The sequence below is a fragment of the Lytechinus pictus genome, chromosome 16 (assembly GCF_037042905.1).
Source record: "Lytechinus pictus isolate F3 Inbred chromosome 16, Lp3.0, whole genome shotgun sequence".
NCBI classification, from domain to species: Eukaryota; Metazoa; Echinodermata; class Echinoidea; order Temnopleuroida; family Toxopneustidae; genus Lytechinus; species Lytechinus pictus.
In genome coordinates, this window is record NC_087260.1 from 26,187,536 (window position 1) to 26,259,624 (window position 72,089).

Below are 72,089 nucleotides of genomic sequence, written 5' to 3' on the forward strand. Positions count from 1 at the left end.
CACACTATGCTTATTCCTTATGATTTCAATCTTTTAGATTGTAAAAACTTTATGTAATTCAGCTCTGTGCTGCGATGGAAGTTTTTATCTGAATAAACCAATTTGAATTGAATTGCTGTGTGGTATGCTGTGTGGTATTGCTGTGTGGTATGCTGTGTGGTATTGCTGTGTGGCAATGCTGTGTGGTATGCTGTGTGGTATTGCTGTGTGGTATGCTGTGTGGTATTGCTGTGTGGCAATGCTGTGTGGTATTGCTGCGTGGCAATGCTGTGTGGCAATGCTGTGTGGTATGCTGTGTGGTATTGCTGTGTGGTATGCTGTGTGGTATTGCTGTGTGGCAATGCTGTGTGGTATGATGTGTGGTATTGCTGTGTGGTATGCTGTGTGGTATTGCTGTGTGGCAATGCTGTGTGGTATTGCTGTGTGGCAATGCTGTGTGGCAATGCTGTGTGGTATGCTGTGTGGTATTGCTGTGTGGTATGCTGTGTGGCAATGCTGTGTGGTATTGCTGTGTGGTATGCCGTGTGGTATTGCTGTGTCGCAATGCTGTGTGGTATGCTGTGTGGCAATGCTGTGTGGTATTGCTGTGTGGTTTGCTGTGTAGTACTGTATGGTATTGATGTGTGGTATGCTGTGTGGTATTGCTGTGTGGTATGCCGTGTGGTATTGCTGTGTGGCAATGCTGGGTGGTATTGCTGTGTGGTATGCTGTGTAGTAATGTGTGGTATTGATGTGTGGTATTGGTGTGACTGACGTTAAACTATATTCACCGGGGGGGGGGGGGCTCGTGTCTCCCCATGGATCCGCCTATGCAATATTAACTAAACACGAACATAATCGAGTCCTTATTATAATTTCCTACATTACAGGATAAGACGAATGATCCGTGAAAATGCAAAAAGGCCAGCAAGGCGGCCCAGGCAGCAAGTAGAACCCGAAGCTAGGCGGCAGTGTGCCGCCATGACCTGTAGGGGCATTCAATGTAGCTGGAATGGGAGAGCCAATGAAAACGGCATGTGCCGCCAACATTGTAAGTCGTCTTTTTATAATTCTATAGCTGCTGGACTGACATTGGACCATATTCACCGGGGGGGAGGGAGGGGGGGGGGGGGCTCGTGTCTCCCCGTGGATCAGCCTATGCAATATTAACTAAACACGAACATAATCGAGTCCTTATTATAATTTCCTACATTACAGGATAAGACAAATGATCCGTGAAAATGCAAAAAGGCCAGCAAGGCGGCCCAGGCAGCAAGTAGAACCCGAAGCTAGGCGGCAGTGTGCCGCCATGACCTGTAGGGGCATTCAATGTAGCTGGAATGGGAGAGCCAATGAAAACGGCATGTGCCGCCAACATTGTAAGTCGTCTTTTTATAATTCTATAGCTGCTGGACTGACATTGGACCATATTCACTGGGGGGAGGAGGGGGGGGGGGGGGCTCGTGTCTCCCCGTGGATCAGCCTATGCAATGTTAACTAAACACGAACATAATCGAGTCCTTATTATAATTTCCTACATTACAGGATAAGACGAATGATAAGAGGGAATGGCCAACCAAGGTCAGCAAGGCGGCCCCGTGAAGTAGTTGCACCAGAAGATAGGCGGAGATGTTTGGCGAGGACCAGGATAAGACGAATGGTACGCGAAAACGCAAATAGGCCAGCGAGGCCGCGGCCCAGGAATCAAGTACGTGAACCGGCTAGGCAGCTGCAGCAATGCACCGCATTGACCCGTAGGGGTATCAGATGCAGCAGGAAGGAGAGACCTGGAATGAACGGCATGTGTCACCAACATTGTAAGTAGTCTTTTTATAATTCTATAGCTGCTGGACTGACATTAGACCATATTCACCGGGGGGGGGGGGGGGACACCCGACCATATTGCCTGAAAATGATTATATTTCCTTATGTCATCCACATGAAAAAGGGTATAGGAAAAAAATAGGATTATAGGATTAGGCTTTAATACGCGAGAGAGCCACAAGGAGGCAAGCTCCTGATGCTCCAGCTCGGCAAAGGCAACGATGCGTGGCGTTGACCCAAAAAGGAGAGCAATGTAAAAGAAACAGCAGGGCCGAAGAAAATGAGATGTGTCACCAGCATTGTAAGTAATCTTTTTATTATTCTATAGACTGACGTTAGACTATATGATTTCCTACATTATAGGATAAGGCGTCTGATACGAGAGATGGAATTGCCAAGGGCAAGGCCAAGGAAGCAAGCTCCAGAAAGACGAAGATGTACGGCGAGAAGCATGAAAGGGGACCAAGCTGGAATGGGAGAGCCAGAGAGAACGACATGTGTCACCAGCATTGTAAGTAGTCTTTTTATCATTCTATAGCTGTTGGACTGACGTTAGACCATATGATTTCCTACATTAGAGGAATAGGCGACCGATACGTGAAATGGCATTGCCAAGGCCCAGGAGGCCCCGAGAAGCACCGGCTGAAAGAATGAGGTGTGGAGCAATGACAAGGAAAGGGGACCAATGCAGCCAATGGGAGAGCCGGAGAGAACGACATGTGTCACCAGCATTGTAAGTACTCTTTTTATCATTCTATAGCTTTAGAAGATTGTAGAAGATCAAACGTACATGTATATGAAGGCCAGGTCAGACTGAATTCTTGGGTATTACTGCTGGGAAACCAAGTTTCGTGCATCAAAATCTGATAGACTGGATACAAGGCTAAGAGTTGATCTGCAAATAGGATCTACCAAGGCTAGATCAAGGACAACAATCCAAAATAGAGTTATTTGAGGTCTAAATTTAATGACAAGAACTAATTGAGATGGATGATATGAATCAGTGTGATTATTTTCAGATTTCAATATTCCAGGCTGGTGTTAAATCAACACCGAAATTTTTGCAGTGTATGAAATTGGACGGGGAAACAATATTATTGTTATCATTATTATTATAATTATATTATTGAGAAGAAAAGCATGCTTCTATATTAATTGCCATTTTTTCAGGATTGTCAGTTTCAGAAATGAAGGCAAGAACTTGGAAGGAGTATGACGTCATTCAGCTACATTATCAAAAACTGCACAGGCAAAAATTGACTTATGTTTACAGAGTCAGATTTGCATAATTACGAGGAAGTCATAATACCCACAAAATGAAAGTTTTGAGTTCTGACACATTTTCGACTCGATGCATCATAACATATTTGACGGTCAATATTAATGAGACATGCAATCTTATCCATGATTTTGATCATTTATTTTGTAATGTTATCTCCAGATAAAAAAAAAAACAAAGCATATGTGCTCATATCTGGATTTATATTCATAATATACAATGTAATTGTAATACATCTGTTTCTGTTACAGATGAAATGAAACATATTTATTTAATTCTTGTAGAATTCGGAGATTAGTCCACCAAGCTGGGCAAGGACGACGTCGTCGACCCAGAGCGGTAGAAATACCGGCAAGGGCCCAATGCGCGGCATTGACACAGAAGCACACGCAGTGTAAACGGAATGCCAAGACTCAAGGTCTTTGCTTGCAAAATTGTGAGTATGTTTTTTTTATTCTAATAATCTATGCAGCAAATTGCAGTTCACACGCGCAACAACCCCCCTTCCCCCAAAACACAAAAATTACAACAACAAAATTATGGATGATGGACGATGAAGTTCTTCAGACCCTTCTCTGTGACGGTGAAAGTATATTAAATGGACGTCCTCTCACCAAGATTTCAGACCACCCATTGGACCTGGAGGCACTCACTCCAAACCATTTGCTGGTACTGAGAGGGCAACCTGAACTTCACCCAACCCTAACCAAAGAAACAGACATTTACGCAAGAAGATGGCGCCAGGTTCAATATATGTTAGACATTTTCTGGCGCAGATGGATCAAGGAATACCTACCCCAACTTCAGCAAAGACAGAAATGGGTAAAACCACGATGTAATCTTCAGACTTGTGACCTGGTGCTCCTTGTCGGCTAAACTAGGCCTTCGAAGTTCATGATTGATGGGGAGAGTGTCACTCACACTGCCAGATGCTCAAGGATCCATACAAAGAGCTGAGGTTAAGACAAAGCTTGGAGTGTACGAGGCCCATCAGCAAACTTATCTTTTTTTTTAGGAGACACATGAATGACCCAGGAAATATTTGAATGATGTGAAAATTTTACATCATGATTGATAAAGAGAAGCATGGACAACCCACAAAGTCTTTGGATTCTGTGATATGCATCAGTGATTTGATTTTGCCATCAAAGTCTTTTGAAAAATTTGAATAGAATTATTGCTCGCCAAGATGTGCGGCCCTGACAAGGAAACATGTTCAATGCAAACGGGCAGTGAAGACTGCAGGTCTCTGCACTCAACATTGCGAGTACAGTCTTTATATTCTAATCATCTACGCAGCAAATTGCAGAGTTTTTTTGCAGCGAAGAGATCGAAGGGATGGTTAAAACAGACAATTTTGCTGGAGAGAATTTAGACTATATCTACTACGGAAAGTTGACAGCTTAGAACAGTACTTGAGGCGTAGCTGCGTGAGGATTTTTTATCTTAAGGAGAAGCAAGGCGAGAACACAGATGCACTCGTGTGTGAAGTAGCGAAACATTTCAAGTCGATATTCAGGTGAATGATATAAAACGTAACCATTGTGTGGGAGACCCTACTTCTACCACGTGGAAAGGAGATAGACCAGTTATAGTGAACAACAGTCATATCGCAAGAAGATAGAAGACAGTTAAAAAATACAGGCATAACCATTCAAGAAGATCTAACAGAAAAGAATAGGAAATTGCTTCAAAAAGTATCCAAACTCTTGAAAAAAGGAACAGTCAGTGGTGCACAGTCTTCAAATGGAAAAATATTTGTGTCAATTCCAAATAGAACTGGAAACCCCAAAAGAAAGCTCATCACCTGAAGATAAGGTCTAACCAAAATTGTATCAAAAACTTGATCAACCTGTTTACTTTGGAGAAATGATAGAAACAATGTTTTTTTTCTGATGGTTGATTGATGCAAATTCAAGTTATTTTATTCTGCACCATGGCTACACTATATTGCACCAATTTTATTTGAATTGTTAATATTTTTTTTTCTTGACATACGACTATATTTTATGTATGTCTTTTTGTGATGGGTGTGTAGTACCTGGTCAGTCTGGAACTTCCGAAGATAGTAGTTTAGAACATTGGTTGAGTTCTCAGTCAAAATTTAACAATGGTGAAATCATTGATGGAGTGTATGATAGTGATTCTTTATATCACTCCCCAGACAGTCTCAATGATATGGTCTGTAAATGCAATATTCAAAATTCTCTTAAATTGATGAAACTGGAGTAAAAATCATGAAGCTGTATCAACTTATTAACAGTTGTAAAAAATTGAATTTGATGTTATTGCTTTTAGTGAAACATGGCTCTCAGATGGACTGGACTCTTCATCAACATTACCTAACTTTGCATTTATGGAACAGAGAGACTCATGGTGGAGTCGGTATCTTCATAAATAAAAAAAAATTACTGTAAAGGATTACAAATGATATATGGATTGGATTGTAAAGAGTGGTATATTGATTGCAGATATATCAGACCATCTACCTATATTTACCCTCACTCAAAGAGATACTAAATCATGCAAATTTTCATGTGACCTTGTTCGTAACGATATGTCTGAAAAAAAAACTGTTCCGAGTTTCAGAATCGCTTAAATATAAGATCCTGGGAGAGAATCTTAGACAGTATAACGGCAGGAATTGCATACGATAGGTTTAAGACTATTTTAATAATATCTTTAATATCTCTTTTCCAATAGTCAAACAGAAAATCTATAAGGAAGCCCTGGCTTACGTCTGGCATACTAAAATCATGCAAGAAAAAGCTATGTTTGTATAAAAAGTTTTTGAAGAATCCATCGGAAATTAAACACACAAATTATAAAAGGTATCGAAATATTCTTACAAAAACAATTCAAATTGCGAAACAAGACTACTTTACGAAGAAAATTCATGATAATAAAAAAGATAGTAGAAAATTGTGGTGTGCAATTTACAAAGTCTTAATAATAGGAAGAACAAAAAAGAAAACCACGTCTCTAAATTTCAATACAAATGATGGTTGTGTTATTTATGATCCTACTGAAAAAGCAAATAGATTTAACCAATACTTTGTAAATATTGGAACTGAATCTACTGATTCATCAAATATTTAGATTTGTGAATGTACATATAACAAGGCCGATAAGGAGAAGAAAAATTGAAGTAATTTTGAAATCAAGCCCATACAGCTGATTACACACACAAAAAAGACTCAATTTTTTTACTCAGTTCAAACTCAGTTGAAATAATTACTGTGCATCTCAACATTTCATATGAATACTAGATATTTTCAACTTATGGAAGAAAAATGAGATGTTATGTATTTGGCATGTATGTGGTGATTGTTTAAATATTTCACAAGATACGAATGCAAAAGTTGAATTTTCTGTTAAATTACAAGAACGGACGCCTTATTTTAGTACATCTGTGGGACTAAAACAAGGATGCATGCTTAGCCCAATACTTTTTTCGCTATACATCAATGGCTTAGTCGATATATTTCATGACGAGTGTAGGCCTGTGAGTTTGGATCAATATAAAATATCTTGTTTGTTATATGCAGATGACCTTGTAATACTTTCCGAGACCACACCTGGGCTCCAAACATGTTTAAAGAAATTAAATGATTACTGTTATAGATGGGACCTTAAGATTAACATGAAAAAACACAAATAATGATATTTAATAAAGCCAGACAGGTAATAAGAAAAAAAACATTTCCTTATAGATACTGTACCGTCAAAATAACAGATGAATACAAATATCTAGGACTATGTATTTAAATCCTCTGGTTCCTTCATGGTAGGCTAGCTATCAAACAGTTAATGTGGAAAGCAAAGAAAGCCACTTTTTGAATCAGAAACACCGTACCAGACAATAAAGTTGCATCACTTCCACATTTAAAATTATTTGACTCGTGTGTAAAACCCATCCTATTGTACTGAAATTTGGAGTTAACTAACGCTCTTACATGATAATAAAGAAATAGAAAAACTGTATTAATCATTTCTTCCTGAAAAGATGCATAACCAATACTTGAAAACGGTTCTTAGCGTTCATAGATCAGCGACTAATAGTACTATTTTGGCCGAGTTTGGGCGATATCCCTTATACAGTGCGTCCCAGAAAAAACGAAACCGAGATTTAGCGATGATTTATCATAACTTAATCATAAATAAAATAGACAAATGACCTACCAATGTAAAGCTTAGAATCTCCTCTTTCATCTGGTATTACTTAGATTATTCCTCATTCACGCATGATAGAGCAAAAACAATTCGAAGAAAGGATGCCAAAAACTCATTTGGCGGGGGGTATCTGAATTTCAAAAAGAAAATCACATAACTAAAAAGTTCAATATCTTCTCTTTTCTTTGATACCTAAATCACAAAAAATGGTCAAGTAGTAAAAAAGTTATGATCTCTCGAAACAATGCTTGTATTTCCATAATTTCATTAAATAAACGTGTTTTCACCGGTTTCCCACTGAAGCTATCGCATGGTAACAAAAGACTTAATGCATGGCTGAGCGTCAACAAAACGGAGTGTCAAGTGAGTTTGAACGCTTGCCTGTAAAACCTCTTCATTTTATGAAATTATTGAAATTCAAGCCTTATTTCAAATAACCAGAACTTTGTTATTTCTTGACCATTTTCTGTAATTGAGGTATCAAATTAAAGAACAGATATTGAACTTTTTAAAAATGTGGTTTTCTTTTTAAAACCCAGATACGGCCCGCCAAGTGACTTTTTGGTATCCCCTTTTCAAATTGTTTTTGTTCACTCATGCGTGAATGAGAAATAATTTAATTAATTTTAGATGAAAGAGGAATTCTAAGCTTTAAAATGGTAGGTCATTTGTCTATTATATTTTCGATTAAGTTATGATAAATCATCGATAAATCTCGGTTTCGTTTTTTGTGGGACGCACTGTATATCTCAGCTTTAAAACACAGCATTGGATACTGGCATCACGTAATTTCAATAAAAGATAACAGTCTTGTAAAAAGAGCATTATGATGTGTCGCTTCATTTCAATAACGGTTCCAAAATTACATACGAGTATTATTCAAACAAATCTGTTTCCTTCATGTGTGGGAAAACCAGGGAACCTTCTCAAAAAGAGCACTTCTGAAAGCAATTGTGAACAAAAAATTCAATGATTGTTATATAATGTCATGGAAAAATAGCCTCAACGATAACACCCAACATTCCCATGACCAATGCAAAATAAAGCTAAGAATCTATAAAACACTGAAATAAGATTATCAGATTGAAAATTACCTACTATTAGATATTGAAAAGATGCACATCACTAATTTTGCAAAGTTAACAATAAGCAATAGTATACTGACAGACAAGGAAGATATATTAGCATTGCTGTAAACGATAGAATATGCCCGGTTTGTTTGACTTAAGTAGAGGATGAATACATTTAACTGTACACTGTAAGGCCCTCGAAGAACCCCAAAATAATTTATTTAACAAGTTAAAGGAGGTACTGCCGGATTTTATGAAAATAACTAACAAAAACAAATTCCAATTGATTGTTAGGTAGCAATGACATGGATATTAGCAAATTATGTGTTATAGGAATAAGTTATATGTACGTGGAGAGACTGAGGATGCTTGAAAGATAAAGATGATATTATGCTTATGTATTTGTATATGGGTGTATTACTGTTTATGTATATTATGTATGTGTGTGCATACATGTATTTATGCATTGATCTTGCATCTAACATTTCATTCGAGATTGGTATTTTTTGTTTCTGTTTTTTTTTCTTTGTTGTTGTTTTTTGTTTTGCTTTGAATACTTTGTTACTATGTTATGCTTATGTTGCATTATTTTTTTCTTATGTTTCTTTGTTTTTGATGATGATCCTTCAATGTCAGGATTTTATATCAATAAAGTTCTATTTTGAATTTGAATTTGTATGAATAGGCGGCAGAACAAGGGGGGAGGGGGGGCGTCCCCCCTAAATTTCAAATTGGAGGACAGTTCCCCCCTGCTTGTCAGAGGCCCGAAAGAGAGTATGGTGAAACATCCAAAAGATGCGTTGCCCAGACTGGGCGGGGACCTAGAGAAAGGCAGTGTAAGAATAAAACCATGCATTTAAGTCATCGATGCTGGATACACTTGAAGACGTTAACAGATTTGGAGCAAGTATCCCTATGAATAGGCGGCAGAACAAGGGGGGAGGGGGGGCGTCCCCCCTAAATTTCAAATTGGAGGACAGTTCCCCCCTGCTTGTCAGAGGCCCGAAAGAGAGTATGGTGAAACATCCAAAAGATGCGTTGCCCAGACTGGGCGGGGACCTAGAGAAAGGCAGTGTAAGAATAAAACCATGCATTTAAGTCATCGATGCTGGATACACTTGAAGACGTTAACAGATTTGGAGCAAGTATCCCTATTCCCACATTTTCCTTTGATTTCATGAATTGGATTTTATGTATTCCTTTTTTCAATGTAAGGACCATAGAGATATGTACTTTTGTATGTTTTATTAGGAAATCAATATCAAATCACAAAATTTACAATTAGTCTGTTTGGCGAATGTTAAAGTAAAAAAAAGTTTAAAAAGTTAAAGCTAACACCAACACCAAAAGGTCAACATTGAACTTGAAATCCCCCATTGTGATAAATAACACATTGCAACCTGGTTACAAGAGACCCAAGCCCAAGAACATGTGAAAAAAAAAATTGTTGACTGCCTGGATTTTTACAAAACTCTTTATTTTTAATTAAATTTTTTAAAAGAAATCCTTCAATCAATAAATTCTCCACATATCATGTAATAAAGAAATTCATTTAATAAATAATACATATCATACATTCATAGAATAAAAAAAATAGTATTAAAAAGTTTGATGTGCCTGGATCGATCAATATCTACATTCTTGCATAGTGATATCTTAATGATGAAAACGATGAAATTTGATTACCTTTGAAACATCCAGTTCAAAACTTTTAATAGATACGACTATCGACATGTTTTTTTCCCCTAAAAAATGATTTGTGGAGGATTGTTTTCCTTTTTCTGTTTCTTGATGTAGATGGTCAGGCAACGACCCAAACACGATTATGGCGACATCTCTCGCAGATGCAAGGCCCAAACAGGGGCCCACCGTCGAAATACGCGATGTAAAAACAAAACGACTCTTCTAAGCCACGTTTGCTGGTTACACTTGAAGGAGCTTACGGATTTGGAGTAAGTATTCCTATTCCCGCATTTTCCTTTGATTTCATGACTCAGATTTTATGTATTCTTTTTTTCAATGTATGGACCATAGAGATATGTCCTTATTGTTCTAAAAATAATTGTGTTTTATTAGGAAATCAATATCAAAACAAAAAAATTTACAATTAGTCTGTTTGGCGAATGTTAAAGTTACAAAATCAAAGAATGACTTAAAAAGCAGCACTGAGAGTTACATACAAAAATCAAAGAACTGGAGACCAGAATAAATAGATATGAACAATGTTTCCATAGTACATGTATTAATCGAGACTATACAAGAATGTTTGGAACAGGAGAGAAATCTCAACAACCAAGATCAAGGTGTACAGGGCCATGGTTCTTACCACATTGCTGTACGGCTGTGAAACATGGACAGTATATCGGCGCCATGCCAGGAAGTTGAACCATTTCCACACCACCTGTCTGAGAAAACTTCTTGGCATCAAGTGGCAAGACAGGATACCAGACACTGAGGTCCTCACTCGTGCGAACCTGGCCAGCATTTACACCGTCCTGATGCAGTCTCAGCTCCGGTGGGCAGGACATGTAGCTCCCATGCCGGACAAACGTCTTCCAAAGAAACTTCTGTTTGGCGATCTCCAGGAAGGAAAACGCTCTCATGGTGGCCCAAAGAAGTGCTTTAGAGACACACTAAAAGAATCACTTAAGTCGTTTAACATCAACCATGACACATGGGAACAAAAAGCCCAAGACAGAGGAGCATGGCGAACAGCTGTACATAAGGGTGCTGAAGCATGTGAGGCCAATAGGACCGTAGTGGCTGTAGCCCGCAGGCAGGCCAGGAAGGCAAGGACTGCCAACCCTGTAGCAGCAGTCAATATTCCCTGTCCACACTGCCAGAGACTATTTAGGGCACAGATTGTCCTGACTAGCCATCTGCGGACCCATCAAGCTAATGATTAAACCCCAGGATGATTAGATGGTCCTCGTCGCATCGACAAACAAACAAGACATGTATTAATAGGCGTCGGAAGGGGGGGGGGTTGACGCGTCCCCCTAAATTTCAAATTTCCTTTCTTTCTAATAAAGAAAGAGAGGAAGATTAAAAAGGAAGAAAGAAAGAATAAAAGAAAGAAAGAATAAAAGAAAGAAAGAAAAAAAAAGAAAAGCGGAAAGGAAAAGGATAAAAGATCACAAGTGTAGGCCTACTGAACAACTGAAAGAAGAAAAATTGAAACCTATTATACAATAGCGAAAAATTATGCTAAGTTCACACCAACGGGGATCGAATGCCGCGCTTAAAATCGGCGATCAATTCGGCGTGATTTTTTGTTTACTTTTCAAAAAATGTCATGATCTCCTCAGATATGTTATGCTCTGATAAGCTCTGATACGAAGTTTGTTCCCGCTTTGGGCGACAAATTATTTCCCGAATCGCTACGGCTTCTCACGCTTTGATGCCGATTGATCAGGATTTATTACGCTTTAAATCACGCTTTGATATGCTTTATTACTCTTTGATAAGCTTTGATGCGCTTATCACGCTTTGAATAACGCTCTGATACGATTATCAAGCTCTCTTGTGCATTGATAGGCTCCGTTAAGCTCTGTTACGCAATGACAAAATTCGAGATTCTGATTGCATCCCGCCTCTGATCCAGAGTATATATAAAGATGCGGCAGATACACGAAATCATTGCATCTTTGGCAGAAGAACAAGATATGGAAGTTCAATATGTACCAGAGTATGAACCATCTTATGATGTAGACATGACCTTTGTCTCCCTGCTATATAACTACATCCTAGCCCTCGAGGCAGAGGAGAGAGATGAAGAACAGCAAAGACAAGAGGAGATTGAACCACCAGGAGGGAGAAGACCATTCATCAGGTGCTGCTGGACCAGGCCATGGCTCACTGAAGAAAGAAGACAGCAGTATGGCCAGTACACTATCCTCCTGGACACACAACTGAGGTTAGAGGACCCTGTTGCCTTCACAAACTTCACTAGAGGGACCCCTGAGGTGTTGAGATGAGATCCTTGCGAGAGTGTCACCAGTCATCCAGAAGCAAGAGACCAACTACAGGCACACTTTGTCAGCTGGCCTTAAACGGTGCCAGGTAAAAATGGCAGAGGTAAAAATGGCAGAGGCAAAAATGGTAGAGGAAAAAATGGCAGAGGAAAAAATGGCAGAGGTAAAAATGGCAGAGGCAAAAATGGCAGAGACAAAAATGGCAGAGGTAAAAATGGCAAAGGTAAAAATGGCAGAGACAAAAATGGCAGAGGCAAAAATGGCAGAGGCAAAAATGGCAGAGGCAAAAATGTTAGAGGTAAAAATGGCAGAGGTAAAAATGGCAGAGGTAGAAATGGCAGAGGCAAAAATGGCAGAGGTTAATATAGGCTTATAATGATAATAAATTGCATGTAATTCGCCTGACAAAAGTTACAAGGCTCTATCTTCACGTAAATAGCGACAAGAAATTCACTTGTTTTCAACCATGGCCCCCTAACACGAGTGTTAGTGATTTTTCAAAACAACAATCCTGATTGGTTCCCAGTCAGTTTACTGAACAAAATGTGCATAGAAAGATGATCGTGAGAGGCCGTTTCATTTAGCGATTAATTGCTAACCTTTGTGTAACAGGGCCCATGGAGGAAATATTTGGGCTCCCGTAGTAAATTGAACCCCAAAAGGGAAAACATGCATGCACTGCGCATTCGAGAATATTACGCACTTTGCATCGCAGGGCAGTTCGAAAATTCATTCAGTCTTTCAATTGACACACATTTTCTGACCCCATGGATAGATATTTATCAGGAAACAGGTAAATCGCAAAAACAGGATTGCAATCCCAACATTGGCAAATCGCAACGAACTCATGAAAAAGATGGCCGATGGCGGGCCCGGGAAGGCGTGGTGAGGAGAATTACTTGAATGCATGGACGAAAATCCCTCCCCAAAAGTAGCGGGGATCAGAGGCCAAGTCATGATTTTTTTAAATAAGGGGGGCACATTTGCAAGGTCATTTCGTCCCAAAAAATAATTTGACAAAAAAAAGTTTTACCCAAAATTTAAGGTAATTTTTCCAAAATAAATTTGACAAGCCCCCCCCCCCTGAGGGTTATCACTTTCAAACGGGAGGAGTGAGGTTATCACTTTCAAAGGGGGGGGGGTGCTCGCAAAGCGATCTCCTAAACTGGTTTCCTGAATCTATAGTAAACTAGTTTTAGAAAGTAAAAATGGTGTGTGTGTCAGCGTCGTAACAGGTGGGGGACAAGCTGCCCCCTGGCGGATTTATTTACCAGGAAAATAAAATAAAAACGCGAAAAGGAGGGAGAAAGAAAGGGAAAGGGGAAAAGAAAAGGAAAGGGAAAAGAAAACCAAAAAAAAAAAACCTTTTTTAATGAAAAAGGAAGGAAAGCGCGAAAATGTGCGAAAAAAGAACGTTTGATAAAGAACAAATCATTCTGAAATAGACCTACATAATGCAATAGCATGGTGGGAACTAAATAAAAAAGATAACTAAATGGCAAACAATAGCGGGAAACAAAGATAAAGTGTTAGTATTCAAAAGCTAAGGAAAACAAAGAAAAGGGACAAGAAAAAAATTAACATGACCGGGCTGCCAATGATTGAATAAAAGTGCGGGAAGAAAGATGGACTGCATACAACATAAGCTTGATAAATTTTATGCAAATAAGCTACCGGGGCTTTGCCCCAGACCCCACACAGTACGGGCTCTTCATTTATAACTTTCAAATGGCTCTATAACGTCCCCCGTTCAATCACTGGCGCGGGGGGGGGGGGGGTGGGGGGTCTTGGTGCCACACCCAGGTGGAAATAAAGTAAATTACCCAATGTATAATGAAATAAAATTTATTGCATTATACATTGGGTAATTCAATGGAAACAATGAAATGTGTTATTGGCTGAATATGATGGAAATATAAGTTTGATTTCAATAGGCATTTTTTTCCAGCTCGCTTTGCTTGCTGGTGACTGATAACAAATTTTTCCCACATTGCTTTGTTTTACCCCCTCAAAATATTTGGTTCATTACGCAACTGGGTTGAATAAATAAGTTGGGTAAAAGCTATATTCTGGTTATGCCCGCAATTTGATTGATTAAAATAGCGGCAATCTGCAGGGTTAAAATGGCTTTTATATCAAGAAGTTCCAGGGGCTCCGCCCCGGACCCCAACCGCACAGCACTGCGTATGGAAGGGTTAGGCCATGGGGGGGGGGGGCAAGTCCCCCAAAAGTTCTATGAACAAGAAGTAAAAAAGGAGGAAATAACAGCAAAGGAAAGGTGTGGGATATTATTTTTTAATGAATATAATTTAAAAAATAGCTCAAAGTTAGATTCTCATGAAAAGATGATTGTTTTTCTCGCTCGCTTTGCTTTTAGCACATGTGCTATACTGCGCCCCTCGATTTTTTTTACTCTTCACACTACTGCCGCAAAGAATCCTGTTCACAGTGACGTACAGACCACAAAAAAAATATAGAGAGAAGAGTGAAATATGAAATTCTCTGGATATCATGTCAAAATATCACAATTTTGTATTTAAAAAATCTGCCCAAAACGCAATATATCTGGCCTTCTCAAAATAGTCCCCTCATTACACCATCATTCATACCATAATATGACCGGGGAAATTTTTGGCTCCCCCCCTGCCCTGGCCACCAACCCATTACGCCGCTGGTCTCTGTGACTGATGCATTCTCGAACTACGTCGCGGAATGTTACAAACCCCATCTGAAAGTGCGAGAAATATCCATCACTTTGTAATCCATAATTTTGTCAACTAATTTTTCGAGTCAAAAGGGAGCAATCAATTTTCATTTTCTTGAAAATGGATTATGAAATAGTAAAGTGGTAGATTGTCAATTCGTCCACTCATTACACGGTCTGCCTTCATTTAGTCTACTGCCATTCCTTCAATCGATACTTTTTGTCTAACAACCAAACTGTAAAAACTGTGGTGTTAATAGAGGACCACACCTTGAGGTGTTAAAATTACACTCTCAATATTTACCATAACACCAAATAGTGTAAATGTAACAACCAATGGTGTTGCAATAACACCTATAGGGGTTAAAATAACACTGTCAATTTAACACCGGTGTAAAATAACTGATGTGGTCCTCTATGTACACCGGTTAACACCACACTTTTTGCTGTGCATTTAGTCCAATGATAATCACCAGCCCGTCTATGACCATTTCGTCTCGTAACCAGTCTAATGCCTAGTTGACACTCTCACGATTTTCGGTTCCCGCATAGTTCACGCACTGATATTGCGTCATGCGTGCCAATGCGTCGACACTTGCGGGAAGGGGCGGGACGATGAGCGGCAATGCGCAGCAATGCGTGAAGAGCGAAAAATTTTTTTCAACATGTTGAAAATTTTGCCACGCACTTCCCGCATTGCGTGAACTGTGCGCAAACTATGCGCAAACAAGTCGTGCCAATGCGTGCCAGTGCGTGGCGTAAAAACAGTGGGTACCCCACCCCCGGGAATGTGGCACGCACTTCACGACTAGTTCACGACATGGTCCCGCATAATCTGCGCAGTGGTTGCGCATCCTTCGCGCACTTTCACGCAAGGACCGCGCATATCAGTCACGTGATGCGTTTTGTCAAAATATTCTTGTTTGAGCCAGCAGCAAAATCATGGCTTCATCCTCCTCATCAGATAATGATGGGACAGAGAACACAGAGCATGAAGAGAAAACTAAGCGAACAAAAAGAGCACGTACATCTAAAAGGGATGTCCCAGAGTACAAGTGGACCGAAGACGCTGTTCAAGTAATAGCCGATTTTGTGAAGGAAAATTCAGCACTATATGATAAGACCCAGAAAGATTACATGAATGTTGCTACGAAGGGAAGGATGTGGGCGAATGGCGGTAAATTATTGGATCCACCTGCCACTGGTAAGTTCTCAATTTTGATGGTTGGTTAGTTAAGTTCCATACCCATGTTTTAAAAATCCTCTTTTTGTTTTTTGTTGTCTGCATTACTAGTTAATGAGAAAGTAATTTACTGGGAAAATAATTGTTGATATTTTCTTTTATAGAAATTAAATGTTTTTATTTTTTATTTTTAGGGTTAAACTTCACCACACAAATAGCCTATTTAATGTTTTCCTTGTTTTTAATGTAGGGGACCAGTGTAAGAAGTTGTACGAAAATATGCGAACTCGGCTAGGTAAGATATTGAACAAGGAGAAGAAAAGTGGATCTGGGCAAACCAACAGAACGACACGTGATGATGAGATAGTGAACACGTGGGGATTTCTGAAGCAACACATTGTTCGTGGCAAGACAACGGCAAGTGACACGGTAGGTATATAAATGACCGATTCACAATTTTTATATTGAAATATTAGAATAACCTTGAAATAAACTTCAGAACCCATTTCATAATTTTCATTTTGAAATTTGATGTTTCTTCACCTTGCAGTTTGATAGAGAAGGGGAAGTGCACGAACGAGAAGATGATGAAGTTTCTATCATGTCAGTTTCAGAAGATATGGATAATGAGACCTTGATCCCGTTGAAGGATCGGGTCCCAATGTCGGCACGCTCCGAAGCCTCTGGAACTTCTGGAAGAAGAACTCCAGTTTCTCGATCAAGTACTGTTTTGCAGAATAACCTCGACGATGCTCTCCGTCAGGTAGGCATTATAGAACTTTTTTAAAAAACATTATTGAATACATTACTTAAGCCGGATCCGCTTTCAATAGTTCCATTTGGGAACTATAGAAATTGATTCACAACAAAAATATCATTGAAAATTAATTCTTCGACAATCTATCTAAATTTGTTGAGTACGTGGCAGTAAATGACAGTAGTCAGACCCTGACTTTAATTGCCTTACTAAATTACATTTGGTTATATTGTTTATGCCTTTCAGGTTCTTTCAAGAGCGGATAATTTGGGCCAGACAGCTGCGTTGACAGGTCAAAAAAAGATCGTCCATGATTTTGCCTGTCTTCTGGAGGGCCATATGCAGAAAATTCCAGAGGAATCGTGGCACAGTTTCCAAATTGAATGTCTGCAACTCGTTCACAATTTCAAACAGCCAACCAGGCCAACTCAACCATGTCAACAGCAACCCTCGTCATGGCAGTCATGGCAGTCAAGCCAGTGGCCGATCAATAGTCATTGGTCCAGTTTCAATCAATGGTCTCCAGCAAGTCCATCCTTCAACAATGTTGGGATGCCAGCCGCGCCTTCAGCTGTGCCTGTACCGATACCAACGTCTTCTCAGCAGTCCACTGCTTCGACCCCACCCTCCCGACGTAGTAATGAGATGGTTTCCTCGGTTCTGGAAGAGCTTGGAGAAGAAGAATAATGTGTTCAACAGCAGCCGGTGATTAAGAAAAGGCAATACTGGTTACAAAACTAACGTCTTCCATATCGGGACACTCTTTCAGTACTTACCTTAATTCTTACATGGTAAAAAAGAAAAAAGTAAAAAAAGAAATTGTTATTTGTTGTTGCCTTTGCAAGGAATTTTATTAACAAGTGGAATGCCACTGGCCGTCTCACCTGCATCACGCGATTCAATATAGCAGCAGTGCTGATTTTGAAAACTACTATAACTCGCACAAGATGTTCAGTGATACTTGGTTACTCGTATTTCCACGTTTTATGAATTAGACCAATACACTTATAGAGATATGATGGCAATTCAACAAATACCCCCAACGTGGCCAAAGTTCTTTGACCTTACATGACCTTTGACCTTGATCATGTGACCTGAAACTCGCACAGTATGTTCAGTGATACTTGATTACTCTTATGTCCAAGTTTTATGAACTAGACCAACACACTTTCAAATTTATGGCTGTAATTCAACAAATACCCCAATTTGGCCAAAGTTCATTGACCCTAAATGACCTTTGACCTTGATCATGTGACCTGAAACTTGCACAGGATGCTCAGTAATACTTGATTACTATTATGTCCAAGTTTCATGAATCAGATCCATAAACTTTCAAAGTTATGATGGTAATTCAACAGATACCCCCAATTCGGCCAAAGTTCATTGACCCTAAATGACCTTTGACCTTGGTCATGTGTCGTGAAACTCATGCAGGATGTTCAGTGATACTTGATTAACTTTATGTATAAGTTTCATGAACTAGGTCCATATATTTTCTAATTTATGATGACATTTCAAAAACTTAACCTTAGGTTAAGATTTTGATGTTGATTCCCCCAACATGGTCTAAGTTCATTGACCCTAAATGACCTTTGACCTTGGTCATGTGACATGAAACTCAGGCAGGATGTTCAGTAATACTTGATTAACCTTATGGCCAAGTTTCATGAACTAGGTCCATATACTTTCTAAGTTATGCTGTCATTTCAAAAACTTAACCTCAGGTTAAGATTTGGTGTTGACGCCGCCGTCGCCGCCGCCGTCGCCGTCGCCGCCGCCGTCGCCGCCGCCGTCGCCGCCGTCGCCGCCGCCGTCGCCGTCGCCGCCGCCGTCGGAAAAGCGGCGCCTATAGTCTCACTCTGCTATGCAGGTGAGACAAAAACCCACTCGGCAAGAAAACCATTTATTTATACATTTGGAACAGAGGTATAATATATTCTGAAACGTAAACCAGAACTACACACTGAAGAGCAAGGGTAAAATGTGAAAGTTTGATCAAAGTCGGAAAATATATTCCAGATTTTTTAATGTTCTGAGTTCCAGGGAGAGCTTCGATGGATATTCTCGATTTAGACATTTTGACATATACTCATGCATGATGCTTTTATCAAGAAACAAAATTAAAGGTTTACCGAGTGGAAGATTAAATTTAATGCATCTTTTTGGTTCCTACGTTTTTACATTTGTTCTTGTAGTTGATTAGTTCATGTTTCTCACTTGTTACAACTTTAAAGTGTTCAAAATATCATTGAGAAACCTTGGTAATTTCATGTCTATTAGGTAGTTCAAATTGGAGATTCAGTGAATGCCTAAGTTTTCTACTCGGTTACGTTTCTTTTATTAAAAAAAAACACGCAATTCGTGCATTCTGATTGCTTCTGATTACAAGTCTCTTATTACACACAAAAAACAAAACATGCAAAGTTGTTTATATTAAGAATAACATATTGACAAATCAAAGGCTAATCAAAGACTGCAAAGATAGGTGAATATCAAGGCCTTTAATAAAATGGGTAACCATATAAGCATATAAGCACTTGATATTTTTCATTGGATTTCAAAAATGATTGTTAAGTTTCCGCACAATTCGTTCAAGTGCACCTAGTCATACAAGATAACACCGTCATTTGTTTGACTATTACATATATACATATGTTAATAGAATCTTCTTAAACGATGTAAAAGCATGATCGTATCAATAAATAATATTCAATTTCCCAGTTTTCCCTTTCTCTCACAGATGTTTTGTGTAAAATATGATTGATAAATGGATACAATAATTCATTAATAAAAAGTGCGTTGCTGAACGGAAACGAACCGGGAGTAAAGTTTTGGAACACAGATCGAACGGTGTAGGTGATGTTTTACGATGCGTGTATTAAAATCTTGTATTGATTAAAAGCAAATAAATCAGATGAACAGATCAAAAAAAGTTTGAAGTAAATCAGACAAGAAATAAAAAAGTTATGAATATTTAAATGATGTGACTGAACAGTGATTTTTCCTAAATCACTGTAACGTCATACGTCATAAAGGCTGCGTCACACCTTTGCGTATTTAACCTGCGTCGATCGAGCGCAGATCAGACGGTGGACTGACGTTCGGCGTGCGCAAACATGTGCGTCCTTCAAGCGCAAGCTGAACGTCTCCAACGTCAGTCTACCGTCTGATCCACGTTCAGGAAGCGATTTTAATTTTCAAAAAAGCTGGGCCGACGCAGGCTAAAAACGCAAAGGTGTGAGACAGCCATAACACATGACTCTTATTGGTCACGTGTCATGACGTATGTCATGCACTTCCTGTCTGCCATAGCTTATTATAACTTTTTGTTTGTAAGAATCTGTTTTAATCCATGAGTGGTTATTTTTCAAAACATTCAAAAGGTTGAATCAATAAATGTATCTGTACCCGTGTTTATCGACCCCCCCCCCCAAAAAAAAAAACTGTTCGTCTTGCTTTAAAGGGTTGCAAAGGGGGGATTTAAAAACAATAATATATAATAAAATACCTGCAGAGAAGTGCATGGCATACTTCATGCCACGTGACCCAGCGTTGCCAGTTAGCATGATAAATAACTTTTGCGTTGTATTCATAACTTTCTTATTGTCTGATTTACTTCAACGTTTTTGGTTTTGTTTTAATTGTTTTGTTTTTCGTCTGATTTATCTGCTTTTAATCAATACAAGATTTTTTTTTCTGGTGCGGACCCAGTCTTTAAATATGCGTTCGTGTGTTTGTGTGTGTGTATGGGGGTGTGCGGGTGTGCGTGCGTGCGTGTGAGGAATGGGGTTTGTGCAAGCTTACTAGAAGTACAAAATTTCTACATATGCCCCGACACCAACTGCATCACGTGTAAGTTCAACAACAAAGCTTACCCAAAACCCTTAATTTCCTGACAATATTAATTGCTGATACACTGTAGAATTTTTGTGTACATTAAGACATAATACAAACACATTATAGACACTGATCTCATATCCTAAGTTTAAAAATCAGGGGAGCGTTTCATCAATATTTTAATCCGACAAGTTGTCAGATCTGACATCTTTCCATGATTTTGATTGGCTGAGAGGCACTGTTCCTATGGTAACTGTCGGATAAAATGGGACTTGTCGGATAAAACGTCCGACAAGTCCTTTCATGAAACGCCCCCCAGATGTACAACAGACGGTTGATATTGGAACGATGTCGGGCCTTGTTGAAATACATAACCATTCAAGAAATAAAATTTCATTTGTGCCAGTGTCATTTGGCATTTTTTGTGGAATTGAGCTAGTGCTATACTGCATCACAATAATGTCATAGTTAATCTGCTTAGGTTATCATCTTTTCTTGCCAAGAAACTGCTCCAGCGCGGGAGGTGTAATAATGTGATAGATATGCACGTTGGCTCTTAGCTTCCTTGATAGAAGTGTTTCCTGTCGGAGCTCTCAGACCGTGAAACACAGGGTCGTCTCTCCATGCACCAGGTATCATCGCATGCGTAGATGGATCTTCATGGTCTACATCTCCTGATGCCAGTGGGTACCTGGTTAATATCAGATTATGTAAGACGCAGGCACTCAAGATGATTAAGTTGGTAGTTTGGGGCTTCTGCGGAAGTGTAGTCAGGAAACATCTGAACCTAAATCAAGAAATACCATAAAACAAGAGCCCATCAATATGAAATATATATATTTTTTAATGATCTGTACATACGAATCTTGATTTTAAAATAATCACGCTTCATTTGGAGTAAAAACAAAATATTGTACTTGTTATTTGGAGAAACTAGATATACTGAATACTAAAGAAAAAGATCACTATAATAAATACAAACAAAATGAGAGCATCTGCTTAGTGTATCATTTCAGATTTGTTAGCAATTGCAGTCTCGCATGGTATTTTGCGCGTAAGCTGCAGAAATAGCAACATGTGTTGATAAAATAAACACCATATAAAAATTCTATGTTATGCTGGTTTAAACAAAGTGGGTTATTATGATAACTCCTTTCTGGGGGAAGTTAAATATTTGTATTCAATGTGCTTGAACTTTTAAAGCATAGGCACTGAGAATGCAGAAAGAAATGAATACAGAAATAAAGGGAGACCTACCTGTGAGCCAAAATATCAAACGAGTTTTCCACTACTCGCCTAGCTCGGCTTAGTCTATAACTGAATATGATCTCTTCATGAACTTGGGACCTATGTGAGAAGGGCTTCATTAGCCAGGGCTTCATCGCAAATGCATCGTCAGCTACAAAATGGAAAGGTATGGGCATGTCATCATTGGGCATTGGTTCCGGTGGCGGCACCCCTGCTCTTTCCCCTTCAATGGCATCATACAAGTTGCAGTTTTTCCAAGTTCCACCATCTGAAGAGCCACCCTCTGCTCCAACATCCACATACAGAAACTTATATTCTGCATCTGCTACAGCCATGAGAACAATACTATGGAAACCTTTATAGTTAAAGTACAAGGACCCAGACTTTGGCGGCTTCCTGATTGCCATGTGTTTGCCGTCGACGGCACCAAGGCAATTATGATAATTCCATCTGGAACTGAACTTCTTGGCCACATCCTTCCACCCATCTTCAGTTTTTGGACAGCTGAGTACTTCCTTTTTATACACTGTAATGAGTGCATTACATACTTCGGGAATAAATCTCGATATGGTGCTTTTCTCAACTCGAAAGCTGTACTGTAATGTAGCATATGAATTTCCTGTTGCCAAGAAACGGAGAGTGACGGCAAGTTTCAGTCCAACTTCTAGTGGTTCTCGCATAAACGTTGTTTTCTTCTCCAGATGAGGCGTTAGCTTTTCAACCATTTCCTCAAACAGATCAGGAGTGATTCTCAAGAAATTCTTATAGCTCTTTTGATCCTCCCTATGCAGCTCTGCCAGTAAATGATCAAAATGTCCGTAGATGTGGCGTCTTGACAGCCAATCTCTCACCCACAATGTCCTCCTTTTTCTTTTTACTTTTTTCTCCTCTTCTCGTTCATCTCTTTCTTGTTGATAAACTATTAATGCTCCTGCAGCTAAATATAAACACCTTCTCTCTTCTAAATTAGCTTCTTCAGAATTCAACATCTTAATGACGATAGTTATGCTGAATTAATGAAAAACACGAGAGCGAATAGACGTTTGCCTTGGTTTTTTTTTTTTTTTTGATAGTTAACACAATGCGCAAACTACTTGTGAAATAGTCGTGAACTATGCGTAAACAATGCGTGAACAATGCGGGAACTATGCATGCCAGTGCGTGTCACTGAAGTGGCACGCACTGTCACGCATTCAATGCGGGGCAGTGCGGGACCAAAAATCATGAAAGTGTCAACCGGGCATAACAATCGTTTTTATTTTCATTAATATCGCACAATTAACAGTTAGTCTAGTTAGACCAAACGGTATATTGTCTAATTGGACCAACTTGTTATCAGATGAAATGATGATTGGCAGAATTGGCAATTAGACCATGTACATGTGGATATTGGAAGAACTGATCATAGACCAAGAAGAAGAATAAATAATGGTAGACGAGTTGGCAATCGGACGAATTGGCATTGTACCAAATGAAAATAAATCATTCACAGGCCTACCACAATTGTTTATTTTCATAAACCCAACCCCACCCCGGACAACATCAATGCATGCTCCTTCACTTTTTAAATACCGCCGGCATCTCTTTTAAACACACACATACATCTGCGCCCCTCACTTTCACACATACTCAATTCGAAGTCGTGCTTCATCGTGAATTTTAACTACTATTAGAAATATACTTTGCATTCACTTTAACAGTAAGCAATGCCAAAGAATTATATCCCCGACTACATAAATTGAGCCTACATAGCATAGATAAATCTTCATCTCCCCCAATTTCCTCCCTTGAAATAATTCTTAGTCTAAAGGCCAAATTATTTATAAATTTTGTTTAGGAATGCTTGGAATGGAATGAAGTATACATGACATAAACATTTGCATGCTTCTCACTCTAACACCAACTATTAATAAAAAAAGGACAGTGGAAATTGTATTGTCCGTTACACACTTTTTATTGCAGGGTTCAGGTCCTGCCTCGATTCTTTGTATGTATCAAACGCTCTGCCATTTTACACCTCTTCCATTTTTACCTCTGCCATTTTTACCTCTGCCATTTTTACCTTCGCCATTTTTACCTCTGCCATTTTTACCTCCGCCATTTTTACCTCTGCCATTTTTACCTCTGCCATTTTTACCTCTGCCATTTTTACCTCTGCCATTTTTACCTCTGCCATTTTTACCTCTGCCATTTTTACCTCCGCCATTTTTACCTCCGCCATTTTTACCTCCGCCATTTTTACCTCCGCCATTTTTACCTCCGCCATTTTTACCTCCGCCATTTTTACCTCCGCCATTTTTACCTCTGCCATTTTTACCTCTGCCGTTTTAACCTCTGCCATTTTTACACCGAGCCCCTTAAACTGGCAATCACCTTGAGACATCTGGCCACTGGGGACAACTACAGATCACTGGCATATGGTTTCAGATGTGGTATCTCAACCATATCAGAGTTGATTCCAGGAGTCTTCAACATACCTACCACCCCTGAAGCATGGAGCACCCTTGCCCAGCAGTTTGAACAGAGATGGAATATCCCCCATGCAATTGGTGCCTTGGATGGAAAGCACATAGCCATTACGAAGCCAGCAAACACAGGCAGTCTCTACCACAACTACAAGGGGTTCTTCTCTATACCACTGCTGGCATTGGTAGATGCAGAGTACAAGTTCATCTGGATTGAGCTGGGAGGTAAAGGACACATGTCTGACTCCCAGATATTCACAGACTCTGAGCTCTTCGAATGCCTAGAAGATGGGTCCATAGGGCTGCCCCAACCATGCCTTCTCCATGGAGAAAATCAGCCTGATATTCCCTACTTCTTGCTGGGTGACGATGCTTTTGCCCTGAAGAGCTACATGATGAAGCCATACAGTAGAAGAGGGATGACAGATGAACAGAGGATCTCAAGGGGGAGAAGAGTGGTGGAGAATGCCTTTGGCATCATGGCCAACAGGTTCCGGTGCCTGTTGGGAACACTGGAACAGAAGGTAGATAATGTCAGAGATTTGGTGGAGACTGCTGTGGTGCTCCATAACCTGCTGAGGAAGAGGGTGGCACTGGTAGCCAATGCGGTGGACCACGAAGATGAAGAGCACAACTTCGCACCAGGGGCAGCCTGGAGAGATGGACCTCACTGGGATGATGTTCCGCAACCACCTGCAAGGGGGAACCTCGCCAATGTGGATGCCAGACATGGTTTAGTGGAAGAGAAACAAATGTTTTTTTTCTCAAGTGAAATATATATTTAATTGTTTCCCTATGGGCGTGCCATAGAATGTTGACCATAAAAAAAGGAGAAACAAACTTCAAGTTCATGTACTGTTGAATTCATCAACGGAAGAAATAGAAAATTGGTATGATGTGAATAAGAGAATATGCATTCTTAAACTAAACCTATATAGATCGAACGTTGACTTTAAACAAATACACTCGGAAATATCAGTGGAAAGAGTCGAACGTCACAGGCCTAATTCATTTCCCATAGACTCGTGTGTTAAAGTGGCACTTAAAAAGAATTCATAAAAAATAAGGAGGAAATTCAAGGGTTGAATGTTTACTACCAGTGGATAGGATAAATGTCTGACATTCCATATCTGACCAGAAAAGGGTACATTGACCAGCTCATTTTAAAAATAAATCAGCATTTATGAAGACTACACCTGACGGGACCAAATTCATCACTTGAGAGAGTAAAATGACCCTAATTCTTCCCCCAGTAAAAATATAGTTCCATAGTGGTTGTATTAAATGAATTAATTATGCTGATTAATGCATGAAATAAACCATTTGCTCTAATCAACTATCACATGGCCCCAAAACTGCTATTTTTTTTATTCAGACTCTTTGTAGGATCCCGATCAAAATAAAGTATTTTTTGTAGGATCCCGATCAAATGTTTTATTTTTTAAATGGTATCGCAATTTTTTTTTACAGATTTTTAAATTTATGTATTTCTTTGTGTTTTTACTTTTTGAATATTATTGCTTTTTCCGATGGAAATTGTTGCAGACTTACCGGTAATTTTGTTCATAAACAAGGCAAAATTAATTAAGTTTAATCAGTAAAAGTAGAAATAATGATACACACTGGCGGATCCAGGGGGGGGGGCACTGAGAGGCCGCATACATTCGTAATTCCGAAGCTTCGTTATTCCGAAGGTTCTGATATTCCGAAGGCTCGTTATTCCGAAGATTCGTATTTCCGAAGGTTCGTAATTCCGAAGGTTCGTTAGTCCGAAAACGAAATGAGGTTCGTAATTCCGAAGGTTCGTTAGTCCGAAAACGAAGTGAGGTTCATAATTCCGAAGGTTCGTTTATCCGAAAAAGAAATGAGGTTCGTAATTCCGAAAGGTTCGTTAGTCCGAAAACTAAATGATTAACTAACCTTATTTCGTTTTCGGACTAACGAACCTTCGGAACAACGAACCTTATTTCGTTTTCGGATTAACGAACCTTCGGAACATCGAACCCTATTTCGTTTTCGGATTATCGAACCTTCGGAATAACGAACCTTCGGAATAACGCCACAAATGTTCGGATTAACGAACCCTTTTACGTTTTCGGATTAACGAACATCGAGGTATAGGCAATTTACGTGTTTCGGAATTACGAAGTGTAACCCTGAGAGGCACAATTAAAATTTGTAATGTAAAAATGTTGTTAAAACAAGAGTGTGTCCTCCCCCCCCCCCTTTGAAAGTGAAGACTTTTTTTTTGCTTGTCAATTTTTTCCTTGGGAAAATGCACCCTCCCCTTTCGAAAAATCCTGGATCCGCCCATGATGATACATATATTAATTTTGGCTCAATACACAAATTGCATTGGATTTGTACACAATTCATGTTTTGAGCAGTTTTGGGTCAGACATATGCACTTAGGTTGAAGGGACATGATTGTACCCCCCGGAGTTACGCCGATGGTGCAACTAGCATGATGTAAATGGAAAGTTAAGGGATTACACACCAAAAAGATTGAATGTTTTGAAAGAAATTATATTCACGAGATTATGCGACATTTATTTACATTTCTCTTAAGGGCATTTTCACCACAGATGGACACAGAGGCAAAAAAAATCAAGTTGATATTCATGTCAAATGCTTTGTTTTTTAATAAAACAAGACCTGAAGTTTCCGAGACAAAAAAATTTCCGACTCTGGCAGCCATTTTTTATTTCAAAATGGCTGCCAAAGTATGGATACAAATTAGTGTTGAAAATAGTATATTGATACATATTTTGTTTTGACAGATTTTTAAAGAACAGGTTTGATCATGATGTTTTCGCCTGTGATTTAGCTTGCTATTATAACACTTTTTAAAATCCCACAGAAAGGAACACCAGTAATTAATTCATCTGATAAAAAACATTGATGAAGTATGTGATATGGTATGTAATGTCAGTTACCGAAAACAAACTTTTTTTTCTAATTTCCTGGAAAAGAGGATATATTAAATGAAACTTGGTAGATTTCCTCTCTAGGTAACACCCCTCCCTTCTACACCAAATATAAAGATTACCAATTAACAATGAAGCCATAGGGTACCATTAAATATATGTAATGTCAGTTCCCAAGTGGAAAATGTAATGTCAGTTACCGAGATGTAATGTCAGTTACCATGATAAAACGCTGGTTACCAATATTGAAATGCAAATATGTGGTCAATTTTATGGTGAAGAAATATTGTATACTTGTTATTTAAGTCTTTCACTTTAAAAGTCACACCAGAAGGAGCTTGCTATTGACTTTTAAAAGGTATAGTTCACAAGGAATACTATATGAAATTATGAAGGAAGTTGCATTCCCATCGTGCAAAAAAAATTACAATGAAATTGTTTTGTACATGCACTTACCAAGTACCTAATTGTATCGGACAATTTTTTGTTTGGTTTTTTTTTGGGGGTAGGGGGTACTTTTCCCAACCTATTGCCTAAATCTGCAACATTTTTTAAGCTTAACATTGTGATGAAGGGGATTTCCAGGGTCCCTTTTTTAGTTTCTAGGATTCTTTTGAGCATTGCCTCGCTAAAAGAAAATTCCTGGTTTTTATACCTGTTAGTAGTGTGGATGTGTGATACAATTTTGTTTTTGGTTTACAAGTATAGATGAAAAATGAAATTTGACAGTTCTGATCAATGTTGCATGGATCTACTAAAACTGTGTTTTTTTTTCTAATTTACAAATAGTTCAGTTTCAGTCTAGAAGCTGGAGTTTATTTTTTGTTGACAGCTTAAAAAAGAAATTAGCAAAGAAAATGATTAAACAAATTATGAAGAGAATTGAAATCTGACAGATATGAACAAGCATTGCTTGCACTGACCAGAATAGAAATCAATAAAACTACATGGCTGCATGAGATTCGGGGGAGGGGTACGTGTAGCCTAGGGGAGGAGACCCTTATTCATTTTGCCTTTTTTGAGGGGAGGGGGAGGTTGGAGAAGGAAAAGGTTTAAAAAGTCAATATAAAACTGATGAATATATTATGGGTGTATAGTCATAAAAATCCATGTGTACAGTCAATGCAATATCAAATTACTAAAGGAAAACATGTAGCTGCTATGACCCCCCCCCCCCCCCGAGTAAGTAAAACGTACATTTCTTATCTTTTGATAATTAAAAATGTGAAGTATTATGAAACTTTTATGATTTTAAAAAGCCTTACATATAAGTACCAAGAAAATTATGCCTTTGAGAATCATATAGCACTGGTAAATGTTAATGTGTATTGTCAGTTACCGACAAGTAATGATAAAAATGTTCAAATCAAAGAAAGGAATTAAGAAAAAGAAAAAGTATTTTCATTGAAATGTTCCTAGAAACTCGGGTATACTTCCACATCAAGCTCACTTTCATGTGAAGCTCTGCACAGAAGATACAATGCAATGATTCCACACATTTGACTTCCATGTGTTATCTCTATGACAAATTAAGTGTAATGTCAGTTACCAGCATGGTTGCGGAAAAATTATCATAGCCCAAAAAAGACAAAAACGAATTGTTTAACATTTTGACACATCTTAACCTAGTAACGGAGGTATATTTACATATTCAAATTATTACTCTATCTACTCGGGGACATGAGATTCAATTTTAATGAACACCCTGAAATTGCATGTCCTTTTGCGTAATGTCAGTTACCGACACATTTTTGCTTGTTGATGCGTTAAAAAATGTGGTTACATAGGAAAACTTAGTATCAGATTATACAGCATGGTTCACTTTATTAACTCTATCAAAAGCAAACTCCCATCATTTGTTGTTTTAGAGATACACACAATGAAAGGTGTGAAAACATTGTGCCGTGTAATGTCAGTTACCGTGAAAATGCCCTTAAGAGATTGTTTAGTAAATTGATGTTTTCTTTAGAGCTCTTTTACATCGACTCCTAAAACATGTATGTAATGATATTATGATGCTTGTCATCATAAGTTAAATAGCGCCAGCTGGTGGCGGCACTTTGAGAACGTATGTCGGAAAAATGTAGACACCGACACGGAGATTGATTGTAAATAAACGTGATCCTGACTGCACTTATCTGGTATGATTCTATTATTACCGTCCTGAAGATATTATAATGTATAGGCCTAAATCGGACATATTGTAAGTTAACGACGTCATTAAAAATATGATTGAGGAACGCATCTTAGTAATTCATTGTTCAAAGGCTATGGAATGGGGGGGGGGGGCTTCCACTTTTTAAAGAAATTAAACATGTGGTAAAAAAAAGAAAATTGCCATCTGATTGTGACATCCCCCCCTCCCCCTCTTTCGGTTCATCTGTTGAAATCATGTTTTTAGCATAGGGCACCCCTTTAAAAGCGGGGGATCGTGTTATACAGAGGCGGTCATTGACCTCTTCATGAACTCAGTGGCGTAACAGGCGGGGGGGCAAGCTGCCCCCCCTGGCGGAGCTCACCGGGAAAATTATAAAAAAAACGGGAAAAAGAAAAAAGGGGGAGGGAAGGGAAAGGGAAAGGAAAGAAAAAAGGGGAAAGGGAAAGGAAAAGGGGAAAGAAAACTAAGAAAAAACATAAAAAAGGGAAAACGGAAAGATAACGGGAATAGGAAGGAAAAAGAACAAGTGAGAAAGAACAATTCGCCCCGATATACAAATACATTAGCATGATTAGTAAGACAGGGAAATAATTTAAAGATGACAAAAAGGCAAACAAAAGCGGGAAATAAAAGGCAGAATGGAATTAGCCAAAATCTAAATTGGAAAATAAAGAATAGGGACAAGATAACGTACACTACCGGGCTGCCGAGGATTGAGATAACGAGCGGGAAGAAAAACGGATGGTATATAGCATAATGTCGTATGAAAGTCTATCATAAACTTGCTAAATCTCCAAAGGCTCTGTCCAAGAGTCAAGACCCCGTGCAGTGGGGGCTCTTCTTCTGTAACCTTTAATGGGTTCTATAACGGGCCCCTATATGGACCCTTCCTGCATTAAGCTTTACGTTGAAGCACTGACGTACTGGGGGGTGGTTCCACAGCCAAGGGGAAATAAAAGAAAATAAAGGAGGCAGCGAAATGAGATGTATGAAAAAAAATATATGACATGATATTTGCTATAATGATGTAAAAATCTATCACATAATTAGAATTTCATTTTAACAGGCCATTTTTTTTCTGGCTCGCTTCGCTCGCTGGCGACTTTTCACAAATTTTCCCACATTTGCTATGGTGTGCCCCTCACAATATTTGGATGATTACGATACACAACTGTATTGAATTTATGTGTTGTGTTAAAGATATATAAATATACACGCAATTTGATTAAAATAAGTGGCCATCTGTAAGGTTTAAAATGGCTTTGATATCAAGAGGTTCCGGGGCTCTGCCCTGGACCCCACCCATAAAGCACTGTTATATGGATGAGTTTGGACCATGGCCCCCAAAAGTGAGGAAAGAAAGGAAAGTGTATTATATTTTTCTGAATATCACGTTAAAATCTATCTTCATGTTAGATTCTCATGAAAATGTGATTTTTTTTATCTCGCTCGCTTCGCTCGCTCGGGACCTATATTAAGCTACTTCTTGCCAGAAGCGCCATACTCGGCCCCCTCGAGCATATAGAGCTTCGCCCTGATGCTCACAATCATAACAAAAATCCTGTTCACCGTGGCGTACAAAAAAAGAGAGAAAAAAGGAAAGAGAGGTGAAATATGATATCATCTTTTTAACATTATGTCAAAATCTATCACAAAATTGGACTTTTGCAATAAAAATGTCAAAAAATTTTGATCGCTCGCTTATATATATATATATATATTTGCCCGATACGCCATATCGCCCCCTCAAAATTTTTGCCTTATGACGCCATTGCCTGTTCCATGATATCACCGGGAAATTTTTGGCTCTTGCCCCCCCTGGCCACCGACCCCTGTTACGCCGCTGCATGAACTCTGCAATGACAAGAACACGCACATTCAGCCCCAGGCAAAAGTTAACCTGGGCTGTTTAGAAACACGAGGCGGAAGATGAAAGAGAGAGAGAGGGGGCATGGGGGTATCGCGTTTATATAGCATCTCTCCATGTACGGGACGATGGGATGCCCTCCTTATTTTAATGTGATGTTTCACCCCTTCAAATAAATGAGATCACACTTCACATAACAAAAAGGAATTAAAATAAAACAAGGCAAAAGCAATTTTGTGTCTCGCCCACTTATGAAAACCAGAAATATCGTGATTTGCGGGGGCACGCAAGAGAATTATATCGAAACTTCATTGTGAAATGACTGGGATGGAATAACACTTGTCATAAGAGCCTTGCACATAAACTTAAATGTTGACCTGAAAATGACCTGTGACCTTACCATGTGACCTCAGACTGCAGCATAACATGCACCATCAATGCATACAAAATCAAGTATCTGGCTAACATCACAGAAATAAAATTTTATTTCCGTGGCTTACATGCATAGGGGCCATTCCTCCCCCCCCCCCTTCTCTCTCTCTAAATGGAACATATTGAATTTTAGTAGTGACGATCTGACCGATTATACACATACATGTATAGCTGGGGGGGGGAGGGTTTCGGGTCGCTTATTGTGCACAGAAATCCCGGACCTCAAAATATTTTTGCATTTAACGGTACCATACTTGATCAGCCTCTGCCAATTTGGCACATGGATACCATAATCAAATTAAACACAGACATCTTGGAAAACTCCCAAAAGGGAAAAAGGGTCTTAAGTTCGAAGTATCGATCCATGGTCTAATGAAAGATATCAATTATGATCAAAGTCCGGGAGGGGGGGGGTGCTTTCAAACGAACACCGCTAATGTCAAGACATCGACATTAAAACTTTTCTTTATCGCCATTTTATTCAGAGCTATTGAAACATGATTGGAAACCGAAAACAAATTAAGACAATTAAGAAACAATTATAAAGGTAGTGAAGTCATTTCAAGTTGTGTACGTTGTTGTGTTCTGCACATTCTAATGCCCCCCCCCCCCGAAATTCCTTAAAATTTTCAGGGGATTGCTGGGGTCATGAAGGCGGGGAAGGAAACCGGTTAAGGACGTTCCACAGTTATGTTTGTGCGCATTATGATCTGCGCATAGTTTACACACTGCGCGCTAACGTCACAATGGATGAGCAGGAATTAGCTGCGGGTATGAGCTGATTTTTCTCATCTTCTGCACTTTAAAGAGAAATGCCAGTAGTTGCAGTAAACTCTGATTTCATGAGAAAGTCTGTAAAACCAGGCTTAATTGTCAGTATATCATCGAGGATCTAGATCTGGAACAGTTACATAAGCTGAACTTTGTGAAATCTTGAAATCTACGCTGAAAAATGTTCACACTGAAGATCACCAACACAGATAGGCACACGTGGGACAGTGTATTATTATTGCTGGAATAAAGACCCGACGGAAGTGACCGAATCCGTGCTTATTTTGCTTATTTCTCAGCAATTACACAATTTCTTCCAGAATCCTTTGGCACATATTTTTTATTCATACAAACAGACACTTGGGTGGTCATTATATTAGATTCTGTAAAAAGTCATTTTGAGATCGTTACCAGAACTGGAATTTATCTTTAACTGCAGATCCGATGTGTTATTTCATGAAGCTAAAAAATGAAATTATTCCATGGACCATCAAAAAAAAAAATTATCTACATTTTCAAAATAGTGCTGCCAAGAATCACAAATATTATCCTGAGTTTAAATAAAGGGTGTGGTTTTGAATTTTTCTTCGCATAGATACAAAGCATGCGGCGCATAGTTGGTGTTTTAAAAAGCACACTTGCTCTAATAAAAATGCTGATAGTTTAAAAACAAGCACATGAATCCCTATTTTTTAATGTTTGTACCTCTTAGGTATACATTCCTCTGCAACTCTGCAAATTTTGGTAAAAATGACATGGATTTTGAATAAAGTGCAGCATTTATTGTACTTTTGTAGTTTGTTACTGAAATTTCACTTTTTTTAGAGTTGGGATTTTGTTATCTTTTACGCCATTTTTAACAACTGATATTGCTGTTAAACTTAAAATTTCAAAAAAATAGCACTGTAAATAGATTCTCCATTCTAACGATACAATTATTAATTCTCTTGCGAAATTTGATGACTTTTTCATGTATTTTGACTGAGTAATAGAGGTTTAAACTCATTGTAGTAGTAATCTTGGGCGGTCTAGAAATGCCAAATTCTTTTGAATGCGCAATCCTTAAGAACATTAATATGGGTGAACTTTGAAGCTCTACAGCAAAAAATCAAGCACATGGACCTATGTTAATTTTTGCATATTTCAAATATTAAGGTTCTAAAGTATCTACAGTATGTGCAAAGTTTGGTGAAAATGACTTTGATTTCACTTTAACTGTGGAACGTCCTTAATTGTTGGACGGCGGATCATGGGCAGTGGGGAAGGGGGGGGGGTGGCTGAAGGACAATGATTATTTTGTGTGTGGGATGTGTGGGTGTTTTATATTTGAGTCTTAAATTTCTTTCAGTGATTTGGAAATATAAATTAATTGAATTAATTCATAAATTAATGTATACGTTTATTGATTATTTATTTTACTGGAGCATTAATGTATCATGAAGGTATGAAACCTTATGAAGTCGGTTTACGGTATGTGTTTATTTCACTGCTGTTTGTAAATTTCACTGAAAGCAAAAAAATAATTAACCAGATTCAGTTACATGAAGTGGTTTGAATAAAAATTACCGAGGTATATTCTTGCGTGAAATATACGATTGGTTTGCTTCAAACCTGCCATGTTCACAATGCTTTTTTGGCAAGCGTAGAGTGCCTCATGTATTATCAAATCTTGGGAATTGTCAGTATAAGAACAAATGATAAATTGTAAATGAATGAAAACGATGTTAACCACTTTCATGAAATTAAAGAAAACGCACCTTGATCGTAACTTAAGATCTCAGATCATTAAAATACAATGTACTGTTATGAATGAAAATCTCTTTTAAAAATCAAGAAACGTTGCTTTCTAGTGAAAGAATGAGGCTATCTTGGGGATTGGCTTGGAAAGTGTAGCTCGAGAAAATCTATGCCAAATTAATTTGGACATATGCCTAAAAAATTGGAGTATGTCCTAAAGTTTTGCAGGCTATTCGGGGTTGACATTATAGGAAAATAACATAAAACATTTGCAACATAGCTATATGAGAAAATGTTTTATCCCAATAATATAATTCAGAATTTCAAGAAAATGATATAGGGCTTCCAGAATAAACAAATAAAAATCAACAGCTACGGCTTTATGAGGTCACATATTAATCAAAACACCTTCCAGCGCACCATCGATGAGTCCCTGATTCACTAGTCTCACATTGCAGAAAAGTTATCATTGTTTATAAAGACGATTATTTGCCTCTTCTGCTGTCATTTTCAAATTATTATCAAAAGATTCTACCGCCAGGTTCTATTCTAAGCGGTGATTTTTTTTCTAGAGAATGTTTAAAAGCTATACATTTTATAATATTTGAAAACAAAACAGTATGAATAAATGATTAACTATGAATATACGGTCTAGACGTATGAGAATATAAAACCTCTTTCTTCGTTTTTTTTCGGCGCTCTTGATTTCCCAGGACTGAGGTTCGGCAGCACTTCAAACGTTATAATGGAGGGGGTTAATTAAAGCAAATCAATTAAAATGACATGGAAATGAATTTCAATTGAGTAAAACGTGAGCAACAACATAAAAATATATTACAGTCCGACATCTCTTATCCGGATCTCTCTATTATCCGGTTGCACACTTGCCGAGATTTTTTTTTTTAAATTCAATCTAGTATGTGTGGAAATGATATTTCAATCTAAACTCAATCCTATATGCAAACTCACTTTGATTACAAATATTTTCCAATATAGTCTACATACAACAACATTATTTTTCATGAAAATATCTCACACAAATCACTGAAAGAACTTAGGCAGGATAATTTTCCAGTAAATCAGGGCACATCTACGTGTATTTAATATTGGGTCTCCCAGATCCGGATAAATCCCTTATCCCGATTGGTGCTGGTCCCAACGTATCCGGATAAGAGAGGTCGGACTGTATTAAGAAACTTGCTTGAATTTCATTGACAGATGGATGGTGTTAAAATTACACCTTAGAGATTGAACATAACACCAAAGAGTGTACAAGCAACAACCAAATGTGTTTACCAAAACATAAAACCTAACATTAAAAAATTAATAAACTCTAATCCCTATGCTCTTTGAGATATTAATTGATTTCAAGTATGGTGTTACTGTTGAAAGCACAATTTGGGTTGCGTTCCCAAGCTCCAAAACCTATTCTGAGTTTACACAAATGACCCAGATCAAGATAACAGCTGAACACCTAGAGAGGGACTTTTCGATCTTCATTTTATGTTTGGTGTTATACTTGTGTAGAATTGACCTAACACCGACACCAAAAGATCAACACTGAACTTGAAATCACCCATTACGACCGGATCAAATGTCATAGGAGTATATGTCTCCACCTGAACACGAAATTTCTCCATTTCCATTGTGAGTGTTTAATTCAATATGTTCTCATTCATACCTGCATCACAAGATCTAAGAGTGATTTGAGCACGGCTTGATCAGCGCCCTCCAAGTTCCGGACAAGGTTCACCGGCAAACTGTTTTTTTTCTCCAGTATGAGCGTGTAGGATGTTCTCTTCTCACCTAAAGGAGAAAGAATACAGGAAAATAAAGAATAGTTCCTCTTGATGCATAATCTTTTCCAATTAAGTCCAAATAGGAGCTTCACAAATAGTATACTACCCCTAAAATGTCATGTATAAATAGATAGACAGCACAAAAGACATCTGCGGCGGTATTCTGAAAACCGTGTTAGCTAACACGATTGGTATTCTGAAAATCGTGTTAGCATGAAAAACACGTGGGTCAAGAGTGGTAACACCCCGCACGGTAATGAAATATGCAGTGCGCAACCCCCATACGCAGTGTTAGGGAGGAAGATAACACAAAATTTGGTATTCTGAAAATGGTGTTAGCAAAAATTTTATTCAAAGATAACACGAACATTTAATACTGTCCTAAGGAGAGGTTAAGTTGGGGGAGACGATGGCTGCACTTTTTCTAGCAGACGGAAATGTCGACAACAACACAGACCGGCATATAGCAATCGTCTGGCAGAACTACCAGTAATGTTCGTTATTCCAACTTTATTTTCTACCTTTCTTTTGACTAACAATGAGTAAACGTCAATGTCTTTGTCTGGAACTAACTGCGAGAGTAGGCCTACCCTTCACATGCATCTTTAATTCGGATTATTTAAAAAAAACATTATATACGCTCATATATGTTTTTATTTGGCCATATCATTAAAAAATTAAAGACAAAAAGGAGGGAAATAAAATTGAAAACGTTTGAAAAACCCCAGTACAGCAATTAAAAATTTATCCCGCCATGGGGCGTCATTCTATCTGTAGTGGAGGGGGGGGGGGGGGGGGCAAAAGTGAGAAACAAATATTTTTTTTATCTGATCGCTCTACACACCAATTTGATAATATCTCTATGTCTAGTTTAATGTTTTATAAAGTGCATGCTTTTTAAATTTTGCATTGCATATCTATTTTTTAAGTTTTCAAAATTATTTGGGGGTAAATATACACAACAAAAAAAGTAAGTCCCCCCTAAATCAAATTGCTGTAACTTTTGAACGGAATTATTTTGAGATATGATATTCCGTAGGTGGTTTTCTACACTCATTAAGCAACTCCTGGGGAAAAATAAGATTCATCGGTTGAGTCATGCATGAGTAATTAAAGATTGAATTAAAAATGACCATTTTTGAAAGTCACAAGAGTCGTTTTTCAGATTGTGCAAATACAAAGTTGGGCAAATGTTGTCTTTAGGTGAATTTTATGGTGTTATGCTGTTTTACTATCCATCATTTAGCTACTCCACACACAATTTTGATATCATATGTTCATGGTTGAGTGAGCACAATGTATTGCAGGGGCCGCGGAAGCGGGGGGGGGGCTGGACGGGGAGCTTCAGTCCCCCCCCCCACTTTTTTCCAAAAGCATGTACAAAAATGTAAAAATGACCATACCATTGTGATTTTTTGCATGGTCAGCCCCCCCCACTTTGAAAACCCTTCCCCGGCCCCTGTATTGTGATGTATCATCATAGGGGTTTATGGTAGTATCCTATACAACTTGTTAGATCATGTTAAAATTTGAAAATGTTGGTGGCTCCCCCGATTATAGGCCCCTCCCCCATTTTAAAATTCTGGACCCACCACTGATTTGACCATAAATTAACCTGATCATGAGAAATTGTAAGGACAAGAAGACATTTATGCAGTATAAAGAGTATTCATTCCTAAGTTTTCGAATGTGCTCGCTCAACCATGAAAATGTTTAAAGTTCGGAAAGTGTGTGGTGATAGAAATGATGGATGATAAAAACAATAGCAATTAAAGTCTTATTTGAAACCGAATTTGCCCCCAATATTCACTTTATTACCCTTTAAAATGAGTCTGTGACATTGAAAATACCAATTTTTCCACTTTGATGCGTGCTCACTCATCCATAAATAAACAAATCGATTTCATTTTTGCACCAAATTCTGCCCATAGGTTGATAAACATTACTGCCAAATGACATTGCTAAAGACAGCCGTGAAAAAAGGTTCCACCATATTGAATAAGGGGTTACTTATTCTTAAACATGTGCACCCATAATGTACACAAGTCTATGAGAGACAAAGTCAAAATTTTAACAAATATGAAATGAGGGTTTGTTTCATGGACGGTTTTTGTTACTTCTGCCAATAGTTATTGCATGAAACTTCGTACATGGCTTCAGAGTAACACTATCCAAAAGGCGTGCACACCAAAATAACCATTCGTTACGACACAGAGTGGGGCCAAGGCCTTGAACTTTCTTCTCATTTGCATAATTTTCGAATATTGTGTGCTCACTGATGCATTAAACATCGGGATTTTCAAAAAAATCAAATCAAATGAACTATGCAAGGAGGTTTGTGACAGATATCCATAGTAACAAATTGCATTTTTTCCAATAACGTAAAAAAGAGCTAATCGCATTTCACATTTTCATTCAAGCGTGGATATTTAATTAAACGCCTTTGAATCATTGAAGCAAGTTAATTGGTCATGAACATAACGAAAAAGTTGAGAAAAGATCATTTTCAGTTCCCAAAATGAACCAATACTTGCCTATGATATTTGAAAATCGTATTTTTTGTTTTCAATAAATGTTCATTGAACCGTGAAACGATGAATATTGTTGAAGGAACTCTTCCAAAAATAACTGTCATCATATTATATCATTTTTATTGATATAAATGTGTAAAAAATCCAATTATAGCAAATTTGGACTTGTGTTTATTAAACCGTGAAATTTAGCCAAAAAAGTTGTATCGTCTTTTAGAGAGTACCTTTTACAAGCCTTCTGACTATTTTTTATGATGAGAATGTGGAATTAGTTCCAATAAAATGGAATCAAAGTCATGATATTTTGCTTGTGACTTTTGAAAAGTGACATTTTTGCCTTCTGACGGTGCTCACTGAAGCATGAAGTGAAATACGTCCATAACGTTTACTCAGAGGGTAGCTTATAAAATTACCTACACGCTCGTGTAAAAATATATTAAAAACTTGCATTAGTTCGGAAATTATTGATGTTTGTTTAACCCTCAATCTCCCGGGGTATTTTGATTCTTGTCATTCCCGGGGGGGGGGGGGCCATTATGGCCCCCCCTTAAGATCTCAGCCGTGGATTGCGCGATCACAACGAAAATTTGCATGATGGTAGAGAATGACGTAATCTATGCAGTTGCATAGGTAAATTTCACTGAATTCATATAGTTTCATTTTATATGAATTAATTATGCTAATTTATTCATGAAATCATACTTTTTGCTCTGATTCACTAAATAAAGCTCCTAGAATGCTATTTTTTTGTAAAAATATTCTTTACAGCGTTCCTAACAATTGTGAATGAAAAAAATTCTGGTACCAAGACCGATTTCTTATGTATTTTATTGTTTTTTAAATTTCTTGTGTATTTCCTTGTTTTTTTACTTTTTGTTTTTTCGATGGAAATCGTTCCAGACTTAATTCTGATCATAAACAAGGCAAAATTGATTAAGTTCAATCAATAAAAGTAGAAATAATGATACATTTATGAATTTTGGCCAAATACACAATTTGCATTGGATTTGTACATGAAATCACGTTTATGAGCAATTTTGGGTCTGACATGCACTTACATAATGTTGCGTAATGTCGTAATCGCGTACCTGGGCGTCACAAATTTGGTCTCAAAATTTGCGCGAGACTTGAAAGTAAAAAGTCAGTGAGCGGCGAGGTCAAAAAATTTTGCGCAGCAAATATATCGCGAAAATTGTCGAGGGGGGGCCATAATGCCCCCCCCCCCGGGAGAATTAGGGTTAAGGGGGGACTTACTTTTTTTGTTGTGTATAGATATGTTTTCCCCCATATTTTCATGGGGTAATCTCCCCCTGCCACAATCTATCGGGGTCTCATTCTCCTGTTATAATTTCTTACGGTCTGAAATACTGTATTCCATTCTTAATTGCCACAATCACCCCTCCCTAACTAGATCTAACTTCTATTTAGCTGTAATGCGCTTAGAAAATGATGTCACAATGCAGCAGGCTTCGTGTCACCTCGCGCACAATGATTTTTCCCCCTGAAAATTTTGCTCGATCTTTTCTTTAACAGCGCATTTGATTGGATTAAATAGATGCAGAGTGGGAGGAGCTGAAGATAACATGAAATGAGATAAAAAACAAGATAAAACGCAGATAACAATGTTTCAGAATACTGATTTGGGGGTATGTTAGAGGCGTGTTAAATCGGAGAGATAACACGATATTTAACAAGAAAGATAACACGATTTTCAGAATTTCTTTAATTCAATAGTGTCAGTCATGTATAACCTAACCCTATACGTGAGACGTCCTGAAATAAGTTATCTCCACTTTGTGCCTTATGCAAAATTCAATTCAATCATGCTTTATTTCCTATAATAAACAGCCAAAATGCTGAAATTAGCATGTTTACAAATACAATGTTCACAAGTCATACATGGGTAAAAGCAACAATCAAAATGGACACAGGTACATACATGTAAGAATTTGTGATGTACACAGATAATAGATAGTTTCTAGAGAGCAAGTGTAATTAAGAATTCATTAAATATAATGAAAAAGAATGCAAAATATATGTAAATACAATCTAAAACTGAGATAAATATTAGACAATCAAGAATTAAAATAGTAATTGAATGGAAATGGAGACAAAATAATAACAAGATATCTTTTGATTTCAAGGCTATGCAAATATTTATTTGGAATTTATTCATCAATAGTTAATGCTCTCGAATTTTCATGACTTGAGTAACTACTAGTTATTAAAGTGAAGTAAAACTGAGGGAAAATGGATGGAGACATGATAAAAGAAGTTAATTTACCAGTGCATGTCCGGTTCTTCCTATCCTACGAGTATCAATGTCTCTAGCTATGTCATAGTTGACAACATTCTTGATTGACGGGATATCAAGACCTCTCGCTGTCATGAAAGAAAGAAAAGATAATTACAAATAGAAGTCTAAAAGGGGTGTGCCGAAACGTAGGGTGCGTTTATGCGCCACTCTTTTACCATAGAACCATGAATCATGATTTAAAATACGATTCTGCAGAATCACGATTGCGTTTAGTCAAAAGTAAAAGTAATCATTTTTCAAATCAAAAACATGAAACACGGAAAAAGGGGTATTTGGATAAACGTTTCTGCAGAATCACGTTCGGAAAAGGTCAGCTGAATATTACGGTGACTTGAATCATGATATCATTGTATTGGCCTACTTCCGCATTTATGCCATACTTCGCACTGGTATTCTCCGCTTTTGGTACAAACAGTAGCTGTGCACATGTATTGAAAATCGATGTTGTGAACCATTTCCAATTAAACCCACTTGGCAGTTGACCTATAATTCCTGGGTCAAACTGGGCACTATGATGTGCACTGGCTAGGCTTGAAGGGAGAAACAGCGTTGGCGAGAGGGTCAAGTTAGCCCCGATTCTGCAATTACCTTGATTTGTTTGTGTTTTCAATCATGATTCTGACTTGAGGTCACAGAAACGCAGCCTTAGACAGCAAATATGCAATGTCTGATAGCTAGCTATTTAAACTTATTTCCTACCTCTTACACCTGTTGCTACCAGCATTGGTATCAGTCTCCTCCCAATCTTTCCCCACATCTGTCTGTCTGTATGTCTTTCTTATCTTTCAATGATCCAATACTTTTTTTAAAGCCTACCAGTCCCTTGCACAACTATTCATTGATTCTACCTCAAACTTACCTGCTACATCCCTTGCAACTAAGATTGGTATAGCTCTCCTCTTGAAAGATGTAATGACTTCATTCCTCTCCAGCTGGTTCATATCTCCATGAAGCAAACCAATTGCAAATAAAAAACATCACAAAATATCAAATTAACTAATTTGGTGGTGAGTTTTATGGTTTTCCCTTTGAAAAGTGCTTGCAGTATGCATAGCAAAGGATCACTGACATAGCACCACACCAGATTCATTGCATAATCCACTGAATATCAATTTCTTCTTGGTCAGGAGCCTCCCAATCACAGAAGACATGTTTCAGAGTTCCAGTGTTGAAAATGGAATGAGTCATTAAGCAACATCTATGTGTCCAGTAATAAAATGCAGGTGTTTAAAGGGATGGTCCAGGCTGAAATTATGTATAGCTTAATAAATAGAGTAGAATTCACTGAGCAAAATGCCAAAAATTTCATCAAAATCGGATAACAAATAACAAAGTTATTGAATTTTAAAGTTTAGCAATATTTTGTGAAATCAGTCGTCATGAATATTCATTAGGTGGGCTGATGTCCGTGGTGATAGATTCTGGAAGACCCCACTTGGTAAACATCTTCTCCAAGATGCTAATGATTGATGTCGTAGTGACTGAGCTTGTTGCTGCTATCTCAGGCCACTTGCTATGGAGGTCGTGTACAACTAACAAAAATCGCTGACTTTGAGGAGCGGCTTGGACTTCCCCAAAGATGTCGACTTGAAGTTGCTGCCATGGCTTCTTCGGCCATGGGGTCGGCTGCAGTGGTGCTGGCCGCGGTTGAGTTTTCTCGCTGAGAGTACACGCTTCACAAGATCTGACGAGATCTTCTACGCGTCGATCGATCGCTGGCCACCAGATTGCTTCGCGACATCGTTGCTTCATCTTCACCACACCTGGATGACTTTCATGTGCGGTTTGTAACACACGATGTTGAAGCGATTTCGGGATTACCGCTCGGGTGCCACGGGCGATACACGTGTCGTCGAAGATAGCTAGCTCATTGCGAACACGATGATATGGAACGAGGTCTTCGGAAATCTCTCTAGGCCATGCTGTTTGGAGATAATGACAGACCTTCTGTAGAGTTGCATCTGCGGCTGACTCTGTTTTCAGCTGCTCACGCGTCACAAGCTTTGCGGTCACGTGAGAGATCACCATAAGAACGTAGTCTTCGACGTCGTCTTCGATGTCGCTTCTTGCATGGCTATCGCGATTGCTATTCGCGTTCGGTGTACGGCTAAGCATATGTACCTCTACGGTCGCAAGTTCACACTTCGTACTGACCATCAAGCCTTAACAACCTTGTTGAGCACTTCAGGATCTGGACACCGCCCACTCCGCATCTACAGATGGTCAGATCGACTGCACCAATATGATTTCAAGGTCGAATATCTCGCGGGTTCGCGCAACCGAGTAGCAGATATGCTTAGCCGTACACCGAACGCGAATAGCAATCGCGATAGCCATGCAAGAAGCGACATCGAAGACGACGTCGAAGACTACGTTCTTATGGTGATCTCTCACGTGACCGCAAAGCTTGTGACGCGTGAGCAGCTGAAAACAGAGTCAGCCGCAGATGCAACTCTACAGAAGGTCTGTCATTATCTCCAAACAGCATGGCCTAGAGAGATTTCCGAAGACCTCGTTCCATATCATCGTGTTCGCAATGAGCTAGCTATCTTCGACGACACGTGTATCGCCCGTGGCACCCGAGCGGTAATCCCGAAATCGCTTCAACATCGTGTGTTACAAACCGCACATGAAAGTCATCCAGGTGTGGTGAAGATGAAGCAACGATGTCGCGAAGCAATCTGGTGGCCAGCGATCGATCGACGCGTAGAAGATCTCGTCAGATCTTGTGAAGCGTGTACTCTCAGCGAGAAAACTCAACCGCGGCCAGCACCACTGCAGCCGACCCCATGGCCGAAGAAGCCATGGCAGCAACTTCAAGTCGACATCTTTGGGGAAGTCCAAGCCGCTCCTCAAAGTCAGCGATTTTTGTTAGTTGTACACGACCTCCATAGCAAGTGGCCTGAGATAGCAGCAACAAGCTCAGTCACTACGACATCAGTCATTAGCATCTTGGAGAAGATGTTTACCAAGTGGGGTCTTCCAGAATCTATCACCACGGACAATGGACCACAGTTCACGTCTGAACAGTTTGAAGAATTCCTAGCCGTTAATGGAATTCAACATCGCCTCACAACTCGCTACAACCCTCAAAGCAATGGCGGCGTAGAGCGTTTCAACCGGGTAATCAAGGAGAGCTTGAAAGCGAATCTCGCAGATGGAATGACCTTCGATAAGGCCATCCAGACCCTACTACGCACGTATCGCTCAACACCTCATTCGCTAACCGGAAAAACTCCAGCAGAGTTGATGTTGGGACGGAACCTCCGTATGCCATTCAACATCCTGAAACCACCGGTTTCAGAGCCTACAAGCACACAGGCTGAAGCGAGAGAGATTGAGAGGAAACAGCAAAGCATGAAAGCGTACACTGACAAACGCAGACGAGCAATCACACCGAAATTCGCTATCGGTGACTGGGTTCGTGTAAAGCGTCCAAATCGCAAGCACAAGCTAGCTTCGGGGGTATCGAAACCCAAACAGATCGTGAAGAAGCTCGGCTCGAATGCATTTGTACTAGATGACGGAACGCGATGGAACACCAGACGCCTTATCGCGAGCAAGCCAGGCAACATGAATGAAAGCGATTGGGAAGACACCTTTCTATTCCCTACAAGCACTGAAGATCAAGAGCAACAGCGAGCAGAACCGCGAACTGTTCGTCTTTCTCAGCGTCTAAGGAGACGACCTGGATATCTTCGAGATTACAGATCTTAAATCCTTAGAGCCGACAAGTATTGAGCATAGAAATTAAAAAACTGAAACGTTTAAGTTTTGGACTCATATGAAACAATTGCTCAATATAGGCTAATAAAATTTCAGGCTTGTTGTTAATAAACAAGTTTTATTTTCTGGACTCATAAACTTTTGAACTCATATCTGGACTTAGTTATATAACATTATTCATCTCTTTAAAGGAGGGAAATATGTTGTGTTTGTAAGACTGTGCTAACAGTCAACGTCGAGGGCTCAATCCCCTTTATGTACACATGATCTGAATATGATCGGACATCTTGGAATAGATTAAATCATCTCAACTTCTAAATTCATTGTATCTAGTTTTATGTCTCTGAGTTCCTAAATACTACAATGATGTCACATCTCCACTTGTTCTTTTGTATTTTATTATATGAAAATAGGTTTATTCAAATTTTTTCCTCCAAGAACTAGAAAAATTGGATTGTCAACTGATGTAGTGCATTAGATATTTATTGCTGCAACTTATTTCATTATAAGGAGACATATTATACACACAAGTATGAAATAATGAAAAAAATATGATTTTATGTAATAACATAAGAAAACGGAAAGTGGATATGTGACATCATCAGCCCACCTAATGAATATTCATGACGACTGTTTTCACAAAATATTGCTAAACTTTAAACTCCAATAACTTCATTATTTGTTATCCGATTTTGATGAAATTTTCAGCATTTTGCTCAGTGAATTCTACTCTGTGTATTAAGATATAGATATTTTCAGCCCGGACCATCCCTTTAAGGACGTTCCACAGTTAAAGTGAAATCCATGTCATTTTCACCAAACTTTGCACATAGATACTTTAGAACCTTAATATTCGAAATAGGCAAAAATTAACATAGGTCCATGTGCTTGATTTTTTGCTATAGAGCATCAAAGTTTACCCAAATTGATGTTCTTAAGAATTGCGCATTCAAAAGAATTTGGCATTTTTAGACCGCCCAAGATTACTACAATGAGTTTAAACCTCTATTACTCAGTCAAAATACATGAAAAAGTCATTAAATTTTGCAAGAGAGTTAATAATTGTATCGTTAGAATGGAGAATCTATTTATAGTGCTATTTGTTTGCAATTTTAAGTTTAACAGCACTGTCAGTTCTTAAAAAAGGCGTAAACGATAACAAAATCCCAATCTAAAAAATGTAAAATTTCAGGAACAACCTACAAACGTACAATAAATGCTGCACTTTATTCAAAATCCAAAATTTGCAGAGTTGTAGAGGAAGGTATACCTAAAAGATACAAACATAAAAAATAGGGGTTCATGTGCTTGTTTTTAAACTATCAGCGTTTTTATTAGAGCAAATAAGCTTTTTAAAACACCAAAAATGCGCCGAATGCTTTGTATCTATGTGAAGAAAAAATCAAAACCACTCTACCATTTATTCAAACTTGGGGTAATATTCGTGATTCTTGGCATCAATGCAAAATAAAGTATTTTGAAATTGTAGAAAATTTTTTTTTGAATGGTCCATGGAATTATTCCATTTTTTGGCTTCATGAAATAACGCATCGGATCTGCAGTTAAAGTGCAGAAGAAAAATCAGCTCATACCCGCAGCTAATTAATCACCTGTTCATCCATTGTGACGTCAGCGCGCAGAGTGTAAACTATGCGCAGATCATAATGCGCACAAACATAACTGTGAAACGTCCTTAATAAGACTTTTGAAGATTAGAGATTCAAGATAATTTATTGTCAAGTAGAACAAAAATCCGGGGGGGGGGGCAGTCAAATGTATGGCTGTACACACGCGTGGCCAAATTATTTCCAAACACCCCTAAACAAGTTTTTCTCTGTGTGCAACATAACCCCCAAAACAAATTTTTTGAATGCCCCCCCCCCCCCCTCCAGGAAAAAAATGCACAAAATTTGCTTTTAGGTACTTAAAAAGTGCTTGCCACATTTACTTCAACATACATACATGTATTATAAATTTGACAATCAAAACTTGAGATTTGCTAATAAATATAAATATGATTACAAATCGTGACAGATTAAAATTCAAAGATTTCAGCAGATAACAATTTGCTAGTGAATCCGAGCTTCAAAAAACTAGGTCTATGTTCTGAATTTGGTAATCTTTGTCAGATCTATGGTTTAAGAATTACAATCCTATCTTTGAAAACTCCTTGGATTCAATATTCATATGATGACTTTCTCTGTGAGAATAAAAAGAAAAATCATTTCTATTAAGCTCTGTCTAGTGACAGAACACCTTCCTTATTTTGGTAACTAATGAGCAATTAGTCATTATCTTCCAGAATCCTTGCTCTTCCTTACCTTCAAAATCTTTTCTCTTGAGGCTAGTGGCCAGGTCTTCTGCATTGATTTTCTTTGATACAAAAATCAGAACACTGCCCTCTGTGGTGAAGCGAACCAGCCGAGCAAGGAGCCACAGAAACTTCTTGGTTTGATCACTGAAGAATTCTACAACCCGTGTCACATCTTCGTTGGCCTGTTCACATAAATAAAATTCATAGGCATGAATTCACAAAGGTGGTTTTTAAAACCATTGGTTGAACCCATGGTTTATGCAGATTTCCAGTATAAAGTACGCTTTTACTGCATATATTAAAACATTTCAATGCTGATGTGCACTTTTGTCAGTGTGACAAATTTATGGATGTTGCCATGGTTAAGTACACTACATTATTCATGAGTCCACTGTTTAAAGAGTGGACTCATTCATTCAAAACAGTGGAAACCTTTATGTTTAGTGCCTCTCGCATTTCCTTCAGTTCAGTCTCAATGTGATTTACCCCCTCTGCAAAACCTGTTTTGACTTTCAATATCTTTGACCTTTGTCTCCAGGGCATCCATTCGATTGCAAAGACTGTCAAGTTGTGTGGACAGTTTATCAAGAGAAGGCGTGAATAACCAGTTGTCTCTTAGCATTTCAGACTGGCTTGGCATATCCTTGAGACTCTTCTTCTGGGGTTCTGAGAACCTAAGCCCACAGACGAAGATGCTGCTTTGGGCACCCTGGCAGACTCGGGGGCCGGGAGATTGTTGATCGCACTTCTCAGACTTCTTCAGGGTGTCCCCACGCGGTAACGACCGAAGCCAACAAATATCACAAAGGGAAGTAAACTCACAAAAAATAAAACATCAAATATGAGTTCAAAATGATCCAAGGGTCAATTTTAGATCACAGCATCTGAGCTTCTGATCCACTGGGTCTTAAAATAATTCAAATTAAACAGAATACTGCAGGGATCATAAAATCACACAGCCATCTCGGCCAAGTCAAACAACGCCCTAAATTTTGTGATTTGATATTGATTTCCTAATAAAATATAAAATTATTTTCAAAACAATAAGTACATATTTCTATGGTCCATACATTGAAAAAAGAATGCATAAAATCAAATTTATGAAATCAAATGGAAATGCAGGAAGGGATACTTACTCAACATCTGTCAATGCCTTAAAATGCACCCAACATTGATGGCTTAAGTGCTTGGTTTTTTTTCTACACTGCCCCTCTCTGCAACCCCCGATCTGGGCCACGCATCTCCTAGACACTTCACCATATTCCCTTTCAGGTCTTTGACGTATCATCTACATCAAGAAACAGAAAATGGAAAACAATCCTCCACAAATCAATTTTTAGGGAAAAAATACATGTCGACATTCGCATCTATTAAAAGTTTTCAACTCGATGCTTCAAAGGTAGTTCAATTTCATCGTTCAATTATTTTTATGTGATGAACAGTATATATTTCATGTGCAAGGGGGTTGTCTGAATCCCATCTATAAATGAAATATATATAATTCATCTTTATTTGCCATTAGCCATAAAACAAAACATCAAAACATTCACAATAGGCTTAATGAAGACAGAAAACATTTAAGTCGAAAAGAATAGAATTATAAAGAAAATGTGAAACTAAATGCTAATGGCAGGGCAAACAAAACTTAATGTATTAAGATATAAGAAGAAGGAAGGGAAAAGAAGAGAAGAGACAAAGGGAAAGAGAAAGAAAGGAAAGATAACAGAAGGAAGAAAGAAGGAAAGGAAGAGAAAGAAATTAAGAGGGTAAGAAAGGAGAACAAGTCATATCTTATGTGAGAAGTACATAATGTTAATGTTGCACACTAAAATTTCATATAATTTCTTATTTTGTACTTTAGAAAACGGTTCGGTTCATTTATGAATCAGTTCCATTATATTGTAGAAATGATAAAGATACATGCATGATGATAAATAACATAAAAAAAACAGGAAAATGAAGGAAAGGAAGAATAATGAGGTCTACTATTGAATCAGCTGTGGTACACACACTGCAGATGTGGGTCTACACATCTGCAGCCATAGTAGACCTAGTCTGCTATGCAGACTCGTTGAATCAGCTGTGGTACACACACTGCAGACGTGGGTCTACACATTTGCAGCCATAGTAGACCCAGTCTGCTATGCAGACTCGTTGAATCAGCTGTGGTACACACACTGCAGATGTGGGTCTACACATTTGCAGCCATAGTAGACCCAGTCTGCTATGCAGACTCGTTGAATCAGCTGTGGTACACACACTGCAGATGTGGGTCTACACATTTGCAGCCATAGTAGACCTAGTCTGCTATGCAGACTCGTTGAATCAGCTGTGGTACACACACTGCAGATGTGGGTCTACACATCTGCAGCCATAGTAGACCTAGTCTGCTATGCAGACTCGTTGAATCAGCTGTGGTACACACACTGCAGATGTGGGTCTACACATTTGCAGCCATAGTAGACCCAGTCTGCTATGCAGACTCATCGAATCAGCTGTGGTACACACACTGCAGACGTGGGTCTACACATTTGCAGCCATAGTAGACCCAGTCTGCTATGCAGACTCATCGAATCAGCTGTGGTACACACACTGCAGATGTGGGTCTACACATTTGCAGCCATAGTAGACCCAGTCTGCTATGCAGACTCATCGAATCAGCTGTGGTACACACACTGCAGACGTGGGTCTACACATTTGCAGCCATAGTAGACCCAGTCTGCTATGCAGACTCATCGAATCAGCTGTGGTACACACACTGCAGATGTGGGTCTCTACACATCTGCAGCCATAGTAGACCTAGTCTGCTATGCAGACTCATCGAATCAGCTGTGGTACACACACTGCAGATGTGGGTCTACACATTTGCAGCCATAGTAGACCTAGTCTGCTATGCAGACTCGTTGAATCAGCTGTGGTACACACACTGCAGACGTGGGTCTACACATTTGCAGCCATAGTAGACCCAGTCTGCAATGCAGACTCGTTGAATCAGCTGTGGTACACACACTGTAGATGTGGGTCTATATACACATCTGCAGCCATAGTAGACCTAGTCTGCTATGCAGACTCATCGAATCAGCTGTGGTACACACACTGCAGATGTGGGTCTACACATTTGCAGCCATAGTAGACCTAGTCTGCTATGCAGACTCGTTGAATCAGCTGTGGTACACACACTGCAGACGTGGGTCTACACATTTGCAGCCATAGTAGACCCAGTCTGCAATGCAGACTCGTTGAATCAGCTGTGGTACACACACTGCAGACGTGGGTCTACACATTTGCAGCCATAGTAGACCCAGTCTGCAATGCAGACTCGTTGAATCAGCTGTGGTACACACACTGTAGATGTGGGTCTACACATCTGCAGCCATAGTAGACCTAGTCTGCTATGCAGACTCGTTGAATCAGCTGTGGTACACACACTGTAGATGTGGGTCTACACATCTGCAGCCATAGTAGACCTAGTCTGCTATGCAGACTCATCGAATCAGCTGTGGTACACACACTGCAGACGTGGGTCTACACATTTGCAGCCATAGTAGACCCAGTCTGCTATGCAGACTCGTTGAATCAGCTGTGGTACACACACTGCAGATGTGGGTCTACACATCTGCAGCCATAGTAGACCTAGTCTGCTATGCAGACTCGTTGAATCAGCTGTGGTACACACACTGTAGATGTGGGTCTACACATCTGCAGCCATAGTAGACCTAGTCTGCTATGCAGACTCATCGAATCAGCTGTGGTACACACACTGCAGACGTGGGTCTACACATTTGCAGCCATAGTAGACCCAGTCTGCTATGCAGACTCGTTGAATCAGCTGTGGTACACACACTGCAGATGTGGGTCTACACATTTGCAGCCATAGTAGACCTAGTCTGCTATGCAGACTCGTTGAATCAGCTGTGGTACACACACTGCAGATGTGGGTCTACACATTTGCAGCCATAGTAGACCTAGTCTGCTATGCAGACTCGTTGAATCAGCTGTGGTACACACACTGCAGACGTGGGTCTACATTTGTAGACTAGCTCTAATATGCATTCAAAGTAAAAATGCAACAAATACCTTCATAGAGTGTTCTTTGATGTGCTATTCTAGTCACCTGGTCTATTCATTTTTGTCATCCTGCTATGTAAGGCAAGCTTACGTAATATCTTGCTTTGAAATCTGCCTATACTATCATAATGAAAGAAATGAAAGGTCATTTGACTGAAATTGTCCATGAAGTAACTACATGAAGAACTGGTCTATTTAAGAGAGAATTTCTAAGCATTGAAACTGTATGTCATCGCCCTGGGAATGGATCATTGTTCCAATGGTAAGCTTTCTACTCACCTATAGTATGGAATGTTTAGGCTGCGTATAGAAAAGAAAAACTAATTGCCCCACCCTTCAATTTGAATGGTTGCAGTTCCAGTCCAATTATGGCATTTCAATTAAACTGCATTAAAGGTTGAATACAATACATTTTTATGTTTCTCAAGTCTGCTCTCAAATATTCAGAGGGTCTGCCTAAGAAACTTGGAAAGAAATACATCAATTTGTATTATTTGATGGAAATTGATCAATAGGTTATTTCGGATGTTTTCTGCAGACATTAAACTGATTCAAGTACCTGTTGATCAATGGAAATAACTTTCTATAGAAAGCACTGAATGAAATTATCTAAAGCATCTGCTTAATTATGGAGAGTAGTTTTGTATAAAAGCTTTGAACACAATTACCTGAGGAATCTGCTTACAAACATATTCAATGGAAATACTCTTGAATCATTTTGAATTCAAAAGCATTTCACCCCCTTGAGTGCTGTATGCGCATGTAAAGCTTGGATAGAAGAAACTTAACTTCAAAAGCATTCCTCAATAATGGGAAAAAGTAACAATGTTCACAGACAGGGTTTACTGTAAATTGATAAAATCACTGAATATTTAATGAAATTGTTATCATTCTCTACCCCCTCCTTTTTATTTTTGAGGATTCAGGGGTAATATTCCCTGAAAAATATTCTGTGAATAATAAAATATCAGAGCAATGGTTTTCACTCACTTGTTTTGGTGCATCATAAAAAGATTGAATGGTCATTCTAGATGCAAATGAAAATAAAACACTTCATGATATTTTCCCTTTTAAATCTTGTTATGAAGTTAAAATAAAATCATGATTAAGGTTAGGGTCATTGAGCAATATAAATACTTTTCTCTGCTTCTCAGCTCTTAATTGATTCCTAATCACAACTGGAGGTCAATCTTCAGGTTTGGATATTTAGAACACCATGCTTTTAAATTTAAATCAATTTTGGTACAAAATATATCAAGCAATGGTGTAAATTCCTTAGTCAAATATTGATAAATGAATACCAGACAATTAAAGTAATAACTGCAAAAGGAATGTTATGAGAATTCTCTCCAACACTCAAATCCCTGATGAAACTTGGAAAAACTAAAATTATAGCAATGTAAAATGATAAATGCCAAAATACATTTTCTTGAATGTACATGTATGTGGGCAAAATAAAGCATCTACGCAATTCCACGGTGGTACCGTACAACCTAAAGGGATAGCAACAGTGATCTCGTGCAAACTTATGATACATTTGGGCAATTCCAAGCAAAAGTGGACATTTTCCAAAAATTTATATTGGCTCTATTTGAAATCTGGATCAAATTTTTTTATCAAAACTCATATGGAATTTCATAAATACAAAAGGGGAACATAATTAGCCACAATTTTTTTCTTACGCACCTCCTTATAGGAGAATCCAAACCATACAAAAAATGCTATACATGGGACTACATATATTGTTTTTTACTTAATTTCAATTTAACAGAAAACTATTGCTTGTTTTGTAAAACTTTTGTCTGGATAATCTGAAGGTCATCATTTTACATCATATCAAACAAATATGTTAAAATATAAGTTCATTTTACATTGCCCGTGAGTCTGGATCCCGGGGGGGGGCCACTTCCATTGACGAGTGGATACCATGCGCGACCACGGGGTCTCGAAAAGCACCCTAAACACGTATTTTCCATGTTCTGAAAATGCACCCCTTAACAAGTATTGGCGTCTGAAACCCTACCCTTAACAAGTATTGGAAACAAAACTATACTCTTGGCAAGTATTCCTTGAAATGAACCCCTAAACAAGTATATTTTATTGTTGTGTCACGGGTCCGTCGGTCGTCGGTTTTACCTAATTTACACACCATTTGGTTTAGTAAGGTCCCACCTTCCTCACCTCGCGCAAATCGGGACTCTAAACACGTAGTGTTGGGGCAAAAAGGACATCCTTTATACAACATTTTAATTTTGTTTTATCATCCCCGCAATGTGACCCTAAACACGTAACTTTCCTAGCGAAATAGATACCCTTTTTTCATTATTTTTGTGTTTTTGACACCCTTATCACGTTACGTACGTAACGTGCCCTATCTTGAAAAGAGACATCCTTTTTACGTGTTTTCTTGGTCGCGCATGGTATCCACTCGTCAATGTAAGTGGCCCCCCCGGGGTCTGGATATTTCTGATGTCACTCCGTAACCGGGTATGGGTTTACGTTAAGTCGTAATTAATGAAATAATACACCAATTTTTTTATGTAATGCAGCATATTAAAGCTAGAACATAGAATCCAATCAATAAATCAAAACTATGATAGCAATTCAAGATTCACAGAGTTTGAGCAAAATGTTTTTTCCTAAAATATGCATGTCCATTTTGCGTCAGTCCGTAACCATGTTTATGAATATTCATATCTCATTAATTCAGTGGATTAGAATAACAAATGTTTTGAAAAGTGGGTTTCAGCAACTACTGTCAGGAACCAGTTCTTGGCAAATAACTATTCAAATATGGGTGATAACTGATATCTTTGTTGAATGCACAAAAATTGTGTCTGATTGTCACTCCGTAACCGTGGAACTGCGAATTTGCAGGTCATTGCAACAGAGGCCTTGACAATTAAGGTTAAGGGATAGCTACAGCACTATCCCAGCAGACTGCACGCTTACATGTAATCTGGATGAGGATTAAATCATAACAAAATCAACCCAATCTTATTTACAACAATATTTACATGTACAACAAACAAATTAAATTGAATGGTATTTTCTGAACTATCAGAAATGTCATCGGACATGACAGTCGTCTTTACAATTTACAGTGTCAGCTCTCAACTCTGTTTTTGCTGGAGTGGCTTCTCTTTCGACCACTTTAGAACTTTGAAATAAAGGATCAGAAATAACATCTTTACACTGCTCCTTTGCAGATCATACAGAAATGATAGGTGCATTAACAATTAAACATGGTAGGCCTACTAGTACTGTCTTGGTAAATACCGTACTCCGTAGTCGTAGAATAATTCTCTTCCCAAGAAAAAATAAATATATAACCCAATTCCAATTTCTAAAGAGGTATTTACCTGGTATTGGTAACTTTATCAAAAGTACTGTACGGTGGCTACTGGAGTTAGATGGCTACATTTAGGGTTCAACTACACAGGTGTTATCTTACAAATTGACACTGAACTTGAAGTCTATCAGTTTAGGGCTAGGGTGGAACTGCCCAAGAGCACATGGCCCACTTTGGACTCTTAACTTATATCTCTCCTGATCCTCAGCTCCTTTCCAAAATCATCTCATCAATAAACATAATCATTGACCAATCAGGAAATAGTGTATCCTCTGGGCGGACACACTGACACACTCTATCTGCATTACATGAAACATAGAATAAATCAATGACCAATCAGCAAAGGGTGTGTAGTGTATCAGCTGAGTGTGTGCATGCACCCTGCATCCACGTTACATAATACACAGTGCATTAATGAGTACGTTATATTCATAGACATGCATCAATGTGTGTAACAGAGAACATGACTGCACAGAGGGGCACAGAGATAAGGGCCCTGTTGTCAACGAGTTACGATTGATCCGATCAATCGTAACTCTATGGAAATCCATCAGTGTCATAATATTTTCTACGAAAAGTTTGCACAATGTCCTCTTTATGCAAAGAGAAGCGCAGTAAATTTTCAAGAAAACAATGAATGCATGCATATACATCACAGCTAGAAAATATTTTGAACAAACATGCATAATAGATGTTGACATTGCTGGCCGTCCATAGTTGTGATTGATCGGATCAATCGTAACTCTTTGTACAACAGGGCCCAGGTCAACTCCATGTCTAAATAAAGAAGTGAAATTTACAAAGACAGAGCTGATGAATTGAATTGCATCTAACATTCCAACTAGTTTATAGAAAGTTCTCTGACCTATAGAATACTGAACTGCATCAAAAGCTGTGGTATGTAAATTCGAAGTTCTCTGACCTATGGAAATAAGGCTCTACACTCTACAGTAGGATTTTCTTGGGAAAATGTAGAAATAAAGTATTCACCTATATATGGTAAATCCAGAAAACAGGAAGATTATTTTTATATGGTGACCAAAATGAAATATAATATTCACTAGGCATAAACAACATTCAGTATCAAACAGATTCTCAGCTCGACTGTCAAAGAAGACAAGCACGTCAGCTGTTTTTTTCCCTCGTAAATTCGAACTTAGACAGCTAGTAGCCGTCTGTTTTGAGGAGTTAACATTTTTAATTGTTTTTTGGTTTCTCCTCGTACACAGACGGCTTGCTATCGTGCAGCCATCATTAGGTGGTAAACAATGCAAAATCCCCCCCCCCCCAACGGGGCTCATCGATTATTGTCTTTATTTCATAAAATATAAAAAAAAAAACTGTACCACAATAAAGATTATTATTCAGTTTTGGCCTGAAATGCACCAAAACAGGGGAAAATAAACTTATAAGGGGAAAAAACAGTGACTTACTTCGGCTGTCGCGCAACTTCATTTCCCTGTTTTATCCAACTTAATACATAAAGATATGGCCATTGAGTCAAGGCGCATACATTCGTAATTATGCAATAATAGTAATAACGAACGATGATACATGTGTGTTGTGGCCAAAGCATGCATGAATAGGCGCCCGGATCAAGCATTGGCTTAATTTCGATTTTATCTGAGCAATTGCTGCCTAAGCAAATGGTTTAAGGATGCAGGGGATTAAGTGTGTTGGTCGCTTGCGAGTAACCTCCAGATAAGAGGATTTGTATTGGAGGGGGTGTCATTTTTTAATAAACGCTTCTGCTGATAATAAAAATAATACTTTTATGATCATAATAATCCAAACGATGATCATAATAAAAATGGTAATAAAGAATATTAATGTTAATAAAATTTTGATCGTTTCTCCTAGTGTTGACAATGTTAATGACGATAAAAATGATAACAGTTTAACATTTAATTGTTTTTATCATAATCCATGTGAAATTTAAAAATGGAATGCATTTCAATTCGGATCCACCGAACAGTAGGCCTATGTGTGTGTATGTGTATACCCAATTACCCATCCTTTTCATGATTCACATGATTCTCAGGTCTGAAATCTCTTTTTTTTTCCGCTCGCGCGTCGCGCTCGAATCAATTGTTTAGTTATATACTTATCCCGTTCGTGATTACAAAAAACTGCTCAGAGTGTCAATTTTAGGTCGGAATGCAAAAAAAATCGTGCTCGCATTGTTTAATTGTTGAAACCGGGGCCGGCGGATTCGGGGGGCAAGTGACCCCCAAAAAAAAATTCTCGTAGGAAAAAATTCCCTTTTTTTCAAAATGGAAAATGCCCTTTTTTTCAAAATGAAATACTCTTTTTAAAGTATACATTTTAGATTAGTTTTCAGGCTGGAATATTACAAATTTTCAGTTCGCGCTTCGCACTCTCAATTATTCGATTGGTGAAATATGTATCCTAAAGAGGTCACTAAATGCAGTCCTTAACAGGTTCCTTTTCTGGTCAGTATATTGAAGCTCGCGTTTTGCGCTCATGTTAATTCTTTAGTTAGATGCACATCTTTAATGACAGCAGAAACCTGCTCGGATTTTTTATTGAAATGCCCTATAGTTTTTAGCTTGTGATTCACGCTCGCAACACCTCGCAATAATGCCATTTTAACAATAATTTACCCCCAAAAACGAGTTTTACAACGTCAGCTTTGAATTTTTTTTCCAAACCGCTCGCTCATTATACTGTCTCGCGAAAAATAAAGCCTAAATATACATCTTTCCATAATCAGAAGTCACTTCAAAAAGGCTTTTCTATAGGGGTTTCTTACCTTCCTTCAGGAGTTTGCAGTGCCATTCCTACAACTGTAGCATCTTCACTTCCAGTAGAAACATCAGGTTCTATAGCCACATTTGCTTTCGATTTAGGATTGACTAAATCATCTCTATACTGATACTATACTACTATCATCTGACTTTCCAGTTTGCCTAGCAATGTCTACCTTTGCTTTAAGTCTCCCCGAATCATGACTACTCCCTGGTGGCAGTACATTATCTATATTCCCTAGAATTATATCAAAGACTGGGGACTTCATACAAGGGCTTCCACATCCAGAAAAGAACGGAGTGTGTATGTGACAATATTGTTATGTGATTTGCCAAGCATTGAGATTTGTCATTTCTGTCATTTCAGTTTTGTAATTTCATTGGCTTATTTTCTTCATGATGGGCGTCAAATGATATTTACTCATTCTATTTTTTCACCTTTTCAGATGACCCTTGCTCCCCCAACCCATGTCAGAACAATGGTGAATGTGGTATCGATGGTGAATCCTATGAATGCTATTGTGAAGGTGCAGTCACCGGAGATAACTGCGACATTCGTAAGACCCTTTTCTCTTTCCTTTTCTCCCTCCACTAGGCCCCGGGGGGGGGGGGCACTTACATTGACGAGTGGATACCATGCGCGACCAAAAAAACACGTAAAAAGGATGTCCTTTTCACGATAGGGCACGTTACGTACGTAACGTGATAAGGGTGTCAAAAACACAAAAATAATGAAAAAAGGGTGTCTATTTCGCCAGGAAAATTACGTGTTTAGGGTCGAATTTGCGGGAATGATAAAACAAAATTAAAATGTTTTATAAAGGATGTCCATTTTGCCCCAACACTTCGTGTTTAGAGTCCGATTTGCGCGAGGTGTAGAAGGTGGGGTCGTACTAAACCAAATAAGGTAAAGCCGACGACCGAAGGACCCGTAACAATAAAACATTCCTGTACTTGTTTAAGGGTTCATTTCAGGGAATATTTGCCAAGAGTGTCGTTTTGTTTCCAATACTTGTTAAGGGTAGGGTTTCACACGCCAATACTTGTTAAGGGGTGCATTTTCAGAATATGGAAATTACGTGTTTAGGGTGCTTTTCGAGACCCCATGGTCGCGCATGGTATCCATTCGTGAATGGAAGTGCCCCCCCCCCCCCGGGCACTAGGCACAAGACGTAACCCCTCCACCCGGAGTTCCATGTGTTTACAACCTCACCTATTTCCAAGAAAGAATATTTCTGATTACTATAATACCATTGAAAGCAGTTTAAAATGATTGAATTTGCTCGTTTTTTTAAATACAAATAACGCACAAGATCCCACTCGTTCAGTCTGCTCCCTCGCTCTCAGTCATTTCATTATTTTCTGACATATTTCGGCACCCATAACGGTCTTGTCATATTTCATAAGTTTCATCCAATATGGAATTCGGCCTGCTTAGTGGTAATTGATTGATACTCTAACTCTACTATATCGGGCATCTTGGGGGCAATCACCCATTTTCGAAAATTCCACGAATTTGTGGAAAGGAAAAGGGTAAAATAACACATGTGATATTATTTTCTATAAATTTTGTAATTGCTTTAAAAAGGAAGTAAGAGAAGAGAATTGCATTTTACTAGTCTATAACTATTATTCCCCCAATGTTTCTTTTCATTTTTTGTGCGTTTTACAAAAGTTACTCACAAAAGAAGATTTGAAGTATACCATTTTTAATAAGGTAATGAACTGTCATGAAAGTTTTCATGAAAATATTTCACCTTTATTAAAAAAAAGGGTTTGTAAAAAACGTCGAGCCTTTCATTTTGATGCACGTATATATAGACATTGAGTTATTGTCAAAATAATGTCGAGCCCTAAAAACTCATAATGAATGATCCCAGAAGTCAACGGAAGGCAAATACAATCATTTAACGAATTTAACATCGACTTTATAACGATTGAACAAATGAATTGATAATTTAACAAAGTACTTGATTAACAAATTATTTATTTCATCAACTTTTTCTTCTCTTTTAATCCAAACAGCAATCGAATGTGAGAACAACATGTATTTCCATGATTGCGCTTCGCCCTGTGGACCGGCCCGCTGTGGTGTCAGCATTGATTCTTGCATCACGTCCTGCGATCGCAAATGTATCTGCCCTCCAAATACTCAGCTATGTCCTGAAGGGATGCTTCCAGGGATGACGTGTGTGACTGACTAACTGTACTGAGTGTTACATGCCATAGGAAGATATTTATCCAAGCTATGGGTTTATAATATTGAAGAAACAGGGCTGATAAAATTACATTTTTTAATTAATTGATATGCAAATCTGATATTAGCTTATCACCGGGTCTCACTAAAGAAAGGACGTGTAAATATTATGTTTTGTTTGAGTAAAAACTGAAAGAATGAGTAGGGATAAAAAACATATTCATGGATAATTTGGATATGTCAAATTTATTTAGAATATTTCTTCTCAGTCGACTGAGTTAAGTTTTACCAGTCTTTCGCCGTAGATGGCGTAGTTTCTAATCAGGCATGGGGTATCTTTGTTCCTGGATTCAAATCTTGAAGATAAAGAAATGTATTATGACATACCAGAACAAGTATTTTTCTTAGATATGACAACAGTAAGTCCTTTAATTCTTAACATCTTAGTAAAACCTTGTAATTATCTTCTAATGTACTCCTTATCATTCTTACAGTAAATTCATTGATATTCTGTTACCAATTGTATTTCCGAATAACATAACGTAGTTTCAAAAATGTATGTTTACCCATCGATTTTGTTTAATGTTTGTTTTTAAGACAAAAAAAATTATACATTGTAAGCACGATTGTAAGATATTTTGCTTGTTGAATTGAAGAAAGCATGGAATGATTTTTTATAATTTTTTAAATTGTATTTAAAGAGAGAGTAGTTAGATGATAAGAAAGAAAAATAATACTCATTGTTACACTAACTTTTCAACAACTTAATAAGACTGAAAAATATTCATATACATACATTTGCATATTATTTACAATATTTTACATTGTTCTTTAGCAGTATTTATGGATGATAGAAAAATAAAATATTGTCTATCAAACTCTCTTTTAGACATATCTCTAAACTCGATTTCAGTGTGATGATAATCGTGATGATCATGGTGGTGGTAATGATGATGATGATGATAATGATGATTTTTATGGCGATGATGATGATGGTAAATGTGATGATAGTGGTATGATGATGGTGGTGATGATGATGGTGGCATGATGATGGTGATGATGATGATGATTGTGTCAATGATGATGGTGGTGATGATGATAATGATGATGGTGATGGTGGTGGTGATGATGATGATGACGACGATGATGATGGTGATGATGATGAAGGTGGTATGATGATGGTGATAATGATTATGGTGATGATTATGGTGATGATGGTGGTGGTGATGTTGATGATGGTGGTGAGGATGATGATGGGTGATGTGATGATGGTGGTCATGGTGATGAGGATGATGATGGTGGTGATGATGATGATGATGGTAATGATGATGATGGTTAATGTGATGATGGTGGTCATGGTGATGGTGATGGTAAATGTGATGATGGTGGTCATGCATTGTGATGATGATGGTAAATGTGATGATAGTGGTATGATGATGGTGGTGATGATGGTGGCATGATGATGGTGATGATGATGATTATGATGGTGTCAATGATGATGGTGGTGATGATGATAATGATGGTGGTGGTGGTGATGGTGATGATGATGGTGATGATAATGGTGGTATGATGATGGTGATGATGATTATGGTGATGATGGTGGTGGTTGATGTGATGATGGTGGTCATGGTGATGAGGATTATGATGGTGGTGATGATGATGATGATGGTAATGATGATGATGGTTAATGTGATGATGGTGGTTTATGGTGATGGTAAATGTGATGATAGTGGTATGATGATGGTGGTGATGATGGTGGCATGATGATGGTGATGATGATGATTATGATGGTGTCAATGATGATGGTGGTGATGATGATAATGATGGTGGTGGTGGTGATGATGATGGTGATGATGATGGTGGTATGATGATGGTGATGATGATTATGGTGATGATTATGGTGATGATGGTGATGGTGGTGGTGGTGATGTTGATGATGATGGTGGTGGTGATGATGATGATGGTTGATGATGTGATGATGGTGGTCATGGTGATGAGGATGATGATGGTGGTGATGATGATGATGATGGTTAATGTGATGATGGTGGTCATGCATTGTGATGATGATGGTAAATGTGATGATAGTGGTATGATGATGGTGGTGATGATGATGGTGGCATGATGATGGTGATGATGATGATGATTATGGTGATGGTGTCAATGATGATGGTGGTGATGATGATAATGATGGTGACGACGATGATGATGGTGATGATGATGGTGATGATGATGATGATGGTGGTATGATGATGGTGATGATGATTATGGTGATGATTATGGTGATGATGGTGATGGTGATGAGGATGATGATGGTGGTGATGATGATGATGATGTTTAATGTGATGATGGTGGTCATGGTGATGATGATGGTAAATGTGATGATAGTGGTATGATGATGGTGGTGATGATGATGGTGGCATGATGATGGTGATGATGATGATGATTATATTGATGGTGTCAATTATGATGGTGGTGATTATGATAATGATGGTGACGACGATGATGATGGTGATGATGATGATGATGATGGTGATAATGATGATGGTGGTGGTATGATGATGGTGATGATGATTATGGTGATGATTATGGTGATGATGGTGATGGTGGTGATGATGATGGTTGATGTGATGATGGTGGTCATGGTGATGAGGATGATGGTGATGATGGTGGTAATGATGATGGTTGATGTGATGATGGTGGTTAATGTGATGATGGTGGTGATGATGATGATGGTGATGATGGTGATGATGGTTAATGTGATGATGGTTAATGTGATGATGGTGGTATGATGATGGTGGTGGTGATAATGGTGATGATTATGGTGATGATGGTGACATGCTCTCACTTTTATGATTACCCAGGCCTTATGAGATTGAGGTAACATTTGTTTGTGTGTAATATTCATGGTGGTAGCGATGTTGGTCATTTATGACCAAAAGTGGTGCTCCATCCGGATTTACTTGAGATCCATTTGATTCTTGGATTAAGGTTGAACAATAATAAACTTCCTCAACTTTTAGACACATTACCAAAATACCTATCTCATAGTGATAGTTTATGGTAACAGAATCTATGTAAAGTTATTTTTAGGGGGCATTTCAACTTTATTTTTAATAACATTTCAGCAAGTCTTTACGAAGTAAACGAAATGGCAACCATAGGCCTATGTAAATTATCATGTGAAATTCAATGCATATACGATATATTTGTAAAACCGCGACTTGTGTGGAAAGCGGTAACAAGTAGGTTAAGTTTGTAATTCTACATCCAATCAAAAACCCTGTACTGAACGAGCGCCAGCTTATACTGGTATCTTTGCTATACCCCCCCCCCCGCCCCCCCCCCGCTCGCTGCAGGTGGTATATATCGCTCATCATCGGCACGGCTAGCTGGCTTGAAATCCGCTTCACAAATCTGCTTAGCTGCAGCTAAAAATCGCATTTGTATTCACGGTAGTGTTGCTGCATAGAATTTAAGCTGATCCTTTTGTCTTTTTAAAATTTATCCCGTGTTATCCTTGTGGTTTGTCTTCTGTTTTCATCACGAGAGCTGAAAATTGGAGTGGATTTTTGCTGAGTTTTCATCCGCAGGAGGACGAGTCATCGCAATATCAGCTTCGTTATTGCCCGGTGCTGTCGGCCTAGACAGGCAAGTAAAACCGTTTTGTGGTTGTGTTTACAAAGAATAATGGCGAATATTCCGATTTCGTCTTGGTGTGTAGATGGAACTCGTGCCATTTTATCTTTATTCATCAAAATTTATGCAGTGGTGAAGATAATGATGGTGACAAAACTTATTAATGAAAGTGATGATGATGAGAATTAATGAGTGTGTCACTGTCACTGTCACTGTCAGATGTTGGTGGTGTTGATGAGGATGGTGATGATAGTAGGTGGTTTCAAACCGCCTCGATCACAAGAATCCCCGTTAAATTACGAGAACTTTTTTAGGCTGAAAAATACCCATTAATTATTCCTGCATTCACACCGCCCTGAAACATACCCTTCGGGATAAGTTCCTGAAGTTACGAGCATGCGCAGTATGGTCTGATAAGCAGCAAGGCGCGAAATTCAAACTCACTAGCCCAGCAGCAACCCATGCACGGCGCCGCACCCAACGACACGCTGGGCTAAAAGTTCCCGTAATTTGCTTTCAGACCGCCAAAATACCCACGACCTTGGAAAAATCCCCGCGAAAGTTCTCGTAATTTCGCCAAGTACCTACTATTTATCGGGTATTTTCTTTCGGGGATATTACGCGTAGTTTGCTTTCACACCGCCAAAATACCTGGTATTTTCTGATCGGGGTAAATTTCCCGATCAGAGAATACCTGGAACTGGCGAACTTCGAGGCAGTCTGAAACCACCTAATGATCTTGAAAATGATCTTGAAGATGATGTTGATGATGATGGTGGTGATGATGATGGCGATGATGGTGATGGTGGTGATGATGATGTTGCTGCTTCTGCTGTTAAGTGATGATGATGATGATGGTGATGTGCGCGTAGGAAACAGCTCAAGATTGTAATATAGGCGGTCACACGCAAATGCAAACAAGTACACATTTAAATGCAATATAATGTATAATGTATAATTTAAATGCAATCACGTACGTATGCATGAAATGCTACATAAATATACAGTGTTGACGGGGGCGATTATGAGTTTTGCAGTCGCCCTCGTGTGAATGTTTTTAGCCCTTTTCCGGGGCTCTTTTTGGACTTTCCAGGGCGAATTCGCCCGCCGCCCCCGTGTAATTTTTTGGTTGATGGTGATGGTGATGGTGATGATGGTGACGATGGTGTGGCAATGATGGTAATGATTATGATGATGGTGATATTGCTGGTGTTGGTAATGATGGAGATGTGGTTAGGATGATTGTGATTATGGAGATGTGATGATGGTGGTGGTGATGATGATAAGGGTGATGATGATGATGGTGATCAATTAATGATAATGATGGTGATGATGGTGAAGCAAATGAAATGAGTTTCTATGAGAATAGTGGAAGATAATGATAGATTATAGACCAATTTAACCCCAAAACAAAATTACTAGGAATGAATCTACATGTATATAAAAACAATTAGGATGAAAAGTCATTTCATTTAATGTTATTTCAAAATATAGCGACATTTCTTTTTATTTCCTAGGGCCTTGTTTTATATTATTATCTATACAAGGCATTTTAGCAGATAAATAATTTTGCTCGCTACTTTCAATTCGAGACCAACGAGGTGAACATTTGCCATGTTGCCCTCCCTGGGCTTTGCCCATAGGAATCCTGTACAAAATAGAGGGCAATATTGGCCATATTCTGCTAATGTGCTTGCGCAGTAGGAGCCGATTGTGATAGCTAATTTCAGTATTTGAAAAATCTGGCTGGAACCAGTTTATGAACTAACGCATTGTAGATACATGTATCTACGTTTTAAGTGTATGTGCATGCCATGCATGATGCGCGACTGCAAAGTAACAATTTATATCACAATTGCTTATTGAGGGTTACTTCGTGAAGTTCGTGAATAACCTGAAATCAGAAGTAGTGATAAGCAAACAGGCTTATAAATTGTTTCAAATATTAGCTTGAAATACACATTATCCAGCCTTAGGTAATGGTAATAATATTGACAGGCTCTTCTTTCGGGAAACATCAAAAATGTCGCCCTTAAAAGAACCATATTGCCCTCGTCTAAAGACTTGGGCCAATACGATTCTGTTGCGGGCGACATATTTGATGTTCCCCTCAAGGCCAGTCAATATTATGTAATTATTACCCGTATCAGACATCTGAGCTGGTCATTTACAAAACCGTATTGCCCTACATTTTCTGAATATTGGGAAGGGATAGGTATATTGTTTGTATTTTCCTCTGTCTCAATGCGGGTATTTACTTTGCATGCTGAGACAACGCAAAATATACCTTTGTATTTTCCCCGGTCTCACATTCGGGCATTTGAGGATGCGTATAAAGGGATACGCTTCATAATGATCTGTGCACCAACAATATACATCATAATAAAGAAAACTCTGGATCCGGGCGCATGCAAGTATTATATGTCATAATGGTAAAAAGCAGAGCCTAGACCCTGATGTTAACATGACACAATAGAACTCTATTTTTAAAAGAAATATCACCATTATCATGTTTTTTGCTCTAGATATCTGATTTGGATGATATTAAAAGTATTTACTGGCTCTTCTTTCGGGGAACATGAAATATATGCCCTTAAAAGACCCATATTGCTCTTGTCTAAAGACTCGGGCCAATATGATTATTTTGCTAACCCTATCGCCTCAATACTATATAATTATAGCCCCCCAAAATAAATTGGGAAAATCAGAATGGGCACAAAATTATCCAAGGTCACGAAATTGGATTGCCTCATTCAAGCCCTAAGAATATAGCTCATATGATTTCTAAATGTTTTTTTTATGATGTGGAAGAGGTTCATCGTGGTGAAGGGTTGAGTAGAAGAAATAACCAGTTGTCTCACGATGTAGCAAACGTAGTGGGAAAGTTTTTTTTTAATGTTTATTACTTTTGCAACTTCATTTACACTATTGATTTGATTTGATTGATTTGATTGATTTTATTTCCACATTTCAAAACAAAAACAAAGTATATACAAGTATAATAATTTTTTTTTTCAATATTACATAATAGGCAAATATTTTTTAAACATATTGAATAATGTACATAAATCATAATAAAATATCAACTGTACTGTGAAAATTATATCTATATTTTCTTTAATTACTGAACATATATATAGCAATGTGGGAGACCTCCATCTTAAGCTTGGAGCTTGAAAGTGATGGAGGCCTCGAAAGGAAAGGGGATAGAAAACCAGACTGTATATTGATCATGAAGAAGTTTTCCATTAAAATAAAAATCTCAATGGTGCATTTTTATTTTCTATATTAAATATAAACCATGTTTTATATTGTTGAAGCAAAAGTGAACAATGGAACATAATAGAACAAAAATATGACAGGCCTACCAACGATTCCTTTTTTCCAGGAAAGATGAGCACTCTGCTTTTCCATTTATTTAAGATAAGAAAATAAATCAGTCCATTGGTATGGGTGTAAGAGTAATATAGTTGTAATTTCTCGATGTTTTTATAAGAATCCTAAACATGTCTTCATTAAAAAAAAGGTGAGGTAGACACACCTGACATTGAGCAGTAAAATTTCGCGCTGTGCGAGTAGGACTCCTTTTTTTCATTTTCAAATGTTGGTAGGCCTGATCTGATTGGATACTCCATATATGATGCATATCACTGTTTTATGGAAGAAATGCGATGGAGAGAGAGAGAAAAAAAAAAGGGGTGGGTGACAAAGAGAAAAAAAAGAACAAGAAAAAGAGGGAGCATTGGAATACTGAATAAGAATTCATGGTCTGTATTAGCAGAGTCAGCAGACAGGTGTAATGCTTTTCAAGGAATTTATACAGTGATAAGCAATTGGAGCAATATGTTTCAATCTACCGGGAATACAATATTCACACTCAGTGTAAAAACTCCTGGGAACCGACCTGGCCTATGCAAATGAACATCTCCCACCAATACTATACAATTAGCACCGATGAGATAACTCCCCGTCACTGTTCAGCTGTGTCCTCTCTTGCGTGGATAATTAGACCCAGATAATCTAGGGCATTTGAGGACACAGTATACAAGGAGAGCAAACAATGCCTCTTGGTTTGTAATAGAACAGCCCCAAACAATACTGATCAATAAATACGTTATTTGTACCGGTTCTGTAAGTTTCTGACCTCACAGAAGGATGCTTATACATGTACAGTATGTAACAATACTGTGTACACAATGTATGGGGACATTGTGTTGTTTAATAGTGAATTTAAAGTGTCAAGGTTATTTTGAAGATGCTGTTAAATTAATATCATTTATGTTGTTTGTTAATTGGTTTTAAAAAGATAGGAAAAAGAAACGGAAAGAGATGTGCTGTTGTTAGATGTTTTATTTATTATTTTTTTATCATATACTTGTACAAATTATTCTCCCCGAAAGAAAAATATCAGTGGAGGCAAACTAACTTTACTTCTTTGGAATTAAAGCAGTATGGATAATTTAGCTCTACACATCTTGTTTTTTTTTGTTGAGCATTGCTTTTCGTCATACATTTAGGTGTACATATAAACCTTGGATATGAAGTGTGGTAAATAAATTTGTTAATTGAGTTAATTGTTGTTATTATATAACTTTGAATCAAATGATAAACTTATTTCACTTGGCATGAAGTCAAAATCCATTTTGGAGGGAAAATTAAATTGTTAAAAAAAATCCATGCCTGCTCAGCATCTCTTCTTAAATTTTAATCTTTGACAAAACGATCAGAAACTAGGTGAAAACCACACCAAAAGACACTGAGCTGGATTCTTAAACAGGCACAGCATACATGTAGATTCAGACTTTAATGAAGATGATTAAATTAATTTGCTAAGTCTAGACTCCACTACACATGTGTCTACAGTAGCAAGTAGTAGGTGTGAATTGGAGAGATTAATTTGTCTATTATCAATAGAGGAAGTGATTCTTTTGATTGCTATCAAGTATCACACCCTAATAGGATCAATTAAGATTAGCATGTAACTGTCTCCTCCTAAGTGTGTGGTTAGGGGGTGTTTGTTATGTAACAGTACATGGCTTCCAATTGCTCAATCAATATGGTGAACAATACACAGAGTGTTATATTGATTTAAAAAGCTACTATTTCTATAAAGCCTTATAAATGGTTTCCTTAGGTGATTTCAGATGCCTCGAAGTTCGTCAGTTCCAGGTATTCTCTGATCGGGAAATTTACCCCGATCAGAAAATACCAGGTATTTTGGTAATGTGAAAGCAAACTACGCGTAATTTCCCCGAAAGAAAATACCCGCTAAATAGTAGGTACTTGGTGAAATTACGAGAAATTTCGCGGGGATTTTTCCAAGGTCGCAGGTATTTTGGCAATGTGAAAGCAATTTACGGGAACTTTTAGCCCAGCGTGTCGTTGGGCGCGGGCGCTGTGGGTGGCTGCTGGGCTAGTGGTTTTGAATCTCGCGCCTTGCCTGCTTATTAGACCATACTGCGCTTGCTCCTAACTTCAGGAATTTATCCCGAAGGTATGTTTCGGGGCGGTGTGAATGCAGGAATAATTGATGGGTATTTTTTAGCCTAAAAATGTTCTTGTAATTTAACGGGGATTCTTGTGATCGAGGCGGTTTGAAACCACCTCTTGTGATTTTGTGTTGTTCCAAAGTCATCTAAGGCCATGATCTGGGATGCCCCAGTAATACCATAGAAATAGCTCTATGACCTTGCCAGTCACATTTGCTCTACGACTGCCGTACGTGAGTTGAAAACAGCCATTTTATTCATTTTTGTCTCACCTGCATAGCAGAGCGAGACTATAGGCGCCGCTTTTCCGACGGCGACGGCGGCGTCGTCAACATTGAAATCTTAACCAAGGTTAAAGTTTTGAATGTCATCATAACTTAGAAAAATATATAGACCTAGTTCATGAAACTTGGACATAAGGGTAATCAAGTATTAATGAAGATCCTGCCTGAGATTCAGGTCACATGACCAAGGTCAAAGGTCATTTAGGGTCAATGAACTTAGACCATGTTGGGAGAATCAATATCGAAATCTTAACCAAGGTTAAGTTTTTGAAATGTTGTCTTAACTTCAAAAGTATATGCACCTAGTTCATATAACTTATACATAAGGGTAATATTGTATCATTGTATCACTGAATATCCTGCCCGAGTTTCACATCACATGATTAAGGTCAAAGGTCACTTAGGGTCAACAAACTTCGGCCATGTTGGGGTTATTTGAGGAATTGTTGTCATAACTTTAAAATTTTATAGATCTAGTGCATGAAACTTGGACATAAGAGCAACTATGTATCCCTGAATATCGTGTGCGAGTTTCAGGTCACATGACCAAGGTCAAAGGTCACTTAAGGTCAATGAACTTTGGCCATATTAGGGGTATTTGAGGAATTGTCATCATAACTTTGAAATTTCATGGATCTAGTTCATGAAACTTGGACATAAGAGCAATCAATTATCCTTGAATATCCCATGTGAATTTCAGGTCACATTACCAAGGTCAAAGGTCATTTAGGGTCAACAAACTTTGGTAATGTTGGGGGTATTTTTGGAATTGTCATACTGTAACTTTAAAAGTCTATGGATTTAGTTTGTGAAACTTGGACATAAGAGCAGCAATGTATCCCTGAATACCCTGTGTGTGTTTCAGGAACATGTCCAAGGTCAAAGGTCATTTAAAGGTCAATGAACTCTGGCCGTGTTGGGAGTATGTGTTGAATTGGCATCATAACTTAGGAAGTTAGTGTAGTAGGTTTCATGGTACACCATTCATTCTGAAGACGACAAGAAAACACCTGTCGAAACGTTGAGTTAGGGTGGTCCTTTTCAGGACCAACATTTGCCCAAGAAAGATACATGGTGTACCATGAACTGAAACCTACTACACTATTCTTCTTTGCTTTGAAAACCTTTAGAAGTTACAACCAGAATTAGGCCTGAAATAGACTCATGATTGTTTTGAATATCCACAGTTCTTCAGAATTGTTCAAGTCGCACCTTTCTTTGTGTTCCATGTTTGTGTTTTAGAACGATCCATTTCTACCTTGGGACAACCCCCTGTCTAAACACAACCATGGTTAAAAATTTAAATTGTCTTTGATGAAAATCACTCTTTTTTCTTGGTAAACGGTTGTTTGAAGACCACCTAAACTATTCAGGCCTATCAAGAGCTCTTTTTGGATTCCTTACAAGGGTGTCTCTAAAGAAGATTATGAATAGATTCTTTGACACCTATGGTGGCCCTGAAGGGACATCGCAAATAGACAAAATCGCGAATATTCACGACGAAATTGGCGACGAAATTCAGGACGTCGCCAATTTCGTCGTGAATTTTGTCGCCAATTTCGTCGTGAATTTGTTTTTCTTGCCTGGTCGGTATGCGGGTTGAAACCAATTAGTCTGCTGCTAATTCCTCCACTGCAGGGTCGATCTACATTCATTTAGTCTTATGCAATTCTGTCCATTAACTTTTCGCCTAACAACCATTATGGTCCAATAACCATTTGGTCCAGTCATCACTTCGTCTATAATCACCAGTTCGTCTATGACCATTTCGTCTCACAACTAGTTGGTCTAATATCAATTTTATTTTCCTTAATTTCGCCCAATTAACACTTAGTTCAATCAGACCAAATGGCATATGGAATAAATGGCAATTGGACCAACTTGGTTATTAGACAAAATGGCAGTTAGACCATGTGGATAGTGGACGAACTGATGGTAGACCAAATGAAAGCACACGAGTTGGCATTAGACCAATTGAAAAAAAAAACATCGAAACGACAGAACGATGTCCACTGCTATCCATATGCATAGGCGGATCCAGGGGGGAGGGGGGCTAAGGGGCCCGCCCCTCCCCTATTGGCGGAGCAAAAAAAAGGAAAAAAGGAAAGAAAGAAAAAAAAAAAGGGGGGAAAAGGAGTAGAAAAAAGAAGAGGAGGAGACGAGTGAATAAAGTAAGATGAGGGGAAGACATGGAAATATTTCATGTCACTATATAAAATTTACGCTCGCGCTTCGCGCTCACATTGCCTGTTAGGTGATTTTCATATCCTGTTCAATATGGAGTTTAAATATCAAGTTTGGAAGTCAATATACAAAACATATTTCATCTCGAAAATCAAACTTTCATTATTTTGCGTGATTTACAAATTGATTTTTAAAAAGTGCTCTGTAAATATGACAGTTTTATGGTCTGAATATTAACATTTTCCGCTCGCACTGCGCGCCCACAAATTTGGATTTATCAGGTACCTATTATTTTCGTGTATTCCATAAAGTTTTTCAAAATATCCCTTTTCAGGTCTGATTGTCAAAACGTATCAGCTAGCGCTACACGCTCGCATTTTGATCGTATGTCTCAATATTGATTATACAATCCCCTTTTCATGACAATGCAAAGATTTAGGCTCGCAATTTGCGCTCGCATTAATTGTTAAAATATATTAACTGATGCATCCTATTTATAATTACAAAAGTGCTTGAAATGTCCAGTTTTCAGGCCATAATATCATCAGACTTCACGCCCTCATTAGGCATTAATGAATAAGATATTAATTTAATCATATGATGACATGTCCTACATGTCCTAAGGATGTACCGGTCCTATGTCAAAACTCAAAGTAATTATAATGAAAAATATCAGCTCTGTGCGATCCATATCCACTTTACAATTTTCTTACAAAGTGCTTGAAATATAGAGCTGAAATTGACTCTTTTTTTCAGATCGGAATATCAAATAGTTTAAGCTCGTGCTTCGCGCTCGCTTTGATTTTCATGATAAAAGATGTATTTAGAAAGCCTAGATTCTAGGTCTAAATATGAAACACGCGCGCGCATGTTTATTCAGATATTCAACTTGTTCTCTATTTAAATCATTATCCAGTTTCAGATCACAATATAAACAATTTTCTGCTCGCACTTTGTGCTTGCATCATTAATGTAGGAATTACTCATTCTTTTCCAAATTTAAAAAACTTGAATAGAGTGTCCCGTATTTAGGTTTAAA

The 72,089-nt window shown here is 38.3% G+C and overlaps 3 protein-coding genes and 1 long non-coding RNA gene across 5 annotated transcripts; 2 read left to right on the plus strand and 2 right to left on the minus strand.

The window, feature by feature from the left end:
- Window positions 1-16,357: 16,357 nt before the first annotated feature.
- Window positions 16,358-17,797, plus strand: LOC135157007 (uncharacterized). The gene is made up of 3 exons (XM_064111308.1): window positions 16,358-16,615; window positions 16,737-16,949; window positions 17,190-17,797. The coding sequence occupies exons 1-3, from the start codon at window positions 16,358-16,360 to the stop codon at window positions 17,628-17,630; spliced, it is 912 nt and encodes a 303-aa protein (XP_063967378.1). The 3' UTR covers window positions 17,631-17,797.
- A 3,351-nt stretch (window positions 17,798-21,148) lies between these two features.
- On the minus strand, window positions 21,149-22,543 carry LOC129278580 (putative nuclease HARBI1). The gene is made up of 2 exons (XM_054914722.2): window positions 22,038-22,543; window positions 21,149-21,567 (listed from the first exon to the last, which is right to left on the minus strand). The coding sequence occupies exons 1-2, from the start codon at window positions 22,433-22,435 to the stop codon at window positions 21,258-21,260; spliced, it is 708 nt and encodes a 235-aa protein (XP_054770697.2). The 5' UTR covers window positions 22,436-22,543; the 3' UTR covers window positions 21,149-21,257.
- A 599-nt stretch (window positions 22,544-23,142) lies between these two features.
- Window positions 23,143-25,278, plus strand: LOC135156954 (uncharacterized). Its single transcript, XM_064110978.1, has 2 exons — window positions 23,143-23,146; window positions 24,479-25,278. The coding sequence occupies exons 1-2, from the start codon at window positions 23,143-23,145 to the stop codon at window positions 25,276-25,278; spliced, it is 804 nt and encodes a 267-aa protein (XP_063967048.1).
- A 15,730-nt stretch (window positions 25,279-41,008) lies between these two features.
- On the minus strand, window positions 41,009-54,643 carry LOC129279060 (uncharacterized). 2 transcript variants are annotated; one of them, XR_010296075.1, is made up of 5 exons: window positions 54,503-54,643; window positions 48,209-48,360; window positions 47,080-47,254; window positions 41,892-41,975; window positions 41,009-41,097 (listed from the first exon to the last, which is right to left on the minus strand). It is a non-coding gene; the product is annotated as an uncharacterized LOC129279060 (long non-coding RNA). The 2 variants fall into 2 exon arrangements; XR_010296076.1 differs by lacking the exon at window positions 54,503-54,643 and adding an exon at window positions 51,187-51,255.
- Between the last annotated feature and the right edge of the window lie 17,446 nt (window positions 54,644-72,089).

Excerpts from the sequence above, each read along its gene's own strand:
- LOC129278580 (XM_054914722.2), bottom strand. The coding sequence starts at position 22,435 with ATGGCAATCAGGAAGCCGCCAAAGTCTGGGTCCTTGTACTTTAACTAT. Across the intron at positions 21,568-22,037 it reads TTTGATATTTTGGCTCACAG|GTTCAGATGTTTCCTGACTA; the intron begins GTAGGTCTCCCT and ends TTCTTGATTTAG.
- LOC135157007 (XM_064111308.1), top strand. The coding sequence starts at position 16,358 with ATGTTTTTATTTTTTATTTTTAGGGTTAAACTTCACCACACAAATAGC. Across the intron at positions 16,616-16,736 it reads AGACAACGGCAAGTGACACG|TTTGATAGAGAAGGGGAAGT; the intron begins GTAGGTATATAA and ends TTCACCTTGCAG. Across the intron at positions 16,950-17,189 it reads TCGACGATGCTCTCCGTCAG|GTTCTTTCAAGAGCGGATAA; the intron begins GTAGGCATTATA and ends TATGCCTTTCAG.